Below are 72,089 nucleotides of genomic sequence, written 5' to 3'. Positions count from 1 at the left end.
GTACTATGCAGCTGGGGAATCTGTCTTATCATACATATAGACCTGACAGAAAAACAGCAAGACTAAAGATTGGGAGGGGTAGGCATTTTTTTTAAATCCGTGAGGAATCTAGGAATCCCTGCTAGCCCTACTGAACATTATTTAATCAGTAAAAGAGAAACCTGAGTGGAATTTGCACTTTAAAACCACTACTTCCAAACACATCTTGGTAGACAGAGCATAAGGGTTAGCTAGTAAACTGTTTTCCAGGGATCCAAAAGGGGGCTCAAAAAAAATGAATGAATGATATAAGAGCAATTGAAATCAAAAGAAAAGGCAAATAAATTATCAAGTGAAATAAACTATGAGGGAAATAAGGACCACTTATAAGACAAAAGGAATGTTGACAAACTGGTTAAGGGGGTATGTGTAAAGATATATAAGGTTCAGAGTTATTTGAACTACATCTCTGAGAATGAGCCTTGGTTCTTCTTTATTAAAATGGATATGAATGGAAATTTCTAAATCCATGTATGCAAATCCCTTATTCCTCTGGAATATAATATATTCATATAAAAAAACACCTCCCAAATTAAAACTTAGCTTGCAATGCCTCAAATCCTGTAAATGCAATGGGAATAGTATTCTTTCATAAGAAAGAAAAGGAAGAACCAGGCTAGTTACAAAAAAAATGAGAACGAATCTTAAAGAACATAGGAGTTAGATAGTCTGAAACAGAGTACAAACAAAAGTCAAAAGGTAAATTTTGCGAGACCAACCAGCTCTGTCCAGACAGAAAGGTGGCCTGGCCTAAGGATCCATTATTTTTCCACTTGTGATGGCAGGCCTATCCTCAAAGGCATCAAAATCTCATGTGATTATTTGAGTGTCCAGCTGACTCCTCTTACTCCGGTTCCCTCCTCATTAATGTCCTTACATCACTTGACTTCTCATAAATTTCCCTTCACTGAATTAATCAATTAGGCTTACATGAAAGTTCAGACCACTTGCTGATCTTTCACAGCAAGTTAATCAATTGGCATCTTAATATACGTATATTCCTATCTAGTATCAATTTATTTTGCATCAATCAGCATTCCCTTATGTAACGCACTCAGACACTGAAGAGACCCAATTTTCAATTCTAGACCACAGTAAATTCATCAAGGTAATGTCTCCCAAGAGACAAGCAATTGTCCTTCTCTGGGAGCTGTTTTTCACACCACATGCTTCCTTCAACCAACCGTAGGCAGCAACACAATCTCTCAGTTAAGATTTTTTAAGACCCTTGTTATTTTAATCTAGGACAACTCAGTGGTAGTAAGTTACTTTGAATCTGGTATTCAAACTATAGATATGTAATGTTACTTCAAGTCAGTAAGGAAATTTTGTAATACTTGTGTCATTTAAGAAATCCTTCTATAAACAATAAACCGACTACACACTTTCCTCATTGCCACTTTCATCTCTTTGTTCCTGAATGTATAGATGACTGAGTTAAAAAAAGGAGTGAGAACTGCATCAAAAACAGCAAGATTTTTGTCTAGGTGTGAGGTGGGGTGAGGCCAGATATAAACGAAGATGCAAGGGCCAAAGAACAAAATCACCACCATGACATGAGTTGACAAAGTGGAGAGGGCCTTAGATGTGCCTGCTGAAGAGTGTTTCCGAACAGTGATCAGGATAGAAATGTACGAGACAATCAACATGATGAATGATCCCAGAGATATGAACCCACTGTTGGCTATGACCATGAACTCTAGACGGTAGGTATCTGTGCAGGCAAGTCTGATGAACCGAGGAAAGTCACAATAAAAGCTGTCTAACACATTAGGGCCACAGAATGGCAGTGTTATTACAAAAACCAGCTGAATCACAGAGTGGGTCAAGCCAATTACCCAGGCAGCAACTGAAAGCAAAATACACATTTTTCGGTTCATAATAGTCAAATAGTGCAGAGGCTTGCATATGGCAACATATCTGTCAAAGGCCATGGCGATGAGCAGCACCATCTCCACGCCACCGATGACGTGGATGAAGAAGATTTGAGCGATGCAGCCACCAAAGGAGATGACCTTACGCTTTCTGAAAAGGTCATAAATCATCTTCGGAGAAATGACACAAGAAACTCCCAGGTCAATGAAGGACAGGTTGGCCAACAGAAAGTACATGGGGGAGTGTAAGTGAGGGTCAGAAATCACAGTGAGCATGATGAGGGAGTTTCCCATCATGCTTGCCACATAAAACGTAGAGGAGAACACAAAGAGGAGAAGTTGGATCTCCCAGGAATCGGTGAGTCCCAGGAACACAAACTCTGACACCACAGAGTGATTTGCTCTATCCATTGATTTATCCGCTAGAATGTTCCAGACAAAAGAAAATAACATGAAACTAAAATGAGAATGTTAATAAAGTTCTACATTAAAATGAATAATCAGGCTATTCACATTGTGAAAATAAGGTATCCCCTCAATTCCTTGTCAGGGTCATTATTAAACATGCATTTTACTGAGGTCACCAAAAGGAGTTGAGTCACTTCCACATTCAATATTCCTAACACAATGGCTGCCAAGACTACAGACCTATAAACAAGAAAATGAAGCAAATGTGAAAACATAGATGTATATAGCAAGGATCGGGAGGGGCAGGGAAGGTGGTGCAATGCAACACACACAGAAAAAGAAAGAAGAGGTAAAGACTGCATTTGCCAGAATTCACTACTATTGCTTTTTTTTTTAGTATTTTAAGTTTATGCATTTATAGTGAGAGAGACAGAGACAACACCACAGGGGGAGAGCAGAGAGAGAGGAAGAGACAGAGAAGGAGGGATGTGGGGGGGGGGGCGGGTAAGAGAGGCAGAAAGAGACAGAGAATCCTAAGCAGACTCCATGGTGTCAGCAAACAGCCTGATGCAGGGCTTGAACCCACCAACCATGAGATCAAGACCTAAGCCAAACTCGGATGCTTAACTGACCGAGCCACCCAGGCACCACTCACCGGTAATATTTTAATTATTCATACAATAATTCCTCAGTCATTCAAGTTGTCTTATTTCTTTTTCTTCTAATTTTTTTTAATGTTTATTTAATTTTGAGACAACGCGAGAGACAGAGTGCAAGCAGCAGAGGCGCAGACAGAGGGAGACACAGAATCTGAGGCCTGCTCCAGGCTCTGAGCTGTCAGCCCAGAGCCCGATGCAGGGCTTGAACTCACGAACCGTGAGATCATGACCTGAGCCGAAGTTGGATGCTTAACCGACTGAGCCACTCAGGTGACCCTTAAGTTGTCTTATTTCTTACCCTCAACTCATCTCAGACACATATTATGTCTCTTGTAGTAGGTCTTATACCATTACCTACAATCACTTTTGCAATTCACACTAAGCCCATGGGGTAGTGGCAAGCTAAAGAAACCAGACATAGGATATAGAGGTGACTTGGGTGTATGCCAGGACCAAGGGCAGAATAGATGTTGATGGCACAGAGTACTTGCATGAAACCCAGAAAGTATAAGTACCTAGAAAGATGGTTAGCAGGACTCGCCCAAGATTTGCAAGGAGAATGGGGTAGTCAGGGAAGTTAAGGAAGCCAATGCCATTTATCTGTCCAGAGTCTTTACAATCTCTGAAGTTTGTGAACCTTGGTTATAGCTATTGGAGCCCTAAGCTTTGGGAGTTTGGATGAAGATATGCCCACTAATGTCACAGTTACCACATAACCATGACTCTCTCCCATCCTTCCATCAACCTTAGGCCTTTTATGTTTCTTATCTCATGTCTTCCATTTCAATTCTCTCCATTGTCTGAGATCCAATGCCAAGTCTGACGGTTACCTGCCCCTAATTTTGTGTGACTACATGAATCTCTCTACTTGTTACCCATTTTTTTCAGAGACTAAAATGTTGCCATGTAGGAGATATATTCCCTTGCCTGTGTGTCCAACTCTGCATCTCCAGCCCTCTGGTTCCCATAATACTTAGATTTGCTGCTAAAAGGTGACGTGATCTGAAAAAAAGAGGTAGGTTGCAGAATAAACAGTAAGGACTGGTAAAATAAAGATACATGCACAAAAAGCCTCATACCTGGAACCAAAAGGAAAGAGCAAGAAAAACCTAGCAATAGAAAAAAAAATGGGATTCCAAAGCTTTTCCTTTTATTTAAAAAAAAATTTTAGGGGCGCCTGGGTGGCGCAGTCGGTTGAGCGTCGGACTTCAGCCAGGTCACGATCTCACAGTCCGTGGGTTCGAGCCCGGCGTCGGCGTCGGGCTCTGGGCTGATGGCTCAGAGCCTGGAGCCTGTTTCCGATTCTGTGTCTCCCTCTCGCTCTGCCCCTCCCCTGTTCATGCTCTGTATCTCTCTGTCCCAAAAATAAAAATAAACGTTGAAAAAAAAAAAATTTAAAAAAAAAAAAAAAGTTTAAAAAAAAATTTTAGTCTTTATTTTTGAAGGAGAGAAACAGAGCATGAGTGGGGGAGGGGCAGAGAGAAAGGGAGACAGAGTATCGGAAGCAGGCTCCAGGCTCCAAGCTGTCAGCACAGAGCCCGCTGTGGGACTCGAACTCATGAGCCATGAGATCACGACCTGAGCCGAAGTAGGATGTCCCACAGACTGAGCCACCCAGGTGCCCCTTGTCCTTTAATATGTGTATTTATATATGCACACATGTGCACACCTCAGTTGTGCATGATGAGTGAAATCAGTAATAAAAATACCCCAGAGACGTCTGGGTGGCTCAGTTGGTTAAGCATCCACAGCTCAGTTCATGGTCTCACAGTTTATGAGTTCCAACTCTGTGCTGGAATCTGTGTCTCCCTTTCTTTATGCCCCTCCCCCACTCACATCTGTCTGTCACAAAAATAAATGATCATTAAAAATTATTACCCCACAGGGGCGCCTGGGTGGCGCAGTCGGTTGGGCGTCCGACTTCAGCCAGGTCACGATCTCGCGGTCCGTGAGTTCGAGCCCCGCGTCAGGCTCTGGCCTGATGGCTCAGAGCCTGGAGCCTGTTTCTGATTCTGTGTTTCCTTCTCTCTCTGCCCCTCCCCTGTTCATGCTCTGTCTCTCTCTGTCCCAAAAATAAATAAACGTTGAAAAAAAAATTATTACCCCACAATGCTCATTAATGACTACCTAGTCGATGCTAATCATTTACCAATGAGAAAACAGTAGTCCAGTGAGGAACAAATAACTAGTTACACAGAATCCAAATTTTCTAGTCTACATACGGCTTCTGATTCCATATGCTGGAAAAATCATAGAGAAGAGGTATACAAACCTAGAACTACTTAGTCCAAAACAGTCCCATATGGTTATAAAGTGAAATTAAAAATCTATTTCCTTAGTTACACTAGCCACATTTCAAGTGCTCAATAGCATCCTGTAGCTAGTGGTTATGTATAGGGTATTACAATAAAGAACATTTCCAAACCCTATCCATCCCTTAAAGGTAAATCAAAATTCCATTTCCTGTATGAAAATTTTCCTAGTAATTATACTTTACATAAACGTCCTCTCTCTCTTATTCCTAGAGATCAGGAAACTTCAATTTTAATTCAAAAATAATAATTCACCACATTAAAAATAAACCACAATATATAGCATCATAGGAGACATTCCAGATGTCTACTTTTGGCCAAGAAGGACACACAAGAGTCTGTGAAATTCAGAGACATCTTTACAAAGGAGAAAGTGTTGTCAGTTTTGAAAAACCAGTAGGAGTTTAATAAGCTAAGAGGGGAAAGGAAGGCCTTTTGAGAAGAGATAATAACTGCTCTCTTATTACAGCAAATCCTTTGCTACTAATCATAATTCCTCAATGGTTTCAATTTCTTTAACATTTTATTTCTTTTTGCGACAGAGAGCACCAGCAAGGGAGGGACAGAGAAAGAGGGGGGACAGAGGATCCAAAGTGGGCTCAGAGCCAGCAGCCCAATGTGGGGCTCGAACTCACCAACTGTGAGAAAATGACCCGAGCCAAAATGAGACTCTCAACCCACTGAGCTACCCACAGTGCGCTCTCATGGTTTCAATTACAGATTTTCTCTCCTCAAATATACTGTAAGTTTGAAGAGGAAAAGGACCATTTCTTCTGGTTCTTGTGTTTCCTAAAATACAAAATAAGTAGCAAGGATATCCTGATTATTTAGTTAATAACACTTCTCTGAAGTACAACCATTTTCTCAAGTCCATCATTTTTCAGTTTCTGTTTTTCTCAACTACCATGTTTTTCCATGAAGTCCAGCATGCATAAAGGAACTCTTCACATTCAAAATTAAGCATTAACATAGTTCCCAATCACTCCCAAAAGGATGCCTGGTATTCTTGCTATAAATCTCTACTTGGGAATAGGGAAGCCTCATCTCAACTCTTATAATGGTTCATGGTTTAACTTTATGAAGTTTTAGAAAACAAGAAGCAGCACGTAAAAGGAAAAGGAAGACCGGGCGTGAGGTGGCAGTTTCCAGTAACAGCCAACATATCAGGAAATTTACAGTTTCTATTTTCCAAGCTTCACGATATAATTAGTAGTCATCTTCCATGCCATTGTTAAAGTCGGGAAAAAAATAATGATTCTTTTCACCATATTTTAAAGTTTCTAAAATATTTAACGATGCAATCTTAGAGCTGGAAAAGTATACATTATTTTCATGGCGCATATTTACTAAGGACTTTCACACATTTGATGCTTGTAATTATCTGTAGGGGTGGATATATCTGATAGAATTATTTTCATTTATAGATGAAAAATCTCAAATTCAAAAAAGTAACTTACCTAAAAACATAGTTACTTAGTTTGAAATCAAATACCAGGTCTTCTGATTCCAAATCCAGTGCTGTCTTGACTACATCAAGAAAATATGGGGGCGCCTGGGTGGCGCAGTCGGTTAAGCGTCCGACTTCAGCCAGGTCACGATCTCGCGGTCCATGAGTTCGAGCCCCGCGTCAGGCTCTGGGCTGATGGCTCAGAGCCTGGAGCCTGTTTCCGATTCTGTGTCTCCTTCTCTCTCTGCCCCTCCCCCGTTCATGCTCTGTCTCTCTCTGTCCCAAAAATAAATAAACGTTGAAAAAAAAAATTAAAAAAAAAAAAAGAAAATATGGATGTTTGCTCATGGTCTAAAACAATGATACCTCCTATAAATTTTAACCAAGAATACAAAAAAAAAAGTACACCTTAAACTGGCACAAGGTTATACCTCATTATATTTCAGTAAATGTGGAAAGAATTCCATTTTATTCAGAAAAATATTCTATCCCACCCACATAAACATTTAATACATATATAAAATAACTTACCCAAGGTTTTATAGCTACAGGGACAAGATTTAAACCTACATATTAGTGTACAAGTTTAAGGGAAGGGAGAAAGCTGGTTGCTGACCAGAATGGGGGGGGGGGGGGGGGGGGAAACCAAAATCCACCCAAGTTTTGGAGGTAGTCAAAGATTCACCAAAGTCTGGCCCATTTATTCATAAAAAGTCATGGTGATTGACAGACAAGAAATATCCCAGCTAGAGACAGAAACGTAGAAACCATTCAAACTTTGAAGTCATGAGAAAGAAATATTTGCTTAAAGGCTAACATATGAACAGATAAAAGAAAGCTAATGGAGGACACATGCATGGCCAAAAAAAGAATATATAGTATTTGTCATCATCATTATTATATTACTAGTACTACTGTTTTTATATATTATCTGCCTTTTAAAAGCCCTGCTTCTATATACAAGACTCAGGGAGAAAGGAAAGTCAAAGAATTAAGGAACGGCTCACTTTCATATGCTAACCAGTGATCAAAATGAGAAGACTAAGTAAAAGCTCTAGAATTAGGGCTGAGCTATCACTGGTGCCATTCAAGAGAGTAGAGAAAATCAAAACAGAGAAAATCATGATTTTAGGGAGATAACCAATGGTGCCAAAGTGGAGAAAGTCAAATAGGAACTGACAAACAATGTCACTCATCTAGGGGAAGAGGTTTGGGAAGGGGGGAATGGGGAGATAAGGCAATATGCTATGTGCAGAAAACGTGTAGAGTGACAGAAATCTACAGTAATGAGATAAAGAGGTTCCAAACAACTCTGAGGATCTGGATGAAGCTGGCTATCACAAACTTAGACAAAAGCCAGAGGAAATCTTTTTGTGACCCCATTCAGAAATGTTCACGAACTGACACCCAGAATTTTAGAGCAGCGTATTTATTTAGCACAATAAGGAGAATGGGGTATCAAAACACTCAGAGATCCTTTGTTCATTATTTTTGCTTCCTAAATTGTACATATAAGCGAGATCATGTGGCACTTGTCTTTCTCTTATTTTGCTTAGCATTATACTCTCTCAATCCATCCATGTTGTTGCAAATGGCAAGGTTTCATTCTTTTTATGGCTGAATAATATTCCACTGTGTATGTATTTACCACATCTTCTTTATCCATTCAGATATAGATAGACACTTTGTTTCCATAACTTGGCTATTGTAAATAATGCTGCAATAAACACAGGAGTGCATCTATCCTTTTGACTCTTAACAACAGAGAACTGGCGGTTACCAGAGAGGAGGTGGTGAGGGGATGGGTGAAGGGGATTAAGCGTACACTTATCATGATGAGCACTGAGCAATGTACAGAACCTCTGAAACATGATATTGCACACCTGAACTGGAATTAAAATTACCAACTTGACAACAAATTAAATGCATTCCCTTGAAAAAAAGAGACAGAGAAAGAAAGAAAGAGATCCTTGGAGGCCTGAGGTCACATTGAAATTGTTTGACCAAATCACATACTGGGCAATGCAGCAAGCAAAGCCACAGATGAGCTGACAACTGGAGAAAACACAATACAGATCAGAGATCGTGAAGGCAGGTACAGTAATTGTAAGCCTGTGATAACTCTATACTTTACTCTTTCTCCCATATCTTCGTTCTCAAATCTGGATTCCCATTAAAAAGCAACTTCAGTACAACATTATGACTATAGTTAACACTGCTCTATGATCTACAACAAAATTGCTAAGGGAGTTAATCCTAAGAGTTCTCATCAAAAGGAAAAATTTTTCTCTTTTCATTTTATTTAATCTATGAAAAGATGGATATTAACTAACCTATTGTGTTTGTCATTTCACAATATATATAAAACAATCCATCATATTCTACACCTTAAATTTATATAGTGATGTATATCAATTATTTCTGAATAAAGCTGGAAAAATCGATTTCACTTTCTTTCCCATACCTTTCTCTATACAGTTGCCCCAGCTCTTCCCTCCTGTACAATTCCTGCTTCTGCTCATTTTCGTATACCCTTCCTCTCTGGAAGCATAGGAACCTGTGAAGGAGAGTCTTCTTACAGAGTATGGTCCACCAACCCCTCTGCCCCTCTTCACCACCACCACCTACCTAATCTGTCAAAAGACCTCAGAAGGTCAGGCTCAGGGAATCAGAGGAGTTCCACACACTGAATTTCCTCCCGTGCATAAGCATTGCCCATATCCTTCCACTCACCCTCCCTAGGACAAGAAGCTAAACAAACCTCTGCTATTTGGAGAAAGGCTCCTAATTTAGCTATAGCACAAGGTGGTGACCAAATGATGCATTAGAGTTCTGGGATTTTCAGCCTGAAGTCATCAGTCCAAGGGAACGGTCTCATAGGATTTTCAGGGAGGGAGGAAAGAGGTGTAGGATTTTCTTATACAAAATAAAGAGCTACTAGTTTATTTATTACATCCTTTTTAGCTTTTTTATTATATAACCCAGGGAAATCTCTAATGAAAGGAAAAATGTATTTTATGTTTTTTAAATGGGAAAAAACCCCAAAACTTTCAGGAAAACAGTTGTAGAACTTAGAAATCTTAACATTTTGTCAACAAAGTCTCTTTGTGTGTTCAAACGTCCAAACAACAAATAAGAACAGCAAGCATGAGTAAATATGAAAGGCTCAGAATAATGAAGAAGGATGTGAACACTTGGGGTACAAACAGATTAGGACAGAAGGCAGAGAGATGGAGATAGAGAGGTGTGGGCACAAACACTTTCCTTCCCCCAGAAACAATACGAAACCAACCCAAAGACTGGTCAGAGTGCAGCAAATTGGAAAAATAGAAAAATTCCAATTCCAAATAGAATTGGAATGTAAGATTATTACATTCAAACTAAGACCCTGAATATAATTTTCTTGGATTTGAAATATATTAAATACGAAAAACATGAAAATAAAATACATTTTCAATAATAGCACATAAATTAATCATTACAGATACCTTCTTCTACTCTGGTAAATAAATATACGCCGAACTAGTAGAAAACAAAAAATAGAATGAATTGACAGTTCATAAAGGAAGAAAAATTAAAAGGCCAATAAACATAGAAAAGTACAAAATTTGGAGGCAAAAAGTTGGTGTTTGTCCTTTCCACACTACATGATGCCCAAGGCCATCCAAGGAGTATCTAGGAGAATGTATTTCATTTATCTCACTATTAAGTATTAATTAAAGGATATAGACATAGTGAAGTTCCCTTTGTTCCTCACAGATTTTTGCCCAGTAGACATACACACACTTTCTGTCCAGTCAAACAGACAACCCCAGATATTTATGGCCTGTTGAACATTAACCAGTGTTACATCTGTAATTCAGCAATCTTACTAGAATTTCTATGCAAAAGTACCTACAGATACCCTAAATTTTTTCACAGTTTTACGGAGATATTGGCATACGATACTGTGTAAGTTTAATAAGTATACAGCATGATTCAATACACATAAGTGATAAAATAATTACCACAATAAGGTTCATTAACATCTTCATCACCTCACTATCATTACTTCGTGTGTGGTGATAACATTTAAGATTTACACTCAGGGTACCTGGGTGGCTCAGTCAGTTAAGCCACCGACTCTAGACTTTGGCTCGGGTCATGATCTCACGGTCGTGAGATCAAGCCATGTTGGGCTCTACACTGACAGTCGTCTTGGGATTCTTTCTTTCCCATTCTCTCTGCTCCTCCCTCATGTGCATGCACACGTGTGCTCTCTCAAATCAATAAACACTATAAAAAAGATTTACACTCAAAACTACTGTATTATACACAGAAAATTGTTATCTATTGTTACTATGCTATACATTAAATCCTCAGAACTTATCCTTCTTATAGCTGCAAGTTTGTGCCCTTTGGACAACATCATCCCATTTCCCCTACCCCTTGGTCCTTGGCAATCACCATTCTACTCTCTGTGTCTAGGAGTCTGACTTTTCAAAACTCCACGTAACAAAGAATGGATAGTATTGGTCTTTCTCTGCCTGACTTACTCCACTTAGCATAATGCCTCAAGGTCTACCTATACTCTTATGAAATCAGGATTACCCTTTTTGATGGCTGAGAAATATTCCTCTGTGTGTGTGTGTGTGCGTGTGCACGCGCGTGTGTGTACCAAAGCTTCTTCATCCATCTCTCTACCAAAGGACACTAAGGTTGCTTCCATGCCTTGGCTATTGCAAATAATGCTGCAATGAACACAGGTGTGCAGATAGTTCCCTGACATAGTAATTTCATTTCCTTCAAGTATATGGCTACAAGTGAAATTGTTGCCTGACATGGTAGTTCTATTTTTAATTCTTAGAGGAACCTCCAGACTGTTTTCCATAGTGGCTGCACAAATTCACATCCACCAACAGTGCACGCAAGTTCCATTTTCTCCACATCCTTGCCAATACTTGTTATCTCTTATTTTTTTATAATAACCGTTCTAATAGGTATGAGATACTACCTGATTTGCATTTCCCTGATGATTAGTGATACTGAGCAACTTTTCATGTGTCTATTACCATTTGTATGTCTTTGGGGAAATGCCTATTCATTCCTTTGCCCATTTTTTGATTGGATTCTTTGTTTTGCTAGGAGTTCTGTGTATATTTTGGGTAGTAACCCTTTGTAATTTGTTGCAAATATTTTCTCCAATTCTATAAGCTTTTCTTCTCCTATATAGAAGGTTCTTAGTTTAATGTAGTCCCACTTCTTCATTTTTGCTTTGGTTACTGTCATTTAGTGTTCTATCCAAAAAATGGTTGCCAAGACCAATGTTGAGATGTTTCCCTATGCTTTCTTCTAGTAGTAGTTTTACAGTTTAGGGTCGTATATTTAAGTTTTTAATCCATTTTGAGTTCATTTCTCCACTTGTGTAAGAGAGGGGTCCAACTTCATTCTCTTGCATGTGACTATCCAGTTTCCCCAACACCATCTGTTGAAGAGACTATCATCTCTCCATTAAGTATTCTTGTCAAATATTAGTTGACTGTATATGCAGGGGTTTATTATGGGCCTTTGATTCTATTTCATTGATGTATGTGTCTGTTTTTATGCCAGCACCATACTACTTTGATTAGTATAGCTTTGAAATAAAGTTTGTAATTAGGAAGTGTGAGATCTCCAACTTTGTCCTTCTTTCTCAGGACTGCTTTGGCTATTTAGGATCTTTTGCCATATGAATTTTAAGATGGTTTTTTCTATTCTGGTAATAACAAAATGCCATTGTAATTTTGACAAGCATTGCATTGAAAATATAGAAGTATAGAATTAATCATAATAGAATTATAATGATAAGCTTTAAACACTTTAAGATATTCTTTCAGTCCATGAACACGAGATATCTTTCGATTTTTTTGTGTGTCTTCCTCAATGTCTATAATCAATTGCTTTGAATTTTCAGTGTATGTATCTTTTACTTCTTTGTTTAAACCTATGTTTAAGTATATTATTCATTTGATGCTATTGTGAATTATCTTATTTCCTTTATTTCTTTTTCAGATTCTACGTTCTCAGTGTAAGAAATGAAGTGATTTCTGTACATTGGTTTTGTATCCTACAACATCGCTAAACAAACACATTTATTAGTTCTAAGTTTCTGGTAGAGTCTTTGGGATTTTCTGTATTTAAAAAACTCTTATCATCTGCACACATAGACAATACTTTTCCTTTCTGATTTGGATGTCTTTCACTTCTTTTTCTTATCTATTTGCCATGGCTAGGACTTCTAGCACTGTATCGCCAAGCAGCAGCTAGAGTGGGTACCTCCGTCTTGTTCCTAATCTGACAGGAAAAGGTTTCAAATTTGCACCATGGAGCATGATGTTTGCTATGGTTTTATCATAAATGGCCTTTATTAGCTTCAGTACATTCCTTGTATACCCAATTTGGTGAGAGCTGTTAATCTGGAGAGGATGTGGAAGACTGTTAACTTATTTTTCTGTATCTATTGAGATGATCGTATGATTTTTATCTCTCATTGTATTAGTGGGCTATATCACATTTATTGATTTGTATATGGGCATCAGATTATCACCCTGTATACTTCAAAGTGACATATCTATCAATAATAGCTTAATAAAGCTATAAAACATACTCTATTTTTTTTATTTTAAGATGCTGTCTTTACTGATGGTCGTTGAAAAGAAGCTAGACCTCTCAATGTAATCATTTCATCAGGAAACCAGATTAGTCACAGAGAATGGTATATTTAAGTGATAATACAACATGTTCTTAGAATTTGGTTTCACTAAAGCTATAAAAGTACTTAATACTCCTGTGATAAGTACATCAGTCACCAGTAAGTAAAGTAAAGTCGAACACCAAAGTCCTTTTCTTTCAGAATATGCCATCTGTCACTCAGATAGTAACTTCCAACACAGGGTACTACAGCAAACCAGCTTAGCACTGAATCACAGGTACATCAAAAACTGAGAGCTAGAAACCTTTCTTCAGGGCTTCAGTGACAGCTCCCATCTCTGCAGCTAATCTCTAATTCGGGATAGAAACACTCTGTTTTGTTGGGTTTTTTTCCCCTGTAAATTTGCAGGAAGCATCGATGGGATACAGAAAAGGAAATTCATGAAATTACTGGGTAAGGATTCAGGGTCATATGATGCTGCGAAAAGCTGTATTTTTCCACTCGGGAACTCTTAGAGGACTCTCTATCTAAGAGCAGTTTTAGAAACTGAGAAAAGAAAATAGGAACAGTATTTTCTAAGGAACAAAACAAAATCACAAGCAATGACCACCCTGAACCATAAGGGACAAGACAAAATAAAAACCACAGGAGTGTTGAAAATGAACAAGCTGTACCCCCTTCGCTTAGGTTAACAAGCATTTGCTGAGTCATGTCTCAATGAAAACTCCAACTGCTCAGGGAGGCACTACTATAGTCATTTTGAACAAAAACTTGCCTGTGCCTCTAATTAGAGGCTAACTAGTCTCAATTTGTATCTTGTTGGTGTGCTGAAATAAAAAAGAAAAACAAGAGACAGCAGGCAGTGTTGAATGGAAACATTTTATTAAATCCAATCCCGCAACAGACTAGAAAAATGAAAGATAGTAGTTCAAAGGAAATGGGAAGAAAAGGAGTTAAGTGCGTTCAAGCCAAAAGTCTATGATCCATGCCAAGTGGGAAAGCAATCTCTGAATTTGGTTGACCGGGTTGGCAGCATCCGGGTAGGCGGGTAAGGTGAGCCCTAAGCGCCTGGGCTCACTGTTTGTGCTCCGCTGCAGATGAGGCGTCCGAGTCTACGACACACAGGTGTCTGCAGGGCCGGTCGGACAGAATACACAAGTGAAAATAGAATTTTCAAAACGCTAAAATCATGACATTCCTACAAAGTCATTAATTAACAAGCAAACTAACAGGTGTTAAAATCAATACAAATGGGGGCGCCTGGGTGCCTAGGTCAGATAAGCATCTGACTTAGGCTCAGGTCAGTATCTCCCAGGTCATGAGTTCCAGCCCCGCATCAGGCCCTGAGCTCACAGCTTGGAGGGAGCCTGGAGCCTGCTTCACATTCTGTGTCTCCCCCTCTCTCTGCCCCTCCCCTGCTCATACTCTGTCTCTCTCAATAATAAATATTAAAAAAAAAATTTTTTTAAGAGCATAATCAAAGCCAAAGGCCCACATTCCTATAGAACCACATAATCCCAGTGGATCCCCTAGCCAATGCCCAGTATTCCATGGAAAGGGCACCCAGTCATTTCTTTGCCCATTTCCAAGCCATTCTCAATTTTTCCCTATTAGTCAGTATTTACCTGTTTCCCAGAGCAACAACTATTTGAGGTTAAAAACAGACAAAAAAAGAAAACAAAACATACACACCAAAACAAAAACAAACACACACAAAAAAACAGTCTTCCCTGCAGTGCAATCAAATGATAGTCAAAGGAGAGGAAAAATTCTCCTTTGGTTATTCACTGCCCCAATCTAACTGGCTCCCTGCAGAGAAACTAGTCTGCAAGAACATTTGGAGTGCTGTGCCAAGGTGATGTGCTTTGAGTAAGTTTTTCATGAAATAAACTCAGTCCTGAGGCTGACCCAGTATGATTCAAGTTTCTCTGTTTGACCGTGATATAATGGAGGTAAACAGAACATTGTCACTGTGTTTTCAGTGCCTTCACCTCCAACACTCTTTCTGCACCAACAGAAGTTGAGTGTGAAGTAAGGGGAGGAGGTGATCTAGAAGAGCTATCTCTATAATTTGTCAAGTCACAACTTCTTGAGGTGGCATTATTTTGCTCCAGACATGTATACAATTATTCAAAAACAATGTATATACATAAAATTGCCAATTTTCGAGACAAAACAGTCATAAAGAAAGTGCATACGCATAGACTACAAGAACCCTAATCAGAAAAACCGCAGCACAAACTATAAAAAATATGGGTAACGTATCTTTATATTCACCTTCCTGTCCCTTGGTCTTTCTCTTGCTAGAAGAAATAACTGAATTCCCTGCCTTTGGAGCTCTTGGTGCACCTATAGGAATAATTGCTTACAATCACAATTTTCTCTCCTTTCCCTTTCCCACTTGCCCAGAAATTTACAGGTAATGAATATCTTAGTTGGGGGTTACTTCTTCCCATTCGTAACTATAGAAAATTAAAAACCAGTAGAGATATTGCCAGTAGGTAAGGCTCATACCGATAAAACACAGAAATAAGCTAAAAACAAGATACTAAAGAGAAGTCTGATGAATGGATAATGAAGATGTGGTATAGATATGGTATATACAGACAGATATGGATATATGCATAGATATTATACACACACAATGACATATACATGCTGTGTTTATGTATATATCACAATGGAATATCAGTGACCAAAAAGAATAAAATCTTGCCATTTGCAGCAACCTACACAGAACTAGAATATATTATGTTAAGTCAAGTAAGTCAGAAAAAGACAACTGTAATATGATTTCACTCACATGTGAAGTTTAAGAAACACAACAGATAAACATAGGGGAAGGGAAAGAAAAATTAAGATAAAAACAGAGAGGAAGGCAAACCATAAGATTCTTAAATACACAGAACAAGCTGAGGGTTGCTGGAGGGGGGGTGGGGGGGATGGGCATTAAGGGGGGCACTTGGTGGGATGAGCACTGGGTGTTATATGTGGGTGATGAAACACAGAGTTCTACTCCTGAAACCAATACTACACTGCATGGTAACTAACTTGAAATTAAATTAAACACAAAAAGAAAAGAAAACATAACAAGTAATAACGACATGAAGGAGAAGAAAGAGTAAAACTAAATTACCAAATAAATCTTTAGGCCTCTAACCAGAAAAGACTGACTTAAAACATAAACTAACTGATAAAATCTTTCTCGTTTTAGCCTGAAAAATCAACAAAAATCCTCTTCTGGCAAAGGAAGTGGGTTAAAAGCCAAGGATATTGATGGGAAGTTTTAAGAATGTAGCTTAAAAGTACTCCGTTTTGATTCTATTTATCCCTTTTTAGATGAGGACTACACCTTAACTTTTGTTTGAAAGATACTCCTATGAAAACAATGCAGCTAAACAGAAGGTTTGCATGAATGTCTGAGAAGTTTTGTTGGTTTTTTAAAAAGGCTAGATGCCTTTTGTCATTCTAGGCTAATTTGTGCATTCTGCGTACACTAGATTTTAAAGTTCTTAAGAAGAGTTGAATTGTGTTATCACAAACTGAGTTATTCATTAAATCATTAAGTTGAGGAATTCAGGTTTGTTGTGTTAGAAAAAAGCTAAAAAATCACTGAGGGCAACTGATTTCAATAAAGGAAGAACTCTGGTCTCAAAGACAGACACAAGTTGATTCTGTACAGTTAGAGATCGAATAAAGATAACAAGATGAAAGTACAGGTACAAGTTTGAGACGCTGTCTGCTTCCACGGAATTTTTTTTATCATTTAAAGTTTTTTATTTAGTGGGGCCTGGGTGGCTCAGTCAGTTGAGCAACCAATTCTTGATTTGGCTCTGGTCATGATCTCACAGTTCATGGGTTTGAGCCCCACATGTGCAGAGCCTGCTTCGGACTCTCTCTCTGCCTCTCCCAGTGCCACCCCTCCCCCCATCAGTAAAAGAAATAAATGGTTTTTTATTTATTTTAGACAGGCAGGCAGAGGGCCTGCAGGTAGGGGAGGGGCAGACAGAGAGAGAGAGAGGATCCCAAGCAGGTTCTGTACTGAGGTGGGGAGCCCATCATGGGGCTAGAACCCACAAAATGGGAGATCATAACCTGAGCTGAAATGAAGAGTCCAAGCTTTAACCAACTGAGCCACCCAGGCGCCCCCATTTGAATCTTGATTTGAGGCTATTGCTACTGTGGTTTCTGATTGAGAAAGTCAAAGAAATAGCCACTCGTCCTTCTACTATTTTCTAAAGAGAGATGAATGTGAAAACTCACTTGACAAGCATTAATTTATATTAATTCTATTCTCAGCTTAGTAATTTCCTAAATGTTTTCAATCATTAATTAGTAAGTTCGAGGATTTTCTGTGGAAATCTCCTTGTCCAATAAAAAAAATCTGCTATGATATTACTAAAACAGTAGCACTTAATTAGGAAAAGTGGGAACAAGGTGACAATGGCATAAGGGTCGATCTCATTCATACTTATTAAAACAGGCTATCAAAAACTGGGCAAATCTTGAGATTGGTTGTGTTTTAAAGCCAGAGTTGATACAGGCAAGAGGCAAGAGACTGGGGCAAAAATAAAGGAAGTGCAATGTGAATCACAAGATGTTCTGGTTACAATTACACAATTGGTGGAGATGGTTGTTCTAGTTCTCAGTCATGCATGACTTATTGAAGACTGTGTTTTGCCAATCCAGAGGGTCAGAAAAAAAGTAGCCTCACTCCTGACTACATCACCGTCAGAATTTCTAGATGGCATTGATGTCACAGAAACAATAGCTTGGAGTCCAATTAGGAACCGATCAATATGCTCCTTTTGTTGAAGGATGGGTTGTTGGGTCATGTGGTATGATACGACTATACAGCAGCCCTTAAAACTTTGGAAATTACTTGCAGTGGCAATGCACAGAAATTCAAGAGCAGAATAATTATGAAACACTGCAGAATGCTTCAGAGACAGAATTGTAAATTACCAAACTCGAGCCTAAACAATGTACCTTTGCATCTAATTACCCACCTTGGCAAGCCAGATAAACCATCTTCTTCAGTTTACACATTAAGTGTTCTTTCTGGCTTACATCCAGTGCAACAAAAAGTGTTGGCAAAAGCACAAACACAACTTACTTGGCTACCTAATACAAAGTCTAAAGCTATTGTGTGGTCCACTGTTACATAGGCTAAAATGATGCTTAGACTTGCATATTCAGCCTCAAAAGCTATCAGAGTCCATTATAACTTCAGCTGAGGTTAATGATACCTTTCTGGCCATGTTTTCCAATTAATGATTGAAAGGGCGGGCCTACGCCGGCCGACTCCATCTTGTTCTGTGTTCTCCACCTTGAGTGACTATGTCCCCGACATGACCCCTTTTCTGGGAAAATCACAGAAACCTCAGATCGTGCCTCCTCCCATTGAATAACCTCCCGCTCACCCGTTCAAACTTCCTGATCAAAACACGCCCAGCGACCTGCGTAACAGGACTCTGACCCTTCCCCAGCCAATTGGCCGAGGCCATGACCCTTCCCCAGCCAATCAGCTGCCCGTAGACCCCTATAAAACCTTTGTGCTTTTGAAACTCGCTCTCTCTCCCCGGTATCTCACCGCTGCGTCGGTGCAGGTAGGGGACTGAGCTCCAGCTAGCTCGAATAAAGGCTCTTTTGCTTTTGCATCGGACTCGGCTCCCTGGTGGTCTTTGGGGATCACGAATTCTGGGCATAACATTTGGGGGCTCGGCCCGGGACCCCCAAGACCCCCGAGGGACCCCCGACCCGGAGAGCCTGACTGGCCACGGTTAGTGTCTGTCTGCTTGTTCTGTGTTTTCTGCGTGAGCTCATTTCTGGAATTCTGGTAGTGCCCGACGCGGTCTAAGTGGATGCACTGGAGGACCACGGGCCGGGAGTTTTGGAAGACGTTCCGATTCTCCCCTCTGGAGGGACGTGGAATCCCCTCAAAGGTCTAAGCTAGCTTTCAGTTTTGCTTCCATGGAGTTGGAAGACTTTCTAGGGGCCCTCTGTTTGTCTGTTTTTGTGTTTCTCTGTTTTGCTCTGTGGAATTACTGGACGGACGTTATGGGACAGACTCAGACTACTCCTCTAAGTATTATGATTGATCACTTTAAGGATGTGAGGGGAAGAGCTAACAACCTCAGTGTGGAAGTCCGAAAGTTCTTGCGAGTGGCCAACTTTCAATGTCGGATGGCCACCAGAGGGGACCTTCGACCTCCCTACCATCCACCGAGTCAGGAGTATCATCTCTCGGCCTCAGACAGGCCATCTTGATCAGCTCCCTTACATTATCACTTGGCAGGACCTTGTAGAAGACCCACCCTCTTGGCTTAAGCCCTTCCTAGCCCTGCTCCCTCCGGAGCCAAAACCCATTCTTGCTTTGCAGGGGACAAAGAAGAAGAAAAGTCTTATCCAGCCTTCAGCACCCCTCTACCCTGTCTTACAGGGGGGTACTGAAGAAGAATTAATTTTTCCTCCCCCGTATAACCCCTCTAGGATGCCGGAAGAACACCATCCTCCCCCTCCGGGGGAGGCAGACGCTGTTCCGAGAGCGGGAGGTGGAAACGCTCCAGTGGGAAGCCCTCCCTTTAGGGCTCAGAGGGAGCAATCCGCGTCTGCCGCCGACTCCACTCTTCTGCCCCTGCGAGCCGCCGGACCCCCAGACGCGGAGGGGAATCAGCCCCATCACTATTGGCCTTTCGCCACTAGTGACCTCTACAATTGGAAAGCTCAGAATCCTAAGTTTTCCGAGAAACCGGCAGGGCTTATTGATTTATTAGACTCTGTTCTTTTTACCCATCAGCCCACGTGGGACGATTGCCAGCAGCTTTTGCAGGTCCTGTTCACGACTGAAGAAAGAGAATGAATCCTCAATGAGGCCCGAAAACTAGTTCTGGGCGCAGACGAGAATCCCACCACCAACCAGGCTCAGATAGATGCCTCCTTCCCCTTAACTCGGCCCCAGTGGGATTTCAACATGGCAGAAGGTAAGGAGAGGCTCTGGGTCTACCGCCAGACTCTAATGGGGGGTCTCCGAATGGCTGCTAGAAAGCCAACCAATTTGGCCAAGGTAGGAAATGTACAACAGGGAAAAGATGAATCTCCGGCTGCCTTTTTAGAACGGATCATGGAGGCATTCCGTACCTATACCCCCATGGATCCAGAGGCTCTGGAAAGCAAGGCAGCTGTTATCATGGCCTTTGTAAACCAATCGGCCATAGACATTAGGAGAAAATTACAGAAAATAGATAGACTAGGAGAAAAAAGTCTGCAGGACTTACTGGTGGTAGCCAAAAAGGTATATAATAACCAGGAGCCTCCTGAGGACAAGCAGGCTCGCGTCATGGCGGCTGTCAGCAGTAAGCAGACTCGAGACCTGGCCAGAATACTACTAGCTACCACTGCTGACTTCCCCGAGGAACGAGACCGCCGTCTCTGGCAGCTGGCAGATGATGCAAGAAAAGGTAAAGGAACCACCAAGGGGGGGAAGCAGAGGCTGCAGAAGGATCTGTGCACATACTGCAAGGAGATAGGGCATTGGGCCCGAGATTGTCCAAAAAGGCCGGCGGGAAGGGAAGCAAGACTGATCGAGTAAAAGTCCTAGAGCTAGATGAACTAAGTGATTAGGGGAGTCGGGGTTCGGACCCTCTCCCCGAACCCAGGGTAACTCTTAAAGTGGAGGGGACCCCTGTTGACTTCCTTGTCGACACCGGAGCACAACATTCAGTCCTCCGCACCCCACAAGGAAAACTAGCCAGCAAGAAGTCCTGGGTACAAGGGGCAACTGGTATGAGCCAGTATTCATGGACTACCCGAAGAACAGTAGATTTGGGAACGGGCCGGGTATCCCACTCCTTTATGGTAATACCAGAATGCCCCTACCCGCTGTTAGGACAGGACTTACTGACCAAGATTGGAGCTCAGATAACTTTCAGACAAGGGGGGCCTCAGGTCACCGATGGCAAGGGCCACCCCATCCAGGTCCTGACCATGAAACTGGAGGATGAATACCTCCTCCACCAGGAGGCGCTCCCGAGAGAGGATAATATAGACAGATGGCTACAAGAATTCCCCTCGGTTTGGGCAGAGACGGGGGGGATGGGACTAGCCGCTCACAGGACCCCAGTCCTGGTAGAGCTCAAGCCAGGAGAGAGTCCGGTAAGGATCAAACAATACCCCATGTCTCAGGAGGCCCGGAAGGGGATCCAGCCACATATCCAGAGACTACGAAGCCTAGGGGTACTAGTTCCTTGCCAGTCTGCCTGGAACACCCCCCTACTGCAGGTCAAAAGCCTCACACAAATGACTACCGACCAGTACAAGACCTCCGGGAAGTAAATAAGAGGGTCGCGGACATACACCCAACTGTTCCCAACCCATATACTCTCTTGAGCTCCTTGGCACCCTCCAGGGTCTGGTATACTGTACTAGATTTAAAGGATGCCTTCTTCAGTCTGCCGCTGGCACCCCAGAGCCAACCCTTGTTCGCCTTCGAGTGGCATGATCCGGAGGAGGGCTACAGTGGGCAACTCACCTGGACACGGCTACCTCAGGGATTCAAAAATTCACCCACCATCTTCGACGAGGCACTACACGAGGACCTGGGTGAGTACAGAAGGGAGCACCCTAGCTTCACCCTCCTACAGTACGTAGACGACATCCTGATTGCTGCCGACACGGCCAAAGACTGTGAGCGAGGGACCCAGGACCTGCTGGCTACCCTGGGGGCCTTAGGGTACCAGGCATCCTCGAAGAAGGCTCAGATATGCAGGGAGAGGGTAAGTTACCTGGGATATATCCTGGAGGGCGGACAGCAGCGGTTATCAGATGCCAGAAAAGAAACTGTCCTAAAGATCCCTACTCCCACCTCCCAAAGAGAAGTGAGGGAATTCCTAGGATCAGCCGGCTACTGCCGCCTCTGGGTTCCAGGTTTTGTTGAGATTGCCAAGCCCCTATATGAAGCTACCAAAGAGGGGAAAACATTTAAATGGACTGAAAAAGAAGAACTTGCCTTTAATCAGTTAAAAAGGGCCCTCCTAAGTGCCCCAGCCCTGGGCCTACTGGACATTACGAAGCCCTTCCACCTCTTTGTAGACGAGCATAAGGGAATAGCAAAAGGAGTTCTAACTCAAGCCTTAGGCCCCTGGAACTGTCCAGTGGCTTACCTAAGAAACTAGACCCAGTGGCTGCCGGCTGGCCGCCATGCCTAAGAATTATTGCAGCGACAGCACTCCTAGTCAAGGATGCAGACAAACTGCCCCTAGGACAGGAGATCTGGATCACGACCCCACACGCCATTGAAGGGGTCCTGAAACAGCCTCCAGATAGATGGATGAGCAATACACGTATGACTCATTACCAGAGCCTCCTACTCAACCCTCCACGAGTGCGGTTCCACCCCAGTGCAGCCCTCAATCCTGCAACCCTGCTGCCCGACCCTGACCTAGGTGCTCCACTACATGACTGTGCGGGAATCCTGGAACAAGTACATGGATTCCGGACGGACCTGACCGACCGGCCCCTCCCCGATGCCGAGGCTACTTGGTTCACTGATGGCAGCAGCTTTGTGCAAGACGGACACAGGTATGCGGGTGCAGCGGTGGTCACCGAAACGGACACCGTATGGGCGGAGGCTCTACCCTCCGGAACGTCAGCCCAGCGAGCAGAGCTCATAGCCCTCACCAAGGCGCTGATGCTGGGAGCTGGAAAACGGCTTAACATCTACACAGACAGCCGTTATGCATTTGCCACAGCTCATATTCATGGGGCAATTTATCAGGAGAGGGGGTTACTGACGGCAGAAGGACGGACTATAAAAAATAAGCAGGAAGATACTTAACCTGCTTATGGCCTTATGGCTTCCTGCCAAGCTAGCCATTATCCACTGCCAAGGGCACCAAAAAGCTGATAACCCAGTAGCTAGAGGTAATCGAAAGGCTGACCAGGCAGCCAAGGCAGTAGCCCTTACTCCAGTCCCCACCATGACCATACAACTACCAGACCCGGGAGACCCAGTTTTACCAGACCAGCCCAAGTACTCCCAGGAGGAGTTACAGCGGATCAAGAAACTCCCCATGGCCCAGGAGATAAAGGGATGGTGGTATACACCTAACAAGGAGCTCGTGCTGCCAGACCAGCTCGGAGTCTCAATATTAGAGCACATGCATCGGTCTACTCACATGGGGGCCCGAAAATTAAAAGACTTAATCCGACATGCCGGAATCAAGATTCACCAACAGGACACCAAAATAGAGCAAGTTGTATCTGCCTGCAAGACCTGCCAACTCACCAACGCGAGAGCCACATCAAATAAAAAAGGAACCAGGCTCAGAGGCACCAGACCGGGAGCCCAATGGGAAGTCGACTTCACTGAAGTCAAACCAGGAAAGTATGGTTATAAATATCTTTTAGTATTTACAGACACCTTCTCTGGCTGGGTGGAGGCATACCCAACCAAGCATGAAACGGCTCAGACGGTGGCTAAGAAGCTACTAGAAGACATCTTACCCAGGTATGGTTTTCCTGCCCTGGTAGGATCAGACAATGGACCAGCTTTTATCTCACAGGTAACACAGGCAGTAGCCAAGGCGGTGGGGGCAAACTGGAAATTACATTGTGCTTATAGGCCCCAGAGCTCAGGACAGGTAGAAAGAATGAATAGAACCCTAAAAGAGACCCTTACCAAATTAACCATGGAGACTGGCGGGGACTGGGTGACTCTCCTACCGTACGCCCTTTACCGGGTTAGAAACACTCCTTACACTCTGGGTTTTACTCCCTACGAGATCATGTTTGGCAGGCCACCCCCTGTTATTCCCAGCCTTCGAGCTGAACTTATTGCTGAGTTTAAAGATCAAGAACTTTTTCTTTCCTTGAGAGGGCTCCAGAGGGCACACGAGGACATTTGGCCGCGCCTCCGTGCCATCTACGAGGCTGGCCCGACCCCAACACCTCATCAGTACAGGCCGGGAGACTGGGTCTATGTCAAGAGGCACCACCGAGAGACCCTCGAGCCGCGCTGGAAGGGACCCTACATCGTGGTGCTGACAACCCCCACCGCTCTCAAAGTAGACGGCATCGCGACCTGGGTCCATCACACCCACATTCGGCCAGCGGACCCCTCCTCGATCCGGAAGGACTTCGTCACGCGATGGGCCATCAGTCGGGACCAACACAACCCGCTCAAGCTCAAGCTACAGCGCATTCGACCCACCTAATATTGGTAACTCTCTTAACTCTGCTTGTCATTGCTCATGCTGCCGGGGGTCCCCACGCCCCCCAAAACATCACCTGGCAGATCATAGACACCAGCTTGGGGACAATACTTAATCAGACCTCCCAGAGCCACCCCAGGGACACATGCTTCCCAGAACTTAGCGTAAACCTCCAAACTCTGTTCCCCTTGTCACCACAAATGCAGCTGGTCCCATGATTGGGTCCATAAGCTACATGACAAGGGGGGAATGAAAGGGCGGGGCCTATGCCAGCCGACTCCATCTTGTTCTGTGTTCTCCACCTTGAGTGACTATGTCCCCGACATGACCCCTTTTCCGGAAAAATCGCAGAAACCTCAGATCGCACCTCCTCCCCTTAAATAACCTCCCGCTCACCCGTTCAAACTTCCTGATCAAAACACGCCCAGCGACCTGCATAACAGGACTCTGACCCTTCCCCAGCCAATCGGCCAGGGCCATGACCCTTCCCCAGCCAATCGGCTGCCCATAGACCCCTATAAAACTTTTGTGCTTTTGAAACTCACTCTCTCTCCCCGGTATCTCACCACTGCGTCAGTGCAGGTAGGGGACTGAGCTCAAGCTAGCTCGAATAAAGGCTCTTTTGCTTTTGCATCGGACTCGGCTCCCTGGTGGTCTTTGGGGATCACGAATTCTGGGCATAACAATGATCACTTACAGAAATCTCCACTTTAGGGATGGCACCATAAAGAGTGAATCAGTGATTCCTCCAGGAAGTTCTTCAGTTGTTAGGTCATGCAAGATTTCCTTGGAAGGGTGAGGAAAAGATGTCAGTTCCTGCTGATGATAAAACCGAGTGATGTATCCACCAAAAAACTGCTAGAACTGTTTCATGAATTCAGCAAAGTGGCAGGATAGAAAATCAATGCATACAAATCAGTTGTACTCCTATACACCAACAATGAAGCAACAACAAGACAAATCAAGGAATCGATCCCATCTACAATTGCACCAAAACCACAAAATACCTAGGAATACATCTAACCAAAGAGGTGAAAAATCTGTACACTGAAAACAATAGAAAGCTTATGAAAGAAATTAAAGAAGACACAAAAAAACAGAAAAAGATTCCATGCTCCTGGACAGGAAATACAAATACTGTTAAAATGGCGTAACCACCCAAGCAATCTACATAGTCAATGCAATCCCTATCGAAATAACACCAGTGTTCTTCACAGAGCTAGAACAAATACTCCTAAAATTTGCAGAGAACCAGAAAGACCCCGAATAGCCAAAGCAATCTTGAGAAAGAAAACCAAAGCAGGAGGCATCACAATCCTGCACTTCAAGCTATACTACAAAGCTGTAATCATCAACACAGTATGGTACTGGCACAAGAACAGACACTCAGATCAAAGGAACAGAATAGAGAACCCAGAAATGCACCCACAAACGGAGGGCCGTTGACTAATGTCACAAACTAATCTTTGACAAAGCAGGAAAGAATATCAATGGAACAAAGACAGTCTCTTCAGCAAGTGCTGCTGGGAAAACTGGACAGCAACATGCAGAAGAATGAACCTGGACCACTTTCTTACACCAGACACAAAAATAAATTCAAAATGGATGAAAGACATCAATGTAAGACAGGAAGTCATCAAAAACCCTTGAGGAGAATGCAGGCAAAAACCTCTTTGATCGTGGCTGCAGCAGCTTTTGCTCAACATGTCTCTGGAGGCAAGGGAAACAAAAGCAAAAATGAACTATTAGGACTTCATCAAAATCCAAAGCTTCTACACAATGAAGGAAACCATCAGCAAAACTAAAAGGCAACTGACAGAATGGGTCAAGCATTTTGCAAACGACATATCAGGTCAAAGGTTAGTATCCAAAATCTAGAAAGAACTTATCAAACTCAACACCCAAAAAACAAAGAACCTAGTGACAAAATGGGCAAAAGACAGGAACAGACACTTCTCCAAAGAAGACATCCACATGGCCAACCGACACATGAAAAAATGTTCCACATCGCTCACCATCTGGAAAATACAAATCAAAACCACCACAAGCTACCACCTCACACATGTCAGAATAGCTAACATTAAAACTCAGGCAGGGCGCCTGGGGGGCTCAGTCGGTTAAGCATCTGCCTCAGATTCAGGTCATGATCTCAGTGTGTGAGTTCGAGCCCCATGTCGATCTCTGTGCAGAGCAGGGAGCCTGGAGCCCACTTACAGTTCTGTGTCTCCCTCTCTCTCTGCCCCTCCCCTTCTCGCACTCTGTCTCTCTCTCTCTCTCTCAAAAAATAAACATTAAAAATTTTTTGAAAAAAACTCAGGCAACAACAGATGTTGGCAAGGATGCAGAGAAAGGGGATCTCTTACGTATTGCTAGTGGGAATGCAAACTGGTGCAGACACTCTGGAAAACAGTATGGAGGTCCTCCAAATATTAAAAATACAACTGCCCCTGCCCGATCCATGCTCTCTCTCTCTGTGAAAAATGAACTTTAAATATTTTTTAAACAATTTTTTTAACGTTTATTTATTTTTGAGACAGAGAGAGACAGAGCATGAAGGGGGTAGGGGCAGAGAGAGAAGGAGACACAAAATCAGAAGCAGGCTCCAGGCTCTGAGCCATCAGCCCAGAGCCTGATGCGGGGCTCGAACTCACGGACCGCAAGATGGTGACCTAGGCCAAAGTCGGATGCTTAACCGACTGTGCCACCCAGGCACCCCAAACTTTAAATATTTTTAAAAAATTAAAATTAATATAGAACTACCCTACGACCCAGCAATTGCACTACTAGGTACTTATCCAAGGGATACAGGTGTGCTATTTCCAAGGGACACGTGCACCCCAATGTTTATAGCAGCACTATCAACAATAGCCCAAGTATGGAAAGAGCCCAAATGTGCATTGATGGATGAATGGATCAAGAAGATGTGGTACATATATACAATGGAGTATTACTCGGCAATCAAAAAGAACGAAACCTTGCCATTTCAACAACATGGATGGAACTAGAGGCTATTACACTAAGCTAAATTAGTCAGTCAGAGAAAGACAAGTATCATATGACCTCACTCATATGAGGACTTAAGACACAGAACAGATGAACATAAGGGAAGGGAAGAAAAAATAATATAAAAACAGGGAGGGGGACAAAACCTAAGAGACTCTCCGATATGGAGAACAAACAGGGTTACTGGAAGGGTTGTGGGAGGGGGAATGGGCTAAATGGGTAGGGGGCATTAGGGAATCTACTCCTCATACCATTGTTGCACTAACTTGGATGTAAATTTAAAACAAAACAAACAAAAAGCCCCTGAGTAATGTAGTACATTAGTTCCTTGTAGTATTGGGCCATATCTGCTTGCAACAGAATGGAGTCTAAGAACAGATGATTTTCTAAGATGCACAGATTGGCCTGTTACGAAGTCATCAATAGACTATGAGCTAAGGAAGCTGAAATATTTCTGAAAGGTTTGAATAATTTTAAATTAATTCCATTTGTCTTACAAGCACCAGGTGATGTACAGAATTGTTGAATCACTACAGTATACACCTGAAACTAACATACTACTGTATGTTAAGTAACTGGCATTAAAATAAAAACATTTTAAAAAGCCAAAAAAAAAGAAAAAAGGAAAGGAAAAGAAAGAATTCCATTTGTCTTTTCTCCTGGGCCAGAAGATGGGAGATGGTATTAATAGTAGAGTTTTCATGTACATGAGAAGGTCTTGCATAGGTCTTAATGACAGCATCGTGACTCCCCAAGTGGGAAACTGAGGATACTTTTGCCAGTGTCAGAGACACAGATCGCTAACAAGGATGTTGACCGTTCTGAAAACAAAAATAGAAAAATAAAACATATTCATATCCCATTGCAGGGAGTAATAATATGAAGTCAGTTTGGATGTATTCAAATGGGCTGTGAGACTCTGGCTCCCACATATGCCTAATCTTGACAGTTTTGCCATGATTATATCATCGGAAAATTAGGCATGTCTTAGAGATACTCTAAGTGATTTTTCTAAAATTTCCCTAGCAGTGTTGATTTACGATGATGGTAAACTTGTCCTTACTATGATGGGTAAGTTCACGTAGAGTCAAAACAAAGTCTCCTTAAAATCATCAGGGACTACAACACATGTATCCTGGAAGTGACAGAGATTATCTTCATGGAATCTACATCCATATCATTTCCAATATTCCTTCTGGAGGTTCGAAACGAATTTTGGCTCTCTGTGACCTTTTCAAACTCCTCCAAAGTCCTATTTAGGGGAAGTATCACAGAAACAAGCACCTTTGTAAGGGCTTTCTACTATAACTCCTTGCATGGAACATATTCTCACTTACACAGCAACTCCATGGTCCCTAGCATCTCCAATCTTCTGGCTTAGTGGAAAATACGAAGGTAATTCTCAAATGGAAACTAGTCAAATTTGCCTTATAAGATAACTAATTGCAATGCTTTTTAATTTACATGCTCCTTTAAATTTTATATGGTGTGGATACAAGTAAGAAGGGTATTTGCAAATCCTTGATCAGAATGGATGAATCAGGGCCCTAAAAATGTTAGCACATAACAGCTGAAGAAGAGTCATATTAAATACATCAGACTCACATTTCCAGGTTGTAAACAGTCATTTTAATTAAATGACTACTAAGAGATAAAAATATAGGTGCCTAGGGATCCAAATCTAGGAATATTCACATTATTCCACAAATTCTCATTAATGAGGTCCTCCCTTTGGCTGTATCTCTGATTTGAAAAGCATATTAACTTAATCAATTGGCACCATAGAGATTGAGCAAAGATCCTAATGTCACTTCGTGCTTCAGTCCATATGTTGTTAATCAACATGAAGGAAGTCTTTTTCTCATTTCATTCTTTGTCTCCTTTTCACTGACTTCAAATGAAAATAGACTACCTTCCTTTCTCCCAAGACTCAACTCTTTTAGACAAGGGCAGTTTCTATTTTTCATATACCATCTATCTATAACTCGTGGAACGCTAGTACAAAGAGAGTGGACAGTCAGCTACGATTAAGAGGCACATAGACCAAATCTACACTAAACCTGTCATTTTTCCCATGTAAATATTGTCCTATATGGCTATTTTATAAGAAGGCTAGGAGGATTTTAACTTTCTTTTGTGTGACTGGCTTTCAGGGCTTGGCTCTAAATCAGCCTACAGGACGTTATTTGTAACGCCTCCAGTTGGTCTCACTCTGATTTCCACCAATAACTACTCCCCAGGGTTAAAATACAAATCAACCAAAGTATCTCCTCATAAGCTACGCAGAGAATTAGGGATTGCCATCGTAACCTCCATTTCTAAAGGGCAGAGAAATTGGATATGAAGGTATCTTGAATGCCCCAGTGATACCAAACTCAGAGATTGACCCAAACCCATTCAATGAATAAAGGATCTGGAGACCATTAAGATAGAATTTCCTTTGAGAAAGGATGATAAAATGTATAATTATCTATGAGTTCACCAAAGATATACCAGGAGAAAAGCAATGCAATTTTTGAGACTAAAAACCATGCCTGTTAGAATTCTTTTAGAGGTCAACTCTAAAGGCGAATAAACTACCACTAGTGATTATGATTTACATATAAGCTAGCAAAATGGAAGAAGACGGCGGCGAAGGAGGACGCTGGGCTCACACGTCCTGCTGATCACTTAGATTCCACCTACACTTGCCTAAATAACCCAGAAAACCACCACAGGATTAGCAGAATGGAGTCTCCAGAATCAAGCGCAGAAGAGAGGCCCACGGAAGAGGGTAGGAAAGGCAGAGAGGCGGTGCACGCTACACGGACTGGCGGGAGGGAGCCAGGGCGGAGGGTCAGCCCACCGGCCAAGCAGAGGCCCCCCCCCACAAGTCTGGCTTGCAAAAGCGGAGGGGCCGCACACAGTGTGTTTGCAGAGCAAGCTGGACTTAACATCTGGGAGGTTATAAGTTAACAGCTCTGCTCAGAGAGCAGGAGGGCTGGAGGACAACGTGAGGGAGAGTTGTTGAGCCCAGGATGACAGAGCGCAGCTTGGTCGGGAACAAAGGGGCTCACCAGCGCAATGTCCCTAGCTCATCCCCCTGCCAAAATCCCAAAGGGAACTAGTTCCTGTCAGGGAACTTGCTTGCACCGCGCAAACACCCAACCCTGTGCTTCTGCGGATCCATCCCTCCGGTGGTGGAGGGTATGACTCCCTCCCAGTGCCACAGGGCCCCTCCAAAAGCTGATCAAAGAAGGAGAAGCGAGCTGAGCCTGCCCCTCCCGCCCCGGTGCACCTTGCCAATCCACCCCACTAATACGCCAGATCCCCAGCACCACAAGCAGGCAGTGTGCAAGTAGCCTAGATGTGCCATGCCACCCCACAGTGAATTCCGCCCCTAGGAGAGGGGAAGAGAAGGCACACACCAGTCTGACTGTGGCCCCAGCGGTGGGCTGGGGGCAGACATCAGGTCTGACTACGACCCCGCCCAGCAACGCAAGTTATTCAAGACAGCACAGGGGAAGTGCCCTGCAGGTCCTCACCATTCCAGGGACTATCCAAAATGAGGAAACAGAAGAATTCCCCACAAAAGAATCTCCAGGAATAATGACAGCTAACAAACTGATCATAAAGGATTTAAACAATATAACGGAAACTGAATTTAGAATAATAGTCATAAAATTAATCGCTGGGCTTAAAAACAGTATAAAGACCAGCAGAGTATCTCTTGCTACAGAGATCTAGGGACTAAGGAACTGCCAGGAGGAGCTAAATGCTATAAATGAGCTGCAAAATTAATGGAGATGACCATGGCTCAGATTGAAGAGGCAGAGGAGACAATAGGGGAACTAGAAGATAAAATTATGAAAAATGAGGAAGCTGAGAAAAAGAGAGATAAAAAAATCCAGGAGTATAGGGGAAATTTAGAAAATTAAGTGATGCACTATAGAGACATAATCTACACATAATTGGTATTCCAGAGGAGGAAGAGAGAGGGAAAGGTGCTGAAGGTGTACTTGAAGAAATAATAGCTGAGAACTCTAAGCAAGCATGAAACCTACAGACATCACAATGACTCTAAACCCTTATCTTTCTATAATAACAATGAACGTAAATGGACTAAATGTGCCAACCAAAAGACATAGGGTATCAGAATGCAAAAAAAAAACAAGACCCATCTATTTACAATCCACAAGAGACTCATTTTAGACCTGAGGACACCTTCAGATTGAAAGTGAGGGGATGGAGAACTATTTATCATGATACTGGGAGTCAAAAGAAAGCTGGAGTAGCCACACTTATATCAGACAAACTAGACTTCAAATTAAAGGCTATAACAAGAGATGAAGAAGGGCATTATATAATATTTACAGGGACTATCCATCAGGAAGAGCTAACAATTAAAAATGTCTATGCGACGAATATGGGAGCCCCCAAATATATAAATCAATTACTCACAGACATAAGCAACCTTATTGATAAGAATGTGCTAATTGCAGGGGACTTTAACACCCCACTTACAACAATGGATAGATCATCTAGACACACGGTCAATAAAGAAACAAGGGCTCTGAATGAGACATTGGATCAGATGGACTTGACAGATATATTTAGAACTCTGCATCCCAAGGCAACAGAATATACTTTCTTCTCGAGTGCCCATGGAACATTCTCCAAGATAGATCATATACTGGGTCACAAAACAGCCCTTCATAAGTATACAAGAATTGAGATCATACCATGCATACTTTCAGAACACAATGCTATGAAGCTTGAAATCAACCACAGGAAAAAGTCTGGAAAACCTCCAAAAGCATGGAGGTTAGAAAACATCTTACTGGGGCGCCTGGGTGGCGCAGTTGGTTAAAGCGTCCGACTTCAGCCAGGTCACGATCTCGCAGTCCGTGAGTTTGAGCCCCGCGTCAGGCTCTGGGCTGATGGCTCAGAGCCTGGAGCCTGTTTCCGATTCTGTGTCTCCCTCTCTCTCTGCCCCTACCCCGTTCATGCTCTGTCTCTCTCTGTCCCAAAAATAAATAAACGTTGAAAAAAAATTTTTTTTAAATAAAAAAAACATCTTACAAAGGAATGAATGGGTCAACCAGGCAATTAGAGACGAAATTTAATAATATATGGAAATAAATGAAAATGAAAACACAACAATCCAAACGCTTTGGGATGCAGCCAAGGCAGTCCTGAGAGGAAAATACATTGCAATCCAGGCCTATCTCAAGAAACAGGAAAAATCCCAAATACAAAATTTAACAGCACACCTAAAGGAAATAGAAACAGAGCAGCAAAGACACCCCAAACCCAGCAGAAGAAGAGAAATAATAAAGATCAGAGCAGAAATAAACAATATAGAATCTAAAAAAAACTGCAGAGCAGATCAATGAAACCAAGAGTTTGTTTTTTGAAAAAATAAACAAAATTGATCAACCTCCAGGCAGGCTTCTCAAAAAGAAAAGGCAGAGGACCCAAATAGATAAAATCATGAATGAAAATGGAATTCTTACAACCAATCCATCAGAAATACAAGCAATTATTGGGGTGCCTGGGTGGCGCAATCGGTTAAGCCTCCGACTTCAGCCAGGTCACGATCTCGCGGTCCGTGAGTTCGAGCCCCGCGTCAGGCTCTGAGCTGATGGCTCAGAGCCTGGAGCCTGTTTCCGATTCTGTGTCTCCCTCTCTCTCTGCCCCTCCCCCATTCATGCTCTGTCTCTCTCTGTCCCAAAAATAAATAAAAAATGTTGAAAAAAAAATTTTTTTAAAAAAAGAAATACAAGCAATTATCATGGAATACTATGAAAAATTATATGCCAACAAACTGGACAATCTGGAAGAAAAGGACAATTTCCTAAGCACCCACACACTTCCAAAACTCAAACAGGAAGAAATAGAAAATTTAAAAAGACCCATAAGCAGCAAAGAAATTGAATCGGTTATCAAAAATCTCCCAACAAATAAGAGTCCAGGACCAGATGACTTCCCTGGGGAAGTCTACTGGACATTTGAAGCAGAGATAATACCTATCCTTCTCAAGCTGTTCCAAAAAATGGAAAGGGAAGGAAACTTCCAGACTCATTCTATGAAGCCAGCATTACTTTGATTCCTAAACCAAACAGAGACCCAGCAAAAAAGAGAACTACAGACCAATATCCCTGATGAATATGGATGAAAAAATTCTCAATAAGATACTAGCAAATCGAATTCAACAGCATATAAAAAGAATTACTCACCATGATCAAGTGGGATTCATTCCTGGCTGCAGGGCTGGTTCAACATTCGCAAATCAATCAATGTGATACATCACATTAATAAAAGAAAAGATAAGAACCATATGATCCTGTCAATCGATGCAGAAAAGGCATTTGACAAAATTCAGCATCCTTTCTTAATAAAAACCCTCAAGAAAGTCGGGATAGACAGAACATACCTAAACATCTTAAAGCCATTTATGAAAAGCCCACAGCTAATATCAACCTCAATGCGGAAAAACTGAGAGCTTTCCCCCTGATATCAGGAACATGACAGGGATGTGCACTCTCACCCCTGTTGTCTAACATAGTGTTAGAAGTTCTAGCATCAGCCATCAGACAACAAAAGGAAATCAAAGGCATCAAAACTGGCAAAGATAGGGGCGCCTGGGTGGCGCAGTCGGTTAAGCGTCCGACTTCAGCCAGGTCACGATCTCGCGGTCCGTGAGTTCGAGCCCCGCGTCGGGCTCTGGGCTGATGGCTCAGAGCCTGGAGCCTGTTTCCGATTCTGTGTCTCCCTCTCTCTCTGCCCCTCCCCCGTTCATGCTCTGTCTCTCTCTGTCCCAAAAATAAATAAACGTTGAAAAAAAAAATTTAAAAAAAAAAAACCCTAGATGAGAAAGCAGGAAAACACCTCTCTGACCTCAGCCGCAGCAATTTCTTACTTGACACATCTCCAAAGTCAAGGGAATTAAAAGCAAAAATGAACTATTGGGACTTCATGAAGATAAAACGCTTCTGCACAGCAAAGGAAACAATCAACAAAACTAAAAGGCAACCAACGGAATGGGAAAAGATATTTGCCAATGACATATTGGACAAAGGGCTAGTATCCAAAATCTATAAAGAGCTCACCTAACTCCACACTCAAAAAACAAATAATCCAGTGAAGAAATGAGCAGAAAACATGAATAGACACTTCTCTAAAGAAGACATCCGGATGTCCAACAGGCACATGAAAAGATGCTCAACGTCGCTCCTCATCAGGGAAATACAAATCAAAACTATACTCAGATACCAACTCACACCAGTCAGAGTGGCTAAAATGTACAAATCAGGAGACTATGGATGCTGGAGAGGATGTGGAGAAACGGGAACCCTCTTGCACTGTTGGTGGGAATGCAAACTGGTGCAGCCGCTCTGGAAAACAGTGTGGAGGTTCCTCAAAAAATTAAAAATAGACCTACCCTATGACCCGGCAGTAGCACTGCTAGGAATTTACCCAAGGGATACAGGAGCGCTGACGCAAGGGGCACTTGTACCCCAATGTTTATAGCAGCACTTTCAACAATACCCAAATTATGGAAAAAGCCTAAATGTCCATCAACTGATGAATGGATAAAGAAATTGTGGTTTATATACACAATGGAATACCACGTGGCACTGAGAAAGAATGAAATATGGCCTTTTGTAGCAACATGGATGGAACTGTAGAGTGTTACAGATACCATATGTTTTCACTCTCATGTGGATCCTGAGAAACTTAACAGAAGACCATGGGAGAGGGGAAGGAGGAAAACAAAAAAAAAAAAAAGTGAGGGAGGGAGGGAGCCAAACCCTAAGAGACTCTTAAAAACTAAGAACAAACTGAGGGTTGATGGAGGGTGGGAGGGAGGACATTGTGGGTGATGGGTAATTAGGAGGGCACCTGTTGGGATGAGCACTGGGTGTTGTATGGAAACCATTTGACAATAAATTTCATATTAAACACACACACGCACACACAAAACAAACAAACAAACATTTAAAAAATTTTAACTGGATATACTTTTTAGCAGGTAAAAATCTTTTGGTTGTAATTAAAATGTGAATAAAGAATTTAAATCATTATGATCCCCTATTGATTCCGAATTTATCAACCTCTAAAGGAAGTAATCTGAGATACAGATAACATATATAAGATTTTCAAGCAGAGCACAAAATTAAAGATAATCTAATTGGTCAATAAGAGAGGAATAACAAATCTAATTATGATTCTCATATAATGCAGTAGTATGTATGTATTTAAAATTATTTTGTACTGCAACATTTGATAATGTGAAAAACTTCTCTGAATGTAATATTCATCAAAAAGGCAGGCAGGATAAAATGCAGAGACCATTAAATGTCCCTTTTATAAATATTTATTTTTATTTAGACAGAGAAAAACACTACAAATTACCATATCAAAATACTGCCACTAATTATCTCCACATAGTGATTTTATGGGTGATTTCTACCTCATCTCTAATTCAAAGGAAGCTTTTCTTTTTATTAGAAGAAAAAAATTGTATTAGAAAAAATAGTACTTTCTTAAGTAATAAAACATGGAGGAATTCACATCAGAAATCATGGAAAATACACTCTTCTTAGAACCAGAAATGTATTTATCAATACCCTTTCGATTATACAGGACAAAACCACACCTCAAACAAACTTAAGCAAGAAGGTTAATGTATTCGCCCATTTATTAGCTCAGCTGGTCACCAAATTCATTGGTGGGCAAGAATGAAGCTGAATGCCAAAGACTGTTGGAACCAAGAAACTGGCTACTGCCAAGCTTCTATCTGTAAATCCTACGTCTTTTTCCACATACGTTTTTTCAGTATCCCAGACTTGATTTTTGACAGCAGGAAGTATGATGGCCAGCAGTTTCTCCATATCACAGCTCAAAAAGGGATGAGCTTGTTTTCTCTCTGTTCTTGGGTCTACCATCCTGAGGAAAAGCTCAGATTTGGCCCATCTTGGTCAGAGGCTCATACCTGAAGCCTTCAACTATGGCTAAGAGATGTGTCATCAAGACTTGGTTCAGAAGCATCCTTTAAGCAAACAGAAGTAGTCAGAGAGGTAGGATTTACATGTCACCTTCCAGTCATATGACATGGTTACGGCAAGACAAAGCTACATTTACCAGGAGAAGCAGGTTGCTGATTTGAGCAAATAACACACTAGATGTCCACTAAAAGCAGTTATCTCTTCAGAGTACAAAGAATGACCTTTAAAATTAAGTGATACAGAAAATCTTCAGGTACTATGCAGTTGGCGAATCTGTCTTATCATACACACAGACCTGATAGAAGAGCAGAAAGACAAAAGATTGGGAGGCGTAGAAATTTTTTTAAATCAGAGAGGAATCTGGTAGCCTGCTAGCCTACTGAACCTTATTTAATCAGTAAAAGAGAAACCTGGAATTTCCCCTTTAAAAACACTACTTCCAAACAAATCTTAGCAGACAGAGTATAAGTGCTAGCTACTAAACTGTTTTCCAAGTATCCATCAGGGGTGTCAAAAATAATGAATGAATGATAAAAAGAGCAATGGAAATCGAAAGAAAACACAAATAAATTAGCAAGTGACATTGTAATTTCATTAATAAGGACCACTTACAAGACAATAGGAATACTGATTAACTGGTTAAGGACTATGTGTAAGGATACATAAGGTTCAGAGTTATTTGTACTACATCTCTGAGAATAAGCCTTGGTTCTTCTTTGTTAAAATGGATATGAATGGAAATTTCCAAATCCATGTATGCAAATTCCTTATTCCTCTAGAATATAATACATTCATATAAAAAAACACCTCCCAAATTAAAACTTAGCTTGCAATGCCTCAAATCCTGTAAATGCAATGGGAATAGTATTATTTCATAAGAAAGAAAAGGAAGAACCAGGCTAGTTACAAAAAAAAATGAGAACGAATCTTAAAGAACATAGGAGTTAGATAGTCTGAAACAGAGTACAAACAAAAGTCAAAAGGTAAATTTTGCGAGACCAACCAGCTCTGTCCAGACAGAAAGGTGGCCTGGCCTAAGGATCCATTATTTTTCCACTTGTGATGGCAGGCCTATCCTCAAAGGCATCAAAATCTCATGTGATTATTTGAGTGTCCAGCTGACTCCTCTTACTCCGGTTCCCTCCTCATTAATGTCCTTACATCACTTGACTTCTCATAAATTTCCCTTCACTGAATTAATCAATTAGGCTTACATGAAAGTTCAGACCACTTGCTGATCTTTCACAGCAAGTTAATCAATTGACATCTTGATATACGTATATATTTCTATCTAGTATCAATTTATTTAGTGTCAATCAGCATCCCCTTACATACCGCACTCAGACACTGAAGAGACACAATTTTGAATTCTAGACCACAGTAAATTCATCAAGGTAATGTCTCCCAAGAGACAAGCAATTGTCCTTCTCTGGGAGCTACTGTTTTTCACACCACATGCTTCCTTCAACCAACTGTAGGCAGCAACACAATCTCTCAGTTAAGATTTTTAAAGACCCTTGTTATTTTAATCTGGGACAACTCAATGGTAGTAAGGTACTTGGAATCTGGTATTCAAACTATAGATATGTAATGTTACTTCAAGTCAGTTAGGAAATTTTGTAATACTTGTGTCATTTAAGAAATCCTTCTATAAATAATAAACCGACTACACATTTTCCTCATTGCCACTTTCATCTCTTTGTTCCTGAATGTATAGATGACTGAGTTAAAAAAAGGAGTGAGAACTGCATCAAAGACAACAAGATATTTGTCCAGGTGTGAGGTGGGGTGAGGCCAGATATAAACGAAGATGCAAGGGCCAAAGAACAGAATCACCACCATGACATGAGTTGACAAAGTGGAGAGGGCCTTAGATGTGCCTGCTGAAGAGTGTTTCCGAACAGTGATCAGGATAGAAATGTACGAGACAATCAATATGAAGAATGATCCCAGAGATATGAACCCACTGTTGGCTATGACCATGAACTCTAGACGGTAGGTGTCTGTGCAGGCAAGTCTGATGAACCGAGGAAAGTCACAATAAAAGCTGTCTAACACATTAGGGCCACAGAATGGCAGTGTTATTACAAAAACCAGCTGAATCACAGAGTGGGTCAAGCCAATTACCCAGGCAGCAACTGTAAGCAAAATACACATTTTTCGGTTCATAATAGTCAAATAGTGCAGAGGCTTGCATATGGCAACATATCTGTCAAAGGCCATGGCGATGAGCAGCACCATCTCCACGCCACCGATGACGTGGATGAAGAAGATTTGAGCGATGCAGCCACCAAAGGAGATGACCTTACGCTTTCTGAAAAGGTCATAAATCATCTTCGGAGAAATGACAGAAGAAATTCCCAGGTCAATGAAGGACAGGTTGACCAACAGAAAGTACATGGGGGAGTGTAAGTGAGGGTCAGAAATCACAGTGAGCATGATGAGGGAGTTTCCCATCATGCTTGCCACATAAACCATAGAGGAGAACACAAAGAGGAGAAGTTGGATCTCCCAGGAATCGGTGAGTCCCAGGAACACAAACTCTGACACCACAGAGTGATTTGCTCTATCCATTGATTTATCTGCTAGAATGTTCCAGACAAAAGAAAATAACAAGAGACTAAAATGAGAATGTTAATAAAGTTCTACATTAAAATGATTAATCAATCAAGGCTATTCACATTGTGAAAACAAGGTATCCCCTCAATTCCTTCTCAGGGTCATTATTAAATATGCATTTTACCTGGGGTCACCTAAAGCAGTTGAGTCACTTCCACGTGAAATATTCCTAACACCATGGCTGCCAGGACTATGGATCTATAAACAAGAAAATGAAGCAAATATGAAAACATAGATGTATATAGCAAGGATCGGGAGGGGCAGACAAGGTGGTGCAATGCAACACAAACAGAAAAAGAAAGAAGAGGTAAAGATTGCATTTGCCAGAATTCACTGCTATTGCCTTTTTTTTTCGTATTTTAAGTTTATGCATTTATACTGAGAGAGACAGAGACAGCACCAGAGGGGGAGAGCAGAGAGAGAGGAAAAGAGAGAGAGAGACAGAGAAGGAGGGATGGGGGGGAGGGGTAAGAGAGGGAGAAAGAGACAGAGAATCACAAGCAGGCTCCATGTGCCAGCAAACAACCTGATGCAGGGTTTGAACCCACCAACCTTGAGATCATGACTTAAGCCAAACTCGGATGCTTAATTGACTGAGCCACCCAGGCACCCCTCACTGGTACTATTTTAACTGTTCATACAACAATTCCTCAGTCATTCAAGTCGTCTTATTTCTTACCCTAACTCATCTCAGACACATATTATGTCTCTTGTAGTAGGTCTTATACCAGTACCTACAATCACTTTTGCAATTCACACTAAGCCCACAGGCTAGGGGCGAGCTAAGGAAACCTGACTTAGGATATAGAGGTGACTTGGGTGTATGCCAGGACCAAGGGCAGAATAGATGCTGATGGCACAGAGTACTTGCATGAAACCCAGAAAGTATAATTACCCAAAAAAATGGTAGCAGGACTCGCCCAAGATGTGCAAGGAGAATGGGGTGTTATGGGAAGTTAAGGAAGCCAAGGCCATTTATCTGTCCACAGTCTTTATAATCTCTGAAGTTTGTGAACCTTGGTTATAGCTATTGGAGCCCTAAGCTTTGGGAGTTTGGATGAAGATATGCCCACTAAAGTCACAGTTACCACATAACTATGACTCTCTCCCGTTCTTCCATCAACCTTAGGCCTTTTATTTTTCTTATCTTATGTCTTCCATTTCAATTCTCTCCATTGTCTGAGATCCAACGCCAAGTCTGACAGTTCCCTGCCCCTAATTTTGCATGACTACATGAATCTCTCTAATTATTACCCATTTTTTTCAGACTAAAATGTTGCCATGTAGGAGATATATTCTCTTGCCTGTGTGTCCAACTGTGCATCTCCAGCCCTCTGGTTCCCATAATACTTAGATTTGCTGCTAAAAAGGGAGGTGATCTGAAAAAAAGAGGTAGGTTGCAGAATAAACAGTAAGGACTGGTAAAATAAAGATACGTGAATGCACAAAAAGCCTCATAATTGGAACCAAAAGGAAAGAGCAAAAAAAACCTAGCAGTAGAAAAAAAAAATGGATTCCAAAGCTTTTCCTTTTATTTAAAAAAATTTTTTAATCTTTACTTATTTTTGAAGGAGAGAGACAGAGGATGAGTGGGGGAGGGGCAGAGAGAGAGGGACACACAGAATCTGAAGCAGGCTCTAGGCTCCGAGCTGTCAGCACAGAGCCCAACGTGGGGCTCAAAGTCACAAGCCATGAGATCACGACCTGATCCAAAGTAGGATGCCCAACTGACTGAGCCACCCAGGTGCCCCTTGTCCTTTAATATGTGTATTTATATATGCACACATGTGCACACCTCAGTTGTACATGATGAGTGAAATCAGTCATAAAAATACCCCACAGACGCGTCTGGGTGGCTCAGCCGGTTAAGCGTCCACAGCTCAGGTCATGGTCTCGCAGGGTATGAGTTTGAACTCGGTGCTGGATTCCGTGTCTCCCTCTCTTTCTGCCCCTCCCTCTCTCACACTCTTGTCTCTCTCTTTCCCAAAAATAAACATTAAATATTATTATCCCACTAACTCATTCATGATTCCCTAGTCCAAGCTAATAATTTACAAAGGAGAAAACAGTAGTCCAGGGAGGAAAAAACAACTAGTTACAGAGAATCCAGGTTTTCTAGTCTACAAATGACTTCAGACTCCATAAGCTAGAAAAATGATAAAGTGAGAAGAGGTATGCCAAACCTAGATCTACTTAGTCCAAAACAGCAGCCACTCCTTCCATATGGTTATTAAGTGAAATTAAAAATCTATTTCCTTGGTTGCACTAGCCACATTTCAAGTGCCCAAAGCCTCCTATGGCTACTCTTTAAGTATAGGGTAGTACAATATAGAACACTTCCAAACCTTACCCATACCTTAAAGGTAAATCAAAATCCCATTTCCTCTATGAAAATTTTCCTAGTAACTACACTTTATACAAACATCTTTTCTCTCTTATTCCTAGAAGTCAGGAAATTTAAACTTTAATGGAAAAATAATAATTAACCACATTAAAAATAAACCACAATATATAGCATCATAGGAGACATTCCAGATGTCTACTTTTGGCCAAGAAGGACACACAAGAGTCTGTGAAATTCAGAGACATCTTTACAAAGGAGAAAGTGTTGTCAGTTTTGAAAAACCAGTAGGAGTTTAATAAGCTAAGAGGGGAAAGGAAGGCCTTTTGAGAAGAGATAATAACTGCTCTCTTATTACAGCAAATCCTTTGCTACTAATCATAATTCCTCAATGGTTTCAATTTCTTTAACATTTTATTTCTTTTTGAGACAGAGAGCACCAGCAAGGGAGGGACAGAGAAAGAGGGGGGACAGAGGATCCAAAGTGGGCTCAGAGCCAGCAGCCCAATGTGGGGCTCGAACTCACCAACTGTGAGAAAATGACCCGAGCCAAAATGAGACTCTCAACCCACTGAGCTACCCACAGTGCGCTCTCATGGTTTCAATTACAGATTTTCTCTCCTCAAATATACTGTAAGTTTGAAGAGGAAAAGGACCATTTCTTCTGGTTCTTGTGTTTCCTAAAATACAAAATAAGTAGCAAGGATATCCTGATTATTTAGTTAATAACACTTCTCTGAAGTACAACCATTTTCTCAAGTCCATCATTTTTCAGTTTCTGTTTTTCTCAACTACCATGTTTTTCCATGAAGTCCAGCATGCATAAAGGAACTCTTCACATTCAAAATTAAGCATTAACATAGTTCCCAATCACTCCCAAAAGGATGCCTGGTATTCTTGCTATAAATTTCTACTTGGGAATAGGCAAGCCTCATCTCAACTCTTATAATGGTTCATGGTTTAACTTTATGAAGTTTTAGAAAACAAGAAGCAGCACGTAAAAGGAAAAGGAAGACCGGGCGTGAGGTGGCAGTTTCCAGTAACAGCCAACATATCAGGAAATTTACAGTTTCTATTTTCCAAGCTTCACGATATAATTAGTAGTCATCTTCCATGCCATTGTTAAAGTCAGGAAAAAAATAATGATTCTTTTCACCATATTTTAAAGTTTCTAAAATATTTAACGATGCAATCTTAGAGCTGGAAAAGTATACATTATTTTCATGGCGCATATTTACTAAGGACTTTCACACATTTGATGCTTGTAATTATCTGTAGGGGTGGATATATCTGATAGAATTATTTTCATTTATAGATGAAAAATCTCAAATTCAAAAAAGTAACTTACCTAAAAACATAGTTACTTAGTTTGAAATCAAATACCAGGTCTTCTGATTCCAAATCCAGTGCTGTCTTGACTACATCAAGAAAATATGGGGGCGCCTGGGTGGCGCAGTCGGTTAAGCGTCCGACTTCAGCCAGGTCACGATCTCGCGGTCCATGAGTTCGAGCCCCGCGTCAGGCTCTGGGCTGATGGCTCAGAGCCTGGAGCCTGTTTGCCATTCTGTGTCTCCCTCTCTCTCTGCCCCTCCCCCGTTCATGCTCTGTCTCTCTCTGTCCCAAAAATAAATAAACGTTGAAAAAAAAAATTTTTTTTTTTTAAAAAACAGGCTCCAGGCTCTGAGCCATCAGCCCAGAGCCTGACGCGGGGCTTGAACTCATGGACCGCGAGATCGTGACCTGGCTGAAGTCGGACGCTTAACCGACTGCGCCACCCAGGCGCCCCAGAATTTTTTTTTTAAATAAATAAATAAATGGCCTTTATTATGCTTCAGTACATTCCTTGTATACCCATTTGGTGACAGCTGTTAATCTGGAGAGGATGTGGAAGATTATTAACTTATTTTTCTGTATCTATTGAGATGATCATATGATTTTTATCTTTCATTCTATTAGAGTGGTATATCACATTTATTGATTTATATATGGGTATCAGATTATCACCCTGTAGACTTCAAATTGACATATCAATAATAGCTTAATAAAGCTATAAAACATACTCTATTCTTTTTTATTTTAAGATGCTGTCTTTACTGATGGTCGTTGAAAAGAAGCTAGACCTCTCAATGTAATCATTTCATCAGGAAACCAGATTAGCCACAGAGAATGGCATATTTAAGTGATAATACATGTTCTTAGAATTTGGTTTCACTAAAGCTATAAAACTACTTAATACTTCTGTGATAAGTACATCAGTCACCAGTAAGGTTCATAGATTTTTCTTGCTACTCACCAAACTTCAGCCCCTAAACTCACCATTCTCTTTGTAGCCCTAAGCCATGTAAGTAAAGTGAAGTCGAACACCAAAGTCCTTTTCTTTCAGAATATGCCATCTGTCACTCAGATAGTAACTTCCAACACAGGGTACTACAGCAAACCAGCTTAGCACTGAATCACAGGTACATCAAAAACTGAGAGCTAGAAACCTTTCTTCAGGGCTTCAGTGACAGCTCCCATCTCTGCAGCTAATCTCTAATTCGGGATAGAAACACTCTGTTTTGTTGGGTTTTTTTCCCCTGTAAATTTGCTGGAAGCATCGATGGGATACAGAAAAGGAAATTCATGAAATTACTGGGTAAGGATCCAGGGTCATATGATGCTGCGAAAAGCTGTATTTTTCCACTCGGGAACTTTTAGATGACTCTCTGTCTAAAAGCAGTTTTAGAATCTGAGAAAAGAAAATAGGAACAGTAATTTCTAAGGAACAAAACAAAATCACAAGCAATGACCACCCTGAACCATAAGGGACAAGACAAAATAAAAATCACAGGAGTGTTGAAAATGAACAAGCTGTACCTCCTTCACTTAGGTTAACAAGCATTTGCTGAGTCATGTCTCAATGAAAACTCCAACTTGTTCAGGGAGGCACTACTATAGTCATTTTGAACAAAAACTTGCCTGTGCCTCTAATTAGAGACTAATTAGTCTCAATTTGTATCTTGTTGGTGTGCTGAAATAAAAAACAAAATCAAGAGACAGAAGACAGTGTTGAATGGAAACATTTTATTAAATCCAATCTGGCAACAGATTAATTTAAAATGAAAATAGACTACCTTTCTTTCTCCCAAGACTCAACTCTCTTGGACAAGGGCAGTTTCTATTTTTCATATACCATCTATCCTTAACTCGTGGAACACTACTATATAGAGAGTGGACAGTCAGCTACAATTAAAAGGCACATAGACCAAATCTACACTAAACCTGCCATGTTTTCCCATGTAAATATTGTCCTATTTGGCTATTTTATAAGAAGGCTAGGAGGATTTTAACTTTCTTTTGTGTGACTGACTTTCAGGGCTTGGCTCTAAATCAGCCTACAGGACATTATTGGTGATTCCTCCAGTTGGTCTCACTCTGATTTCCAACAAAAACTACTCCCCAGGGTTAAAATTCGAATCAACCAAAGTATCTCCTCATAAACTACGCAGAGAATTAGGGATTGCCATCGTAACCTCCATTTCTAAAGGGCAGAGCAATTGCATGTGAAAGCGTCTTGATAGCCCCAGTGATACCAAACTCAGAGATTGACCCAAACCCATTCAATGAATAAAGGATCTGGAGACCATTAAGATGAACTTCCTTTCAGAAAGGATGATAAAATGTATAATTACCTATGAGTTCACCAAAGATATACTAGGAGAAAGGCAATGCAATTTTTGAGACTAAAAACCATGCCTGTTAGAATTCTTTTAGAGGTCAACTCTAAAGGCGAATAAAGTACCACTAGTGATTATGATTTACATAGAAGCTAGCAAAATACCTTTGTCAAGGTTCAACAACAAAAAACTGTGAAAAATACCGAAGATTAGGAGATTTTTAAGTGTATTTGACTCTGTTAGTAGTTTCTCTCATTATTGCAACATTTGTTATAAAATATGTATGAATTACAGACAAGTACAAGAAGGTAATTTTAAAAACACCTATCTGTATCCCCCCAGAAGAAATATCACTATTAACATTTTAACTTATACACATAAATTTTAAAATAGATCAAATTTTAAATCTTGTTTTATCGCCTCCTTTTTCACTTATCAATCTATCCTGAGCAACCCTCCATGTTATTAAATATTCATTTTATAGTAGCTGGCCCACATGTATATAACATATTAATTCAAATTTCTTTTGTCATCAACAAGCAACTGACACAAATACAGGGAGAAACAATAGACAAATTAGTCCCAAGTGAAGCAACTAAACTACAAACTTAAACTTTCCAGCGATCAACATTATATCAATTTTATAAAAAGAACAAAAAGCATAATGATTAAAATTCCAGACGCTGGAACCAGAGCTTAGATTTAAATTCAAATCTGCCATTTACCAACATTAGGCAAGTCTTTTAACCTCTCAGGGCTTCCAACTCCCAATCTGTAAAAGAGGAATGACAGCACCATCTATCTCAAGGATTGTTGCCAAGACTAAATGAGTTAAAGCAGGCAGAGTTAAGAGCAGTGCCTGACATATATACTATGTTAAATATTCTATCTATGTGTATATATACTATCTGTAAATATTCACCATTGTTATTTTCACCACTGAACTCAAGAAGGAAGTAACCTACCAAATCTTCAATTTCACATTTAACACAAAGCAATTAAAGTATATACCACAATACTCTGAAAAGACTAAGGTAATAAAAATGCATCACAATATATTTGCGTGTAGAGGTGCATGTATGTGTGTGTGTGTGTGTAAGACAGAGAATCAGAAGGTAAATTTAATGTGAACTAGAAGATAAAACAAATTTTAGGGACATATGGGGGCTCAGTCGACTGAGTGTCTGGCTCTTAATTTTGACTCAGGTCATGATCTCACAGTTGCTGAGATCGAGCCCTGCTTCCAGCTTTGCACCATTAAGTCAGAGCCTGCTTAGGATATTCTCTCTCTCTCTGTCTCTCTTCCCCTCCCCAGCTCTCTTGCACACTCTTGCTCTTTCTCTTAAAATAAACTTAAAAAAAAAAGAAGATAAAACAAATTTTATTTTTAACCTGAGAGACTCCAGTCAAATGGTTACACATCAGGAAAGGAGCCCAGGCTAATTTTTTAGTTGATACAGCCTTTTCAATTATCAGCTCAATTAGTCATAACCATAACCTGTGAGTTCTGGTGCAACCTTTGAAGAAACAAATTCACAGAGGTTAAGGGATTTAGGGAAGAAAACATAACAAGAGAGTTGGTGCTGTTGGGGCTAAAATCTCTGAATTACAACTGCAAATTTTGTGCAATGCTATACTGCCTTTGGTTTTAGACTTGTACTAAGACAAAGACTGTGCTATTTGGGGGAATAGGCAAATCTACATACTGGGCACCCCAAATATGGCCTGCCTCATGGTTTTTTTTTTCCATAAAGTTTGGTTGAAACTCACCAATGCCTATTTGTTTATGTGAGGTCTACGGCTATTTCAATACTACCACTGCAGAATTGAATGACTAGAGCCCATAAATCTCAAACTATTTACAAGCTGGCCCTTGTTGACACATAATGAACAAGGCTTTTAGAATCTCTAAAATTAAGAAAGAGACTTTTATTCAAGCCCAACTTAGGACAGCTGCCCAAGAAACATGGTCTTCACAGGGAAGAAAGTGCTCCAGAGACTGAAGTGCCTTCATAGGGTTCTCTACTTGGCTACATCTCATAAAAAATGAAAAGATTACAGATTAGCATAGACGCAGTTTTAATGTCAACGAGTGCAGGGAGAAGGAACATTCATCAGTATCGTACAGACAAGACGGTGTTCCTTTAGGCTACTCACTTACAAAGCAGGTGTACCATGTTTTCTTGGCGGGCCATAAATGAGGCTTTTGGTTTAAACAAAGTTCATAATGTTTGACCTAGAAAGAAATGTAGACAGCTCCCCTTATATCTCAGGCTTTTAGGGAGTTCTTTGTCTTATCTCTGTTTACACAAGACGTTTGCCGGCACCTCATCTCTGACTGAAAAGAAGGTTGAGAACATACTTTTTTAACATATGGAACACAGCATGAAAGAATTGTGAATTACAATGTGTAAGTAACCACAGCTCTTAGCGATGATTGCTGCTTTCTACCCATAACCAAAAGGCATAACAACGCGGAACAAGTGCAAGGGAGATGTGAGCTCCTGAGAATAAAGCATGACCTTAACCAACATACCAGTCATAGGACAGGATAGCCTGAAATCAGTGCTATGGTTATCCTGAGAAACAAACTTAGTTACATCATTATCTAATATGTGTGTAATGTATTATTGGCATGGTTAATTGGGAACTGAAAAGTATGGGTTAATGTCATCTTTGATTTCTACATCTTTAACACAAAAGTTCCTTTTTTTTTTTTTCTTCCAGGAAAGAATGTCACCCATTTTCAGTGAGAACAAAAGAGACCCACCAGGAGGGAGGAAGGGAGTGAAAACTCAGTTCTATATAGAAAGATGGTCGTCGCCCCATTCCAGTTCAAGATGGTGAGGTAAATGGTTCCTGAACTCACCTCCTCCCACAAACACACCTTATCTACATTACTTACGGAACCACTGCATCTGAAAACAACCCTGAAAACTGGCTGGGCCACGCCGACGCCAACATGAGAGGGCCCGCGTCTAAACAGGTCACAGAGGCTGGGACACGATGTAGCCATAAACCCCAACCCCAGCACAGCAAGAGAAGGAACTCAAAACCCTGAGCTCTTCCCTGAGGCGCTGAGCGTTTGAACCCCACATCCATCAGCCCCAACTTTGAAGACCGGCACCTGCGAAGCCCCCAAAACACGTAGCTTTGGAAAACGCCAAAGCTGGCATCCACGAGACCCACAAGGTTAGAGTGGCCTGAACAACAGCTCTAAAAGGGCCCCTGCCCTTGGACTCACCGCCTCAGGGCCCAGCGTGGAGGCAGCAGATGCAGGGACAGCTGAACTTTGTGTAGGAGAAGCTCTTGCTTTTTGTGGACTCGAGCAACAGCCGGAGGCGCAGACTTGTGATCTGACACACGTTTGGGGGCTTGCTGCAGCCACTCTCTGGCGCGGAGGCTGGCGGGCGTCCTTAGCGCCCGAGCACCAGCTGCTTCTGCGGAGGGAGCTTGTTCTTGCAACTCGGGTGCTGGGTTTGGCGGCCGCTGCCCCGGGGATGCCCTTGCCCTCCTCCTGGCTCTGAGGACCACAGAGGCTTGTGTTCCGGGATCCCAGGGGACGGTAGTTCTTAGCAGGCTGCGCAGGCTGACACACCTCAGGCTTTCTGGGAAAAAGACCTGTTTGCTCGCCCTGGAGCTTCCACCTGAGGGGCGCGCTTCAGGTCGCGCGCAGGTGTAAAGGCTTATGGTGGGTGCGCTGTCGTGCTCTCCTGTTCCACGGGAATGTCAGCAGGTGCGCCCCTCTTGGCTCTCTCCCTCGGCCTCCCCACAGCTCACCGCTGTCTCACAGGTGGCTTATACAGTCGGCTGGAGCCCCAATTCTTGGGACTGCCGCTCTGGACAACTCCACATCGCCTGCACTGGTTCACAACGCTTCCGTCTGCGGTCCCATAAAACTGTTTGTATTTGCGTTTCTTTTATTTTGCTATTTCAGGTTTTTACTTAAATTCTAGTCAGTGGACATATGTGAAACAATTCTCTATAAAACTTAGTGATTCAGGGCGCCTGGGTGGCTCAGTCAGTTGTCCACTGGTGGTCGGCTGGGATCAGGATCTCAGGGTCCCTGAGTTCCAGCCCCCAGCTTAGGGCTCCCTGCTGTCAGCATGGAGCCCGCTTTGGAATCTCTGTCTCCCTCTCTCTGCCCCCCTCCCAGTCTGTCTGTGTCTGTCTGTCCGTCTGTCTCTCTCTCGCACTCACTCACTCAAAATTAAACATTAACAAAAGTGATTCATCCCTTCGGACACCCAGTGTTCATCACAAGTCCCCTCCTTAATACCGCCCTGTCGATGTCTCCCCTGTCAACCTCAGTTTGTTCTCTATAGTTAAGAGTCTCCTATGGTTTCCTTCCCTCTCTCCTTTTTTTCCCCTTCTCATATATTCATCTGTGTGGTTTCTTCCACATATAAGTGAAATTATACGGTATTTGTCTTTCTCTGACTTGTTTTGCAAAACATAATACACTCTAGCTCCATCCACATCATTGCAAATGGCAACATTTCAATTTTTAAAATTTTTATTAATGTTTATTTATTTTGGGGGAAAAGGGAGAGAGAGAGAGAGAGACAGCATGAACGTGGGAGGGGCAGAGAGTGAGGGAGACACAGAATCCCAAGCAGGCTTTGGGATCTGAGCTGGCAGCACAGAACCCGAGGCAGGTCTCAAACTCACAGACCTCGAGATCATGACCTGAGCCAAATTTGACTGCTTAGCTGACTGAGCCATCCAGGTGCCCCCAATTCTGTCTTTCTTTAAAAAAATGCTTATTTATTTATTTTAGAGAGACAGCACAAGAGCAGAGGAAGGACAGAGAGAGGGAGACAAAAATTCCCAAGAAGGCTCCACACTGTCAGCACAAGCCTGATGTGGGCCTCGAACCCACAAACTGTGAGATCATGCCCTGAGCCAAAGTCAGGCGCTTAACCCACAGAGCCAAACAGGTGCCATTCCAAAATGAACATCTAAAGCCATTTAAGGGGAAAAAATTCCATTAGATTCCAAGTCTCTTGAATGCCAGGATTTAAGCATTTTTATTCATTCAACCTATTTTTTCAAAACTATTCATGTGCCAATTCCTCAACAAGGTGCTTGGAGCCCAATGAGGAGACACACACATGCAAACAAGGCAATTTAATCTAATCTGGATAACAGCTGTACTAATGTACGTTCAATGCAGTGGATACTAACCTAGAAGAAAGAAGCCCTAAATCTACCTGGGGGGATCTGGGCAGATTTCCCAGGCAATGTACCATTTGGGGAGAGTCTAAGAAAGGAGCGAATGGGTGGTAGGGGTTGAGGCCGCCTGGGAAGACATCCCTTCATCACTATACTTACCTCATAACATCGAAACTCTTTCTCTGTGTCCCACAGAAGAGAAGCTCCTCACTGGCAGGGATGCTTCCCTATTTTTCTCGATATCTCCAGTGCCTTGTATACTCTCTGGTGCTTAGCGAGTTTAAGTATATGTTGAATTGAACAAAACTAAACCATTAGGGATAAAATTAGACAAAAGCTGAAATACTAACCTCTCTTTCAGTGTCTCACCAAACGCCATTCATGTCCATGACCCACAAACTCCCTTTTAAGTATCTATGAAGACAGATAGCATATGCTTTATGCAATGAGCCTGTAATCAGCCTATAAACATGATCCTTAAGCCCTAGAGTAGTCTGAAACAGAACAGTCCTAAACAATGTAATCGTCTACTTAATTTAGCTAGGGAAAATAGTGTATATTAGTTAATAAGATAGTAATTTTTCTTATAAGCAAATGATACTTCCAGGCTTTTTCTATGCTCTACATTTATATCTATTTACCCATGTAAATACATAGGCTCTAGTTCATTTCTTTTCAGTGTTTTATATCTATTTCAGGGTACTGATCAAAGTCCAGACAGGAAGAGATGTCACATTAAAATTGATTGTTAAAGCGAGTTGACTACAGGATTCTATACAAGGCAGAGTTAGAAGAACCAACACTCTAAAGGCACCCAGGGCTGGCAAGAGCAGTGAGCTCTTATCATCCCTGGGGCTACAGAAGATAGGAAAGAAATGGTTTCTAAGACTACAACTAAAATCTGTAGCTGGAGAAGAGGGTGACCCAAAAGCAGCTGTGAAAATAACTGCTTCTGTCACTTACCACAGGCTGATGACACATCCTGTAGTTCAGCAGTGTTATCATTCAAAGGAGTGGTGCCCCAACCAGCATGGTAACTGCACCACAGCAGGTCATTCCACTCCTCTAGCAGTGATGGAACTTGTAGGTAGACTGATGAGTTCCATATGTATGTGAGTTTAGTATTACACTTCATTTGCTCTAACATGTGTTCCCGGGTTAAGATGCAGTGTTGTATAGATATAGTAATAATAAGGCATCCTATAAATCTGCAAATGACTAGGCTGTCAGACATGTTGAGAATGTATCACTCAAGACTTTGATCAGAGAAGTGGAACCACTATGAGTGATTTAAAATAAGGGGTTTCTTGGGGTGCCTGGGTGGTTCAGTCGCATAAGTGTCTGACTCTTGATTTCAGGTCAGGTCATGATCTCACAGTTCATGGGATCAAACCCCACATGGGGCTCTGCACTGACAGCACAGAGCCTGCTTGGGACTCTCGTTCTATGTCTCTCTACCCTTCCCCCACTCATGCTCTTTCTCTCTCTCTGTCTCTCAAAAATACAATAGGGGATTTTCTATGGGGATTAGACATTTATGCAATGTGAAAACTGCTAAGCAGTCTTAATTTACTGTTAAGGTAAATTTGTTGCCACTGAATGTCATGCTGGGCCTGAAGGCGGCAGAAACAGCAGTCTGAAAGGGAAAATGAACAGGTTGTGAGGAATATCAAGGACAAACTTGAACCCTGTCTCTCACTGTTTCCAATTTTGATGATGCAGGTGACCTGAATAAACTGATGCCCTTCATTATAAAGATTCATTTTCATATGGCCCAGGACTTGGAGAAACTAAAGATGGAGATCCAGTAGGAGCTAAAGGAGTCACAGGCCTAGGTTATTGTCCCACACTAGCAAGGTAAGCCAGCAACATGTGTGAGCTATAATGTTACTCATCCTATACTGTCCTTTAGACCAAAGATGTCTACTATTTCGCTTCCACTTTGCAAATCTCAAAGTTTTCTTGTGGTGAACTCTAACATGGAAACATACATGGAAGGGAATTCTGGAAACACAGTTCTGCTTTAGCTAAGTTGACAGAGTATGAAGCCATGCCAACAGACTAATAAGTCAAATCCATTGCGAAATATGTATCTATTCCTGCTAGGATAAATCACTGCGTCCACAATAAAAAGAAATCCAATGTATTCAGTGTGCCACCGGGCAACTAGCTAATCCCCCCAAGGAATGGTGCCAAATTGATATCAGCCATTGGCAGGTTGGGACCCAACAATGGTAGTAAGATAGATCGCTTTGTTGAAGGGAGGTCCATGGAAGTGAATCCATGCATAGCCTCCATTTCTGTTACCATAACCATTTTGCACACGAGCCCAGTGAGCAGGCACTGGAGTGGTTAGAGGCAGAGGCTAGCTGAAATCCACTAGATGGGTATCTAATCCAACTAATAATTAAGAGTCTTCACTAAAATGGATATCCTCTACTAGCTTTTATGTGAAAGTGTCTTCATTACATAAAGGATTTAATTAACCAAATCTAGCAGTCCATTTACAACACTCCAGGTAGGTCAATACATTAATATCTGAATACTAAGAGAGTACATCTATAAATAAACCCTACCTGATTTTGTCTCACATTTTGTCTTTTTCAGCCTAATAATCTTAGAATTCACTCACATACATGTTCCCCAGACTTTTGCCAATATTGGCAAGATCCTACAATTCTTTTAGTGCAAAACTATATATTATCAGAACATTCCTTGTATTTGTTTCTCAGAATATTTTGGAACCTAACTCTTGTAATGGTCTTAGACACAACAGTTCCAGGTAAAGCCAAAAATTTATTTTTATTCAAGGAAATACTGTTCACTCAATCTTCAATGAAGATATTTCTCTTTGAGGAAAAAGGGTAAGGAGTTGGGAAATCAAGTGACTGTGAAATTTCAAGTGACTGTGACATTTGCTTGTATATGGATTATAGCTTTGCCTTTCACTTAACTTCATTTCATTCAAGCACAAGTGATAATTTGAGTAAATATGTAATTGATAAATTGCGTAAATATATCTTCCTTGTCTGGGGGTATATGTCACATATGATCAAAATACAATAGCGGAGGCTGGGTAGCTCAGTTGGTTAAGTATCTGACTTTAGCTCAGGTCATGATCTCCTGATTTCATGTGTCGGGCCCCATGTTAGGCTCTGTGCTGACATCTCGGTTTCTGTTTCTGATTCTGTTTCTCCCTCTCTCTGCTCCTCCCCTGCTCGCTCTCTCGCTCTCTCTCTCTCTCTCTCTCTCTCTTTCTCTCTCAAAAATAAACATTAAAAAAAATTTAATAAAAAAGTCCCATATCCCCCTGACAAGATATACAGGTAGTCCTCTATGTGAGCCAACCATTCCCCATATCCCACTGTGAGGGGCTGTTTCCTGGGACTTCTCTTTATACAACTACTTGTATTAGGGTTCCACCAAGAAAAAAATGTCTCACTCAAATGGAATAAATGGGGAAAATATAATGTACAAGGGAGTCAGCAGTATTAAAGAAAACCAGCAAAAAATGTTAAAGTATCCAGGACTTGTAACTCTAGGATGCCATTGCTATCCCTAAAGCTGATAGGCAATGGGCGGGAACACTACCATAAACCAGAGAAAGAGCTATAGCAATAGAATAAGGCCACCAACAAGAGCTGAGAGCTTTGGTGGAGGAATGCAGTAATTGTCAACACAAAGTTCAGAAGGGAGGAAACTGAGGGAAACCCTGGTTTCACTCTTCATGTCCTCCACATCCTGGCAGTAGCCTCCATTAGCTATTAGCATCCTGGCAATAGCCTCCATTTGCAGAAGCCAAAGGGCACAGCCACTGGTTAATGCAGTCCCTAAAGTTCAGTTTTACAGGGCACAGAGCAGAGTTGACAGAATGAAAAGTAGATACGCAAAGACAATTAGAGAATAGCTATCACACAGTTTAACATTTTCACATATGTTAACATCTGGGTTTTACCAAATGTTTGTTTTTACAAAGTAATAACAAATATTGTTATGTATGTTCTTATATATGTGTCCAAGTGGTTCCAAAGGATAGGTAATGAGAAATGGAGTTTCAAGGAAATATTTTATGCACAGTTTCACTTTTTTTTTATTAATTGTTTTTTTTTTTCAACGTTTATTTTTGGGACAGAGAGAGACAGAGCATGAACGGGGGAGGGGCAGAGAGAGAGGGAGACACAGAATCGGAAACAGGCTCCAGGCTCTGAGCCATCAGCCCAGAGCCCGATGCGGGGCTCGAACTCACGGACCGCGAGATCGTGACCTGGCTGAAGTCGGACGCTTAACCGACTGCGCCACCCAGGCGCCCCACAGTTTCACTTTTAATATATACTGTTGTGTTCCTTGACCACGTGGAAGTCCTAAGACCACAACTATTTAATTGATAAACAGAAAGAATACATTCAGATATTTAGTAATATGAGAGAGATATCAATTAGGAAAAGGATAAAGGATATTAACAATGCACAGAGTTTATTGATGCCATCCTTTCTGCTGGGCTGGTGGACTCATGACCCATAAGGAGTGGAAATACCAGATCAGAGAAGTATTGGGTGTTATCATTATAGGGCTTGGATCCTTTATGAACCCAGAAAAATATACCAACATCTTAGCCAGTAAGCCTACATTCTAACTTCCCTATCACTTGGACCTTGTTTCCAGATTTTAAAACTGGAATCTTTGTGCCACAAAGCTGGGGAAATTTCTACATATGTCCCACACCACATATGGGCTTTCAGCCTAGAGAATCTATTTAATTTGAATTTCCCTAATTAATAATGAAGTTCAGTATTATTCATAATGTTACTTTATTTTAAACTTTTAAAATATTTTAAAATGTAAACTGCTTCTATGTCTTGTATATCAAATACTTACATCAGTTAGGGTAACACCAGGAGAAAATTCCATATTAAAATGGAGTAAATGAGGCAAATGTAACTTAAAAATGTTTTGTAAATAAGAGTTAATCTGACTCTAGCTTTTTCCCTCGGGTTTGTCTCTTAAAAGAGCTGAAGTGGTCACAGTGCCTCAGCTCATTTATATAACACTGGCACAAATGGAACTGATGAAATCAAGACCTTAAGGATCATTGACAGTGGATGCAGTCTGTCAGAAATGGATTCTATCAAAACCTGATTGGAACCAGTTTACCCCCTTGTGGTTCCCTCATTAGTAACTTCTATAAATAATTGACACACATCACTTTATACGAGTTATGTTTTTAAGTTTTTAAAAATTGTACTTTGACCATTCTCAAGGTTTCATCAAGACATCCAAGTGGACTCACTTTCTGGAACCAATAAAGTGGTTCCCAAGGAATGCTCCTCATGGGATGTTTAAGCCAGGTATATCTCTTCTTGATTTGTATAATGAATCCCAACCAGCACTGAAACATTACCTTCACTGACACTCTGATCTTTATTTAGCTTTTCTGCTTTGGTATTTTTTATTTGTTTATTGTTGTTTCTTGGCCAAATTTGGTCCAATCCTTGTTTTTAGAGGGTTGATAGATTATTTTTCGTTGGTTGCAACAGAGAATGGGAATTTAGTTTCATGATCTGATCATCTGGTAATCTCTATTGGGATAATAAGGACCTATTCTCTACCAGATGAGAGATGAAAGATAAAATTTGGTTAGTTGGCTTTTTTTTTTTTAATTTGTTTATCTCCATTTTTTTTTCAATCTGTTAGTCTTGTTTCCATTGGATGTAGAATTTTTCTCATTTCCAGTAGAAATAGAAAAAAAGTTCCATTAGATATATAGTATGAGATTTTGTGTATCAATCTATGCTTTTAATTTTTTAGTAAACCTGAGCCTTGATCAGTAGCTGAAATTATAGAACTGACCCAGTAGTTTTATATGTGACTATGTTTCTGTAATTGAGGAGCCTTTTCCTCTCATTTTATGATTGTGAAATATTTTTCTACTTGAAGGATATGTTAATAAGTTAAATATAAATGCCTTCTAAAGGAGTTATGTTAGCATTGCTTGTGGAGATTAATAAGTGGTGTCTTAAGTCTACTATTCCCCAAATCCCAAAAAGATAAAGACCACTGAATTTCTACTGTTTCATATATGCCATGTTTTTCAGAGAAAAATTCTCATAGAAATTATGGCTCTGAACACTTTTTTGTACCTCAGACCATTTTTATATGAGAATCCAAATACAAATAATCAAAATAACTTTTTGAACACATACTGGTTTGATAAGATGCTTTTTAAATAGCTGTGGTCTTTTGTGATTTTATCAGAATGAAGCATAAAGGAAGCATTTAAAATTATTGGAAATGTAAAATCAGGTGTTCAGTCATTTGGGAATACAGTTTTATAATGAGTCTACTGAAATATAATTTCTTTTTTTTTAATTATTTTTAACATTTATTTACTTTTGAGACAGAGAGAGAGAGAGAGAGAGAGAGAGAGAGAGCGTGAACAGGGCAGGGTCAGAGAAAGAGGGAGACACAGAATCTGAAACAGGCTCCAGGCTCTGAGCTGTCAGCACAGAGCCTGATGCGGGGCTCGAACCCACGGACCGCGAGATCATGACCTGAGCTGAAGTCGGATGCTCAACCGACTGAGCCACCCAGGTGCCCCTGAAATATAATTTCTAAGATCCTTAGTTGTTTTAAGATTTTGGTTTAGTGTTAGTAAAGTAATTAGTGGGTATTCATTGGGCAATTTTTAAATGAGATTGAGTATTAAAACATTTGTCATGGAGTGTGTGTGTGTGTGTGTGTGTGTGTTGCTTATACCTTTATAAGGGTATATCTTTGGATCATGTTAGTAAATGTGTTCATTTTTACTACCCTAAGAATAATGTTTATTACCTTTAACAATGTGTAACTGGATGCTTGGGACAATAGGAGATTAGATTTTGAGCATTCCTGAGCCTTATTAGTCTACTAAAATAATAATATATGACAGACAATTGTCAGTTACCCACAAGTTAACAGACTCATCTCATTGATCAAATTTTAGTCAGGCTCCTCGGAGCACTCTTCTCCATTAGGCTTCAACCTGGAGCCCATCCTTGCTGGGCTTGCACAGGCCAATTATAACTAGAATCCTGGTAAGTCAGTTTAGAGAAAACTCCTCACCTTTGATAGCTAGTCAAATTTCTAAACCCCTACTCTCAATATCTGATCACTCTGGCTTGCCTCTAGCAAGAATCTTGTTAGGTCAGTTTAACAAGAAGTCTCCCTATGCTTAATATCTCCTCTTAGTAATTTCTGTCCACCAACCACCCCTCCGCATCTGTTCTTCGGCTATAAATCCCCACTTGTTCTAATTGTTTTGGAAGGTAAGTCCGGTTCTATACTGTGGTCTCGTTTCCCCTATTTTAAATGTTCCTTGTTAAAACCAGTTTTTCCCACTTAAACTACTGTCGGGCTCTGGGTTTTTTTAGTAGAATACTGTCTGTGAAACCAAAGCTAATTACTTAAAGTCATAAAATAGATGATTAAGACTGTATGAGAAGTATGGAATGTCTGGATGGCTCAGTTGGATAAGCATCTGACTCTTGATTTTGGCTCAGGACATGATCTCATGATTCATAAGAATGAACCTCACATCGGGCTCTGCACTGACAACACGAAACCTGCTTGCAATTCTCTCTCTCTCTCTCTCTCTCTCTCTCTCTCTCTCTCTCTCTCTATCTCTGCCCCTACCCTGCTTGCACACACCCTCTCCCTCAAAATAAGTAAACATTTTTTAAAAGACTTGTATGAGAAGTAATAATAGCCAAAAAATATGGTTGATTTGCAAGGTAATAGGATCTGGTTTTCTTTATCCAGTGGGGGAAATGGATAAATTTATTCTCAGATAGAATGTCTGGTTATTCCAGAATCTGAAAGAGGAAGACACAACCAATGTAGATAAAAAAAAAAAAAAAAAACCGTAGAAGATTCAGGAAGTAAATTCTATTTGCCTTGGTTTCATATATTTTTTAAATAATGAGACTGAAAATAAACAATGATATATGTTAATATTTTGGCAACTTGCAAAGCTCAGCTTTAAATGGTTTGTTTTTTAAAACAGGAATGCTTTATGACCAAGTACTATATTGAAACACAGCTAGACTTGGTTTCTCTCTGTTACATGGACCTGACAAATTTCTTTTGGTATATTCATTCTGCTCTTGACTAAAGGCAGTAAGTGTTATTCTTTACCTTCTGTGTAATCTTCCAATTTAGCAGAGATCCTTTAGCTCATAATCATAACTTTTTGTGTCTTGTCTTTTGGGTTTTTTTCAAGTTTTTATTTAAATTCTAGTTAGTTAACATGAATGGTAAAATTGGTTTTAGGAGTAGGATTTAGTGATTCATCACTTACATATAACACCAAGTACTCAACATGACAAGGGTCCTCATTGATACCCATCACCCATTTAGCCCATTCCCCACCCACTTTCCTCCATCAACCCTCAGTTTGTTTTCTAAAGTTAAGAGTCTCTTATGGTTTCCTTCCTTCTCTCCTTTTTTGTTCTTTCCCCTATATTCATGTGTTTTATTTCTTAAATTCCATAAATAAGTGAAATCATATGGTATTAGTCTTTCTCTGATTTTTGTATCTTACACTGACTTTATATGCTCCATCATTTTTAAAAACATAGTTGCCAATGAAAGAGCTTAAATTCTTTCTACTGTTTATTTTAAATATATTTTTGTTCTGATTAATATGTGGCTATGCTATAACCATTCTCATTCTCAGAACCTCTCCTACCTATCCCGCTACTGTGGGTTGTTTTATGTTTACCAAATATGTAAGTTGAAAGCCTAACCACCAATACCTGTGAATGTGACTGTGTTTGGAAATAGTCCCTGCAGATATAGTTAAGATGAAGTCATACTAAATTAAGGTGGATTGGGAAATAACTCCCCCTGTTGTGAAGGCCTTAAGGAAGTATGCCTCCTTATATTTCTAAAAATTACTTCATATAAATCTTATTCCTTAGGAATTTAGATTTGAGATTACTATAATCATTGTTTTAAAAATACTTCCTGTGTAACTATCTCTTTTTCAAAAGTAAATGTCCCTCCCTCCTGAGTGAAAGAGAAAAATAGACTCAGTACCAGTGTGTATAATCAAAGCAAGGTAAGACAAACAAGAGCTTCTCCCTGAGTTTGACCATCAATAATGGACATCAGTAATCAACAAGGGCTCTTCACAACATCAGACATTCCTTAAGAGATCTTCCTGTAATTCACTAGCTGTCTGCATACTCTCCTCATTGCCACCTGCATCTCTTGGTTCCTGAATGTATAGATGACCGGATTTAGGAAAGGAGTGAGAATAGCATCAAAGATGGCCAGAAACTTATCCAGGTGTATGGAGGGAGATGGCCACGTATAAAAAAAAATCAAAGGACCAAAGAACAAGAATACCACAGTGATGTGAGCTGACAGTGTGGACAGAGCCTTGGATGAACCAGCTGAAGAGTGTTTCTGAACAGCAAGAATGATGATGATGTAGGAAATGATCAGTATGAGGAAGGAGCCAACAGAGATGAATCCACTGTTGGCTGTGACCATAAACTCTAGTTGGTCGGTGTCCGTGCAGGCAAGTTTGATGAACCGAGGAAGGTCACAGTAAAAGCTGTCCAACACATTAGGACCACAGAAGGGTAAGTTTACCACAAATGCCAGTTGAACCATGGAGTGGATGAGGCCAGTCATCCAGGCAGCCACTAAAAAGAAGAGGCACATTCTTGGGCTCATGATGGTCAGATAGTGGAGAGGCTTACATATGGCAACATATCTGTCAAAGGCCATGGCGATGAGCAGCACCATCTCCACACCACCAATGACGTGGATAAAGAAGATTTGAGCGATGCAGCCACCAAAGGAGATGACTTTACGCTTTCTAAAAAGATCACAAATCATCTTGGGAGAAGTGACAGAAGAAACTCCCAGGTCAATGAAGGAGAGGTTGGCCAGCAGAAAGTACATGGGGGAGTGTAAGTGAGGGTCAGAGGTCACAGTGAGCATAATGAGGGAGTTTCCCATCATGCTTGCCACATAAAACGTGGAGGAGAACACAAAGAGGAGAAGTTGGATCTCCCAGGAATCGGTGAGTCCCAGGAACACAAACTCTGACACCACAGAGTGATTCGTTCCATCCATTGGCGTTGTTGGCACAGCTACCTGAAGAAGGACAATAGGAGAAAATGTAAATGATGATAATTATGTTAATATATTAGGAGAGATGGCCACAATTATGAAAGACTGTTTCTACTTTAGCATTAGAACTGACCTAATATGCTCATGGCCTCTCGAATGTGATTACCCAGAAAAATCAGTGACTGTCATGTGGGGCTGCTCTCTACCACCAAGTTGTCTCTGCATTTGATACTCTCTGCTTCCTCCCATGGTTGGTGCTGCAATTACTCATGAGATATAAGATAGTCAACATGAGCCAAAGCTTTTGATTTTGGGTCCCAAACTAATACAATCTGGCCCCAGTCACACAGAACTAATCACTATTGCAATCCCTTCCAAGTCTGTAAAACTTCATCTGACACACAGACCCTTCTTCTCTTCCATCCCAGTCCCCACCTCTGGGAACATATTCATCTTTAATATTACTGAAATGTTAACCACATCCACAGAATCTTGCTTTATTAGTAGTAGCACTTAGTTTACTGTCCCTTGTTTATAGTGAACTGAGAACAATCCTAATTCACCCATTCAACTATGAGCTTCTTGAAAGAAGGAATTATGACTTATTCATAGTTGGACTTCCTGAAGCAGTGGAAAATGTCCGCAGAGTGGGGCTGGTCTATGAACTGTATGTTATCAATTAATATCATATTCCAAAATTTTTGAGTATTTAGAAATTTCTCTAGATATTTGATATTAGAGTGATACCCAAGTTTCTAATTGTGTATTTTATAAAAGTGTTAGTCCATTAAAGAAAAAAATTGAGGGGCGCCTGGGTGGCACAGTCGGTTAAGCGTCCGACTTCAGCCAGGTCACAATCTCGCGGTCCGTGAGTTCGAGCCCCGCGTCGGGCTCTGGGCTGATGGCTCAGAGCCTGGAGCCTGTTTCCGATTCTGTGTCTCCCTCTCTCTCTGCCCCTCCCCCATTCATGCTCTGTCTCTCTCTGTCCCAAAAATAAATAAACGTTGAAAAAAAAAAATTAAAAAAAAAAAAAGAAAAGAAAAAAATTGAGGGGCGCCTGGCTGGTACATTCAGAGGAGCATGTGATTCTTGATCTCATGACCCTGAGATTATTGGGTGTAGAGATTACTTAAATAAATATTTTTTTATAGAAAAAAAGATAAAAGTTTAAACTTCAACACAAGTAATTCAAGCAACACTGCCTTAGTATACTTTATACTTGATGTGAAAAGCTTAAAACTATGAAATGGATCCTAATGTAATGGAAATGATTTTATGAAATCTCTAAAAAACTAATTACATTATAGTATAATTATTTTATTTAGAGATACAGCATGTCTTAGTAGAAAGAATGTGGGTTTTGGATTTTGATTTCGAAAATTTATACAAATGTTCAACAACTGGGGGCACCTGGGTGCTCAGTTTAGGAGTTCAACTCATGATTTCAACTCAAGTCATTATCCCAGGGTAATGGGATCGAGCCCTGCAATGGACTCCATGCTCTCTCTCTCTGTCTCCCTCTCTCAAGCCCTCTGCCCCTCTCCCCTGCTCGCACTCTCTCAAAAAAAAAAAAACAAAAACGAAAAAAAACAAACAAAAAAAAACATGCTCACGACTAATAGGTTGATCTTGGGCAAGTTACTTAAAGTCTTTGAGCTTCAGTATTCATTTATGAAACAGCAATTAGTAAAATAATTAATGTATCTTAATCATATGACTATGTTAAGTATTCAGCAATGCTAAGTTTACTTCTCTTTATTTCACTTGCCCATAACAGCACTCAACGAATGCCTGAGACATGATGAATGAATGAATGAATGAATGAGAAAATAAAATACTGTTGACCAATAGGGAGCATCAAACTTCCATATCATAAAATATATTATATTTCAATAATTAATTATTAATATAGTAATCACATTCTCTTAGTGGCAAAAAATAAACTATCTTATACAAATGCAGTTGATTTGCTCTCAAAGAACACTGTTTCTTAATAGTACTTACCATGAAGGTAAATTATTATTTGTTTAATTTATCCTTCCAAACTGGGCTGCAAGCCCCATGAAGTTATGGATCACATCTGTCTTATTCAACCCAAGGTATGAAAAATTCAGAATCACTCCAGATACATAACAAAGGCAAATAAATATTTGCTGAAAGGGTGAATAAAATGTACTTGTTTGGGTTAGAGACTGACCGTAAGAGTAAAGAAAGAAATTCAGGAAAGTGAAAATTTTGTCTGAAGAAAAAAAACAAAGTAGGAATATAACTAAAAGGAAACATTCAGTGAAGTCAAAGAGACTGAAACCAGTGAAGTCAACTTTGGGACATACTGATAAAGTGAATATTTCCAATTTAGGAAAGTCTCTAGTCATTATAGATCAGAAAATAAATACCCCAATATGTTAAATTACTTGACCAAAACCATAAATTTACTTAGTGTTAGAGCCTGTATTAGAACCTAGGTCTACTGACTCCAAGATCACCCCTTTTTCCAATTCCCTGCTTTCTTTCATTTATCTGTGACTTACTGAGGATACAGCCTGAGCAAAAACATGTGGCAGGGTGATGGTAGATATTGTTGGAGGAAAGATGACCCCTTCGTAGCTGATGACTTCCCTTTATTGTCGTGCTGGTAAGTGGTACCTCAGTCTCCATGATTAATCATCCCTGACAACTGTCTATCAACAAATTAATGTACCTCAGTGTCTTGGAAAGCTTGGCTGTTTTCTAATGCATTTGTTCTTATTCTAATTGTTCAGGCAAATACTCTTACTTGAAACAAATGTTTTTTGGATGAACTCATGATATAAAAAGCTAGTTTAACCTGTTCCACTCAACCTTTTGTTCCCTGGAGGCGCTGAGACCCTTGAACAGGGTCCATCATGAGTGAACTACTTAGAAGTTGCCATAATGTTGTCTGTATTCAAGTTTTACCTCTTTCATGAAATCACTCTTGACTCCTCCAACCTGGGTAGCTTTCTGTTCATAGGGTTTCATTTTAACTTCACAAATGAACTATAGGACCACTCTACCTATAATATTTCTTCACAAACCCACAGTACCTACAATAATGCTTGGGGACATAATAGGTCTTCTGTAAAAAGCTTGAGTGTCTCTTTTGAGTCCAAGTGTGATTAAAGTTGAGTCCAAGTGATTAAAGTTGATCATTAATCTCAGTGTAGATGTTGGGACTCCAGACTTCATCTGCGACTTCATGTTAAATGTAGGCTCTGGGTTTTTTGTTTGTTTTAATATTTAATTATTTATTCTGAGAGAGAGTGTGTGCACACAAGTGGGGAGGGGCAGAGAGAGAGAGAATCCCAAGCAGACTTGGCACTCAGTGTGGGGCTCAATCTCACCAACTGTGAGATCATGACCTGAGCCAAAGCAAGAGTTGGACACTTAATCCACTCAGCCACCCAGGCACCCCAAATATAGGCTCTGTTTATGATTGCATCATTCTTTGAATTCATCTCTGTTTTAGCTCTTAAATTTTATAAGGATTATTTCTATTACTTTTAAAAAAATTTTTTTAACGTTTATTTATTTTTGAGACAGGGAGAGACAGAGCATGAACAGGGGAGGGTCAGAGAGAGGGAGACACAGAATCTGAAGCAGGCTCCAGGCTCTGAGCTGTCAGCACAGAGCCCGACATGGGGCTAGAACTCAAGGACCGCAAGATCATGACCTGAGCCGAAGTCGGCCACTCAACTGACTGAGCCACCCAGGCGCCCCTCTATTACTTTTTAAAGAAGCTACATGGGATAATGAAATAGGCCACAATATCTGAAATACAATATTTCACATTCTGTCACCTAATAACTTGGTGACCTTGAATAACATTTCATCTGAGCCCTTTCCCATCTGCAAAATGGAGAAAATTAATGTCTTATAGAACTGAGCATATGAGAAAATACATGTCACCAAATCTAGTTAATTCTTTCTCTTTAATGCCTGTGGTAATGGAAATAACCTATATGTCCATAGTGAGGTCATATATAAGTAAATTCTTGTAAATTAATACAATTGAATGAATTATTTGGAAAATAAGTGAATGAATCAGCTATATATTTGTCACCATGGAAAAATCTCAAAAATATAACATTGAATTAAAAAATAAAATTATAAAATCATATATGTAAAATGAAATAATTTTTTAATTCCAAAACCCCTCAATAATTATTACATATTAAATATAAATATATAGGTAGTAGAAGTGTAAAAGTTTGAAAAAGAAGGATATCTGCCTAACAACTTCAGAATAGTGTTTTTCTCTGGGGAGGGAAAGGGAGAAATCTGACAACGTGAGTGATATCAGTTGCTTTTGTAATGATTTACTACTCAAAAGAAATCTGATAAAACAACAGATGTTTCTTGCTAAATCTTGAAGTTATATGCCAATCATACAGTTTTGAGTACTTTTCAAAGGGTTGAAGTATGTTTCACAATTTCATTTTTAATTTAATACATCTGCCATGTATTTGCTTCTTTCTCTTCTCACTGCCCCTCCTTTCTTTTTTTTTTTTATTTTTTTTTTCTGAAATTTATTGACAAATTGGTTTCTATACAACACCCAGTGCTCATCCCAAAAGGTGCCCTCCTCAATACCCATCACCCACCCTCTCCTCCCTCCCACCCCCCATCAACCCTCAGTTTGTTCTCAGTTTTTAACAGTCTCTTATGCTTTGGCTCTCTCCCATTCTAACCTCTTTTTTTTTTTTTTTTCCTTCCCCTCCCCCATGGGTTCCTGTTAAGTTTCTCAGGATCCACATAAGAGTGAGACCATATGGTATCTGTCTTTCTCTGTATGGCTTATTTCACTTAGCATCACACTCTCCAGTTCCATCCACGTTGCTACAAAAGGCCATATTTCATTTTTTCTCATTGCCATGTAATATTCCATTGTGTATATAAACCACAATTTCTTTATCCATTCATCAGTTGATGGACATTTAGGCTCTTTCCATAATTTGGCTATTGTTGAGAGTGCTGCTATGAACATTGGGGTACAAGTGGCCCTATGCATCAGTGCTCCTGTATCCCTTGGATAAATTCCTAGCAGTGCTATTGCTGGGTCATAGGGTAGGTCTATTTTTAATTTTCTGAGGAACCTCCACACTGCTTTCCAGAGCGACTGCCCCTCCTTTCAACAGTTATCACTAGATCTACCACACTGCCTCATCAAGATCCTCTCCTTCAAATGTTTCTGCTCCTCCAATAAAAATCTATCTGCTCTCGGGGCGCCTGGGTGGCGCAGTCGGTTAAGCGTCCGACTTCACGATCTCGCGGTCCGTGAGTTTGAGCCCCGCGTCAAGCTCTGGGCTGATAGCTTGGAGCCTGGAGCCTGTTTCTGATTCTGTGTCTCCCTCTCTCTCTGCCCCTCCCCCGTTCATGCTCTGTCTCTCTCTGTCCCAAAAATAAATAAAAACGTTGAAAAAAAAAGATTTTTTAAAAAAATCTATCTGCTCTCAACCCTGGTCATAGTACTAATAGTATTTCATGAGTCCTCTTTTGCCTCTGGGTGAACCACAGACTCCTAATAAAGCATTCAAACTTGTCTGGAGTCTGGGCCTTTCCAACCTCATTTTCTATGTCATTTTCTTACATCCATTCTTGTACCCTATGATCCAGCAATATCTATTTATTATCTGACAATGCCACATAATACATATGCCCCCATGCCTTCAAATATACTGGTTCTTCTTTAACTTACCTTCCACCATTTCCACCCACTGCTCTTCTTTCTGGAAGAACACAATCCATACTTCAAAGTAAACCATGCTATAATGTTTATTTATACTCCTTTCCCCATCACCTCTTCACACATTAAGCAGATATATACCATTCTTGTCCATGTTCCCACTCATACCACTTTATTCAGGCCCCTAAGCATCATTCACCACCTTACATTACAGTTAGTTTTATATGTAAATGGATTGAGGGGAGGAATTTTGTTTATCCTTTTTTGTAATCTCAACTGCTAACACATGTTAAAATAAAAAAAGATGGAGAGAAATACTAAAGATATTGCCTCTGTCAAAATTGGCTAATGGTTCCAATGATATGCAAATATGACCTAGACATAATAAAGGTGGCCTTCAGCATAGGAAAATCAGATTGCAATTGAAATAGTAATAGGTATAGCAGCTTTATATTTGTAATATCATGATTCAACAAACATAGAAAGGATAAAACTGGATGATTTTAAAAACATGAAAATATGTCTGATGAAAGGACTGGGAAGAGTTCTGAAGAGACAGAAAAAAATAGAAAATAGATTATAAAGGTTGAAAAAGAATTAAGGAAAAATAAAAAATGATATCAAACTTAACACTAAAATGGAAGAAGAATGAAGAAAAAAAGCCTAGGGGCACCTGAGTGGCTCAGTCAGTTGAGCTTCCCACTCCTGAATTCAGCTCAGATCATGAGCTTATGGTTCATGGGATTGAGCTCTGCATCAGGCTTCATGCTAAGAGTGTGGAGCCTGCTTGGGATTCTCTCTCTCTCTCCCTCCCTCCCTCCCTCTCTGCCCCTACCCAGGTCATGCTCACTCTCTCTCTCATGCTCTCTTTCTCTCTCTCTTTCTCAAAAATAAATTTTAAAAAAAAAGTATATAATGACAAAGAGAACACAAGGCACACTTTAAGAGGTAGATTACCAGATATGATTTATATTACTTTCTCAACCCACTCTCCAAAAATTCTGTAATTATAAATGCCTTATAGCATTATGTCTGCAACTGTCTTTTTTAAATGTTTTATTTATTTATTTTGAGCATGAGGGAGGAGCAGAGAGAGAGAGAGAGAGAGAGAAAATCCCAAGCAGGCTTCACACTGACCATGAGTCCTGATAACAGAGCTTGATCTCACCACCATGAGATCATGACCTGGGCCGAAATCAAGAGTTGGACTTTTAACGACTGAGCCACCCAGTCTGTAGGTGTCTTTTAAGTGCTTAGTCTCTTAGAAGACTTTCTCCATGAGTTATATCAGTTACATACACCTAGCAGTGAATTTATTTGCCTTTCGGCTCTCCAATCCCCTTCCACTACACAAGAACTAGGAATTTGAGGAAAAGTGAATTTAAAGGGGAAGGAGTTATAAATATGGAACCTAATAGGACAACTCTGAGTGTTCTTTAGTTACCCTCGAATGTGTACTGGGGGGAAAAAATAGAAGTCAAAAGTTAGTTTTTACCAGATGTACTAAAAGGAAGAGAAACGCATAAACAAATATCCGAGAATATAGAAATTCACACATCAAAGTTTTATATCCACTTGAGGCATAGTCAGGATCCAGTTTTCCACCCTGAGCAATAGTCATAGACAGGATTCTAGATGGAAACACCAGCATATGATATTTATTCACTTAGAAGTCATCAGATACCTACAATCAACCTCCAGGTTGATTATATTCTGAAACCAGCTTCTCATAAAGTGGCTGTGCTCAAAAGGGAAAGTTTCTAAATTGTTTTTCTCAAATACATTAATTATAACCATCTGTTTTAATTAGTTAAATATCCATGATAAAAAAGAAAAGGCATAACTCTTTGCCTTTTATTGTGATTAACCCTTTTTCTTGACCCATACAGAATTTATCAATCATCCAGAAACAGTTTCCCAGATATTGAATCCTTTATAGATGAAAGAAATGTTGGCAGCTGGGGTTCCAAATGATAGAATTATCCAGCTTAAAGGTAGCCACATCTCCTAGGTTTGAAAATCAAAACCATCATTCATATAAATTTCCTTCCCAATCTAAAAATATTGAGAGGTTAAAACCTCCATCAGCTAAAATATCCTGCACTTCATTTTTCAAATTACCACAAAATCCTTTTTAATATCTAAGTAAAAGTATGCTTCTCCTAACTTAAAACAATTTCTTTTACTTTTTATAACTGTGTGCAATATGAATAGTTTTTTGTGTCCCTTTAACTTTTTTGTATTCCTTATGCTATGCTTTTTATTCCTGCCAATTAACTTTTTATATACATAACTTCAACAAGCTAAGTCACCTGTTAGCTTTCTGAATGTTAAACAAGCCAGTCAGAAAAAGACAAATACCATATGATTTCACTCAGATGTGGAATTTAAGAAATGAAACAAAAAAGAGACAGACAAACAAACAAACAAACAAACAAAACCAAACTGGTAGTTGCCAGAGGAGAGGGGGATGGAGGGATGGGTGAAATAGGTGAACAGGATTAAGAGTGCATTTATCATGATGATCCGTGAGTAATACATAGAAAGGTTGAATTATTATATTGTATCCCTAAGGCTAATAAATATAACACTGTAGGGGCACCTGGGTGGCTCAGTTGGTTAAGCGTCTGTCTTCGGCTCAGGTCACGATCTCACAGCTGTTGAGTTCGATGCCCACATCGTGCTCTGTGCTGACAGCTCAGAGCCTGGAGCCTGTTTCAAATTCTGTATCTCTCTCTTTCTCTCTCTCTCTCTCTCTCTCTCTCTCTCTCTCTCTCTCTCTGTCTCAAATAAACGTTAAAAAAAACAACAATGTGTATTAGTTACACTTGAAAAAAATTAATTTTTAAAAACTTAAATCCTTTCATATTTCCCTTTATAATCTTTCTCATCTACTCCCCACTCAAAAAACAAAAAATCACATTTCTCAACTTTCTCTAAACCCTTCCACATTCTACTTACAGTTTATAAAATTAATGTAAAACACTCTAAAATTCTAAAGCACAGAAGACAGCAGAACTAATTTGATATCCTGGTAGTTTTCATTTTGTTTTTAAATTTTTCACAGCATATTTTAAGATGATATTTACGTTGGAAATAATTTGTTTAGCTTTGGGTCTTTGGGTGTCTCCTCTATTTAGTGATTTATGAGACTCTTTTCCATCTTACAAATGTTTCAAGTACCTTATAAATTTGCTTCCCTTTTCACAGAAAATAAGTTTATACTTCATCTTATTTGAAAAGCTAATGGATAACACAACAACCCTTGTCTTCTTAGTTATGTGTGTCACCAGTATTTCTTACCTGTTTGTCAAATTGCATGGGATAAGAATCATTTATATAATCATCACTGATAACAGAGAGCTGAATCCTAAACGTTATAAAGCCATTTAACTTTTTCTAATATCTTTCACATGATCATATCACTGTGTGATTCTAGTTAAAAGTTAAGGTCAGCTAACCTCCAACATGTCAATACCCTTTGTCACAATTATCCTCCACTACTAGCCAATTAGTTACCCGAGATGCCATCTACTCTGCTTTAGGATAACACTCATGTACTCGAGGATATGACTCATGTTCATAGCAATTCCAACAACATAATCATGTCTGACACTAGAGCTCTCCTTATTATTAAATTTATTATCATCTTTCCATTTTACCTGTATATATAAAAGAGCATTTTCATGGAGTCTTAGATTTTCCTTCATTCTCTAACACAAAATGACACAAAATCCTGCCATGTGTAGAAATAAAGCTAATTAATAGTTCCAGACAACAGTGAGCAAGTGGCACTGCAGGCAGGAATTTAGAAGGAGCCCATGGGTCAAGGGACTTTATCCCTAGGGACCTTTGGGTTTGGCCAAAGCAACCAAAGTTTCTAAAAATTTGTAATAAGATACCAAAGAAGAAGAAAAAATATATTTATCAATATAGAAGTATAGAACATGCTGTGTTCAAGATCTTGTTACCTTGATTTATAATTCTCAAATATTTTAACATTATGGCTTACAGGCTTCCATTTTTTCTCTTGCCCCTGTCCCCACAAATGTCAAAAGTAAGCTCTTTTCCATCTGCTGGTTCAATGACATAAGGAGCCCAAAGTAGTCAAAGACTAGATTCATCTGTGTTCCCTTTGGAAACTTTCTTTCCTGGAGCACTGAGACCTCCGAACCTACTAAACCAAAGCCCACAAGAATAAATATAGGAAGCATACATTTCTCCAATGAATTATTTCATCTTATTACAAGAGTGACTTTTTCCACTTTGGGCTTATATATTCCAGCTTTAAGACAGATAGCAATGTATATATCGGGCACTGGTTTAAGATGTATACTGCATCAAATAGCTTCTTAAAGTTGCAAGGTTTTACACCAACCTCTTAGTATAAAAGCTAAGCCTTCACCAGGCCATTCCACAATTCTATCAGTGAGTTGTTTCTAGGTTATAGAGCATAAGTAAGTCTAGTGAATTCTATAGGTGTGTAAACCCATTGTCACACTTTATTTTCTATAAATGTGTCTCCAGAGCCAATATGGAATAACACATGATAAGATAAGACAGGAAAGGTATTCTATAAATCTATGAATGGTAGTGCTAGCAGAAGCACTATGGGTGGGGAAAAAATCAGAACCCAGAATAAGTTTATATCGCTATGATGACAGGTCTCTAATCCTTCCACAAAAGGTGGACAGTGGGTTTCCTGAGAGTATGGTGAGGTACGGTACCATAGAAAGTATTGAGGCTTTACTTTTACATTGGCAGCTTAAGCACACAGCACTGATGGTACACAGATCACCCTTAGTGAAGAAAAGCTCATGTTGAGTCTACAGAGAGACTTCAACTGTGCTGCTATGGCCACTGTTTGGTATTTCCTAGGGAAATGGATTCTGAGATGAAGATCAACACGCATGGCGTTTGTTAGAGAATGCTATTAGGATCAATTAATTCCATTTGAAAGTAGGGAATTGAGCAGGAGGTGGCAGAGGCAGAAGTTGCCGAACTTGTGGGAGCTCTGCACCTGGAATGAGATTCCAGAATTGTCCCAAGTGGACTGTTAACCTATTATTGATGCATACTAACACAGAAAGTGAACACGGCCTTGGGTATGTCAGCTCTCTTTTTTTTAATTATTTTTATTTTTTTATTTTAGAGAGAGAGCGCATGCAAGTGGGGGAAGTAGAGCACACAAGTGGGAAAGAGGAGCAGAGAGAGAGAATCTTAAGCAGACTCCACACTCAGCATGGAGCCCAACACAGGCCATGATCCCATGACCCTGGAATCATGACCTGAGCTGAAGTCAAGGGTTCAATGCTCAACTGACTGAGCCACCAGGTGCCCCCCTTTTCTTTCTTCTTTTTTCCAGTTCTCTTTAGTCAAGGGCATTCCCAAAAGGGCAAATTGATGTCAGATAACAACCTTCCAACAGTAGGGAATAAATCTTTCCGTCCTGAAGAAATCTTTCTGTCCTGAAGGAAGGGATCTGGGTGGGAGCTCATAACACATGTGGCATCTACTGCTAGGTCACTTGCATCACCTCGATTCATTTGAGTTCTAGGAACAGCTCCTTCAGGGCTTTGCTGAATCTCTTATCCTATGGGCATCCTACAAAGGGAAAGTTAATGGTGTGAATTAAAACACCTTTGGGGTACATGGTGAAAAATTAGAAATTTTTCCAATTTCATTGTATATTTCAGTAGTATAATCCAAGCAGTAAGACTCTGCACAGAGCCTGAAACTCATGCAGAAGAACCTTTTCCAGATTTGGGCTCCACTCAGAGCTGACAACTTTCATGTCATCTGGTACATATGTTAAAGTGGTAGTACTAGATGTAAACTATGTTTCCTTCAGAAAGAGAAGAAG

General features: G+C 40.5%; 3 protein-coding genes across 3 annotated transcripts; all 3 read right to left on the bottom strand.

The window, feature by feature from the left end:
- Positions 1 to 1,385: 1,385 nt before the first annotated feature.
- On the bottom strand, positions 1,386 to 2,324 carry LOC122467862 (olfactory receptor 4F3/4F16/4F29-like). The gene has a single exon (XM_043554444.1). The coding sequence runs from the start codon at positions 2,322 to 2,324 to the stop codon at positions 1,386 to 1,388; it is 939 nt and encodes a 312-aa protein (XP_043410379.1).
- Positions 2,325 to 38,247: 35,923 nt separating this feature from the next.
- LOC122467861 (olfactory receptor 4F3/4F16/4F29-like) lies at positions 38,248 to 39,186 on the bottom strand. The gene has a single exon (XM_043554443.1). It carries the CDS (start codon positions 39,184 to 39,186, stop codon positions 38,248 to 38,250), a length of 939 nt encoding a protein of 312 aa, XP_043410378.1.
- A 20,400-nt stretch (positions 39,187 to 59,586) lies between these two features.
- On the bottom strand, positions 59,587 to 60,525 carry LOC122467860 (olfactory receptor 4F3/4F16/4F29-like). Its single transcript, XM_043554442.1, has one exon. It carries the CDS (start codon positions 60,523 to 60,525, stop codon positions 59,587 to 59,589), a length of 939 nt encoding a protein of 312 aa, XP_043410377.1.
- Between the last annotated feature and the right edge of the window lie 11,564 nt (positions 60,526 to 72,089).

This window comes from Prionailurus bengalensis, chromosome B3 (assembly GCF_016509475.1).
Source record: "Prionailurus bengalensis isolate Pbe53 chromosome B3, Fcat_Pben_1.1_paternal_pri, whole genome shotgun sequence".
NCBI classification, from domain to species: Eukaryota; Metazoa; Chordata; class Mammalia; order Carnivora; family Felidae; genus Prionailurus; species Prionailurus bengalensis.
Note: the sequence above shows the minus strand (reverse complement) of the source record. Positions and strands in the feature narration are given on the sequence as shown.

What these genes read in the sequence shown, in the direction of transcription:
- LOC122467862 (XM_043554444.1), bottom strand. Translation starts at nt 2,324, where the DNA reads ATGGATAGAGCAAATCACTCTGTGGTGTCAGAGTTTGTGTTCCTGGGA.
- LOC122467861 (XM_043554443.1), bottom strand. Translation starts at nt 39,186, where the DNA reads ATGGATAGAGCAAATCACTCTGTGGTGTCAGAGTTTGTGTTCCTGGGA.
- LOC122467860 (XM_043554442.1), bottom strand. Translation starts at nt 60,525, where the DNA reads ATGGATGGAACGAATCACTCTGTGGTGTCAGAGTTTGTGTTCCTGGGA.